Source organism: Archocentrus centrarchus, chromosome 12, assembly GCF_007364275.1.
Source record: "Archocentrus centrarchus isolate MPI-CPG fArcCen1 chromosome 12, fArcCen1, whole genome shotgun sequence".
NCBI lineage: Eukaryota > Metazoa > Chordata > Actinopteri > Cichliformes > Cichlidae > Archocentrus > Archocentrus centrarchus.
In genome coordinates, this window is record NC_044357.1 from 2,806,017 (window position 1) to 2,860,971 (window position 54,955).

Here is a 54,955-nt window from a genome sequence, read left to right on the forward strand (position 1 = left end):
CAATAGGGAAAACGGGTTAGCGCACAGTTGTTGGCCTGCCTGCAGCTGCTGCAGTGCGTGGAATTTGTAGTATAAGTGGTGGGAGCACATTTAACCGCGGGTTATTAATAATAGCTGTATGAAATCATCTTGCTGGCCGTATAAAATTAGATCGTGGGCCGGAAGTGGCCCTTAGACCTTGAGTCTGACACATGTGACATAGAGAAAAACTGCAGTACGTTAAAATGGGCAGATGAATTGTTAGTACGAAAAATTATTTCTTATCCAATTACTTGAATAATTGATGGAATAATCGATACAATACTTGATTCTGAAAATAATCGATAGCTGTATTCAGAAAGCCATATGTTACAGGCAGAGCCTTCCCCTTTAGGATTGCAGCCTTGTGGGGGATGTATTCCAAGTGGGAGGTGCCATGTTGTAGGCTTGGAGGGACCGCCCATGTGTTAGTTGTCCTCTGCGCCGCCCTGTGTTGTATGTTGCAGGCTAGCGCAGGAGAGGGAAAGGAAAAGTGTGTTCGGGACAGATGAAAAGAAATAAAGTTTTGTTGCTGAAATCGTGGCAGTTGCTGTCTTTCTACGCCTGGCGGAAGCTGACCCGCTGTGAAGAAGCAGGCTTGTTACCCACTACGAGCCGAGTGAAGAATACGCCAGGGGTCTCCTTACCACGGTTGGGAGCCGCGATCTGGTCGGGTAACACTGGGGGCTCTTGTCCGGGATTAAGCTCCGCAAAGGACGGCGAGAGAGAGAGTTCTCCGAACGAGAGAGAAAATGGCAGCACGCGAGGATGCCGAGCGCAACACCAAGGTAATGCACCTTAGCAGGAGCGCTAACCCATTTTTGCCGGAGCACACAGAGACTGCTAAAGTTAATATGGACTCGCCCGATAAAGTATATGCTAAACGATATAGTAGCAACCCTTTCATCACAGGCATGGAGCTAACATTAGCCGCTAATGAAGAAGCCGCTGATATGTTACAGAGTGAGGCTGCATGGCATCTCACCCCGCCACCCTCCACACACACCAACCCCTTCTTAACACCAGAGGCGTCACAGAAGGCAGTTTGTGGCGATTTGAATTACCGTCACTATCCAAACTGTGACAGCTCTATAAACATGGCATCCACACCAGTTAAAGCTGCACCCTGTGGCACAGATCAGCATCCTACTGAGTTCGTTACACCCACTGTATGTGACCAGCCAGCCATTTCGCTCACGGCTATGAACCGTAACCGTTGCGCTCCTGTAAAAGCCCAGTTTACTGAGCCTGCTGATCCATGTATCGTGCCATGCACACCCCAGCCTGTACAACTCAGCCCTAAAATGCTGGCTCAGGATTGCTGCTCCTCCACGCCTCACGTAGCAGCAGCGCCAGCTGGGGAGCTTGGACTTTATGAACATGGTCAACACAGCCCAAAGCAAGTCAGGCCAGTGCCACGTTACTGTCACTCTAGTGCGGGCATGATCGTGACTCTGTAGACAGTAGTGACGATGAACATTACAGAGGCAAAGAAAAAATTCCTGTACTGCAGCCAGGTCACTTTGATGGATCAGGTTCATGGAAGGATTTTCTTTATCAGTTTGAGAATTGTGCAAAGGCTAACCGCTGGACAGAGAGGACTATGGCTGTCCAACTCAGATTCAGCTTGAGGGGCGCGGCTGGCGCCATAATCCACAAAAACCCCAAATCTGCTCGTTGGAGCTATAGGAGGATTGTGGAGGAGGTAGAGGTTGCCTATGGGCCATGTTCAGAACATGCAGCAGCCATCGGCATTGAGTTAAGACAGAGACTCAGGAAACCCGGTGAAGCCTTGCACACCCTCAGAGATGACATTTACGAAAAAGTTTCTATTGTGTATGCCGATCGATCCGAGAGGGAGCAAGATCGCATTGGTGTAGAAATTTTTATCAATGCTGTGGCAGAAGCTGAAACGATCCAGAAATTACTGGAGGAACAGCCACGCACCCTGGCAAAAGCATATGGAATTGCCCACCAATTCGAGACAACCAGGAGGGCTGCCAGGGCAGTCACGCAGCTGATGCGGTCAGGCACTAGGGGCTCAGCAGCACAAGGGGTTCGGGCGGCTATGGTACGGGAGAATGTGCACATGCTAAAATATAAACCATCAGAGAGAGCACACAGACCTCAGCAGCATGGGCAGCAGAATCCAAGCATGCATGACAAATTGAACAGGAGAGAAGCTGTCTGTCACAACTGCTCGGGCATAGGACACCTATGGAGGAACTGTCCCTCCCCTCGTCCTCGTGCACAAAAGCCACTAAGGGCCAGCAGGGACCAGACCTCTGACCCAGGTGCTGTGGTCATTTGCAACAAAAATCGCAGAGATGTGATGTGTGTTGAGATACTGGTGCATGGGCTGGAACTATGTGGTTTGCTGGACTCTGGTGCACGGAGGAATGTGTTGCCCCTCCACCATTTTGACACCATTCCCATAGACTCCAGGCCCCAGACACAGCCATCCATTGCTCAGGTCCTACAGGGCATCAACCCAGAGGGTTTGGCTGTCCTTGGAGAGGTTGTCCTGCCGGTGCATGTCGGTAGCAGGGTCACGGACGTGAACTTCATCCTGGCTGACATGGCTGAGAGCACCGAAGTTATTCTGGGGCACCCTTTCCTGCAAGAAGCAGGCGCTTGTCTAGACTATGGCCGCAGTGAGGTAACCCTTTTCGACGAAAAGGTACCCCTCTTTAAATCATACTACCGACCCCAAGTACATGTTGTTAGAGTGGCACGCACCACAGTGTTGGCGCCTGGCTGCGAATACGTAGTCCCAGGGTTCTCCCGTGGCATCACTCATGGGGACCTGATGTTGAGCCCCACTAAAGGCTTCGTGGAGAAGCACCAGGTACTCGTGGCCCACGCAGTTGTGCAGCCTCGGAAACCCTCCAGCATCCCTATCCAAGTCTTCAACCCTGGGGCTGCGCCTGTTACCTTAAGAAGGGGTGCAGTGGCTGGGGTCCTCCAGCCGGCACGGGTCTTGGAAGGGATGGAGCCTCATCTGCTCAGTCCCCCAGCAGCCTCTAAGTGCAGCAGCCCTAACCCTGCTTCCGTGCCGGGCCATCTGCAGGCCCTGTATGCCGAGAGCTGCTCCAGCTTGACGTGGGATGCCTGCCACAAGTTGGCTGGCCTTCTGCAGTCCTACGGGGACGTCTTCTCAACCGGCCCAAATGACCTTGGCCGCACCAACGTTGTTCAGCACGACATCCTGATCACACCGGGGCCACCGGTGAAACATCCACCACGCAGGATGGCAGGGGACAAGCAGACAGCAGCTGACCAGCAGGTACAGCAGAGTCTGGATACTGGGTTAGCTCAGCCTAGCAACAGCAGTTGGGCTGCACCAATTGTGATGGTGAAAAAGAAGGACCAGAGTCCACGGCTGTGTGTGGATTATCGGCCCCTAAATGAGCGCCACGCATCCAGGACACCCTGGATACGCTGTCCACAGCCAAGTACTTCAGTACACTGGACCTGACATCCGGGTACTGGCAAGTAGAACTGACCCCTAGAGCCCGCAAAGCAGCTGCCTTTTGTACTCGAAAGGGGCTATTCGAGTGGAACGTGATGCCCTTTGGGCTATGCAATGCGCCGGCCACGTTCCAGAGGTTAATGGATCGAGTCCTGGTTGGGCTGCAGTGGGAAACGTGCTTGGTATACCTCGATGGCATTATTGTCTTGGGGCAGGATAGCAACCAGATGTTGGAGCGGCTTGAACAGGTCTTTGCTAGGCTACGCAAAGCCAACCTAAAGCTGAAACCTTCAAAGTGCTGCCTTTTCCGAGAGCAAGTCGCCTACTTGGGGCACATCATCTCGGCCGGGGGCATTGCTACTGACCCCCAGAAGGTTCAGCAAGTGATCGAATGGCCTGCACCTCGGAATGTCACAGAGGTGCCACAGTTTGTTGGATTGGCTTCCTACTACCGCCGCTTTGTGGAGGACTTCGCCAGAATAGCCAAGCCACTCCATGAACTCACTAAGAAGTATGCACGCTTCAAATGGACTGCTGAGTGCCAGGAAGCGTTTGAGGAATTAAAAAGGCGTCTTACAGTAGCACCCATTTTGGGCTACCCCCTGGACCAGGGCGAGTTTCTCCTCGATACGGATGCCAGCGACTGTGGGATCGGCGCAGTCCTCTCCCAAGTACAGGGAGGCGAGGAGAGGGTCCTGGCTTATGGGAGCAGGCGGCTGTCAGCCACCGAACAAAACTACTGCACGACCAGACGAGAGCTCCTGGCGGTTGTAGAGTTCACGTCCCATTTCAGACAGTATTTGTTGGGCAGGCCCTTCACGGTTCGCACTGATCATAGCAGCCTCCGCTGGTTAACTAGGCTGAGGGAGCCAGAGGGCCAGCTCGCCCGCTGGTTAGAGAAGCTGGCAGAGTACGACTTCAAAGTGTTGCATCGGCCTGGAAAAAGCCACCAAAATGCCGATGCACTTTCCAGGAGGCCATGCCGTACGTCGTGCCCCTGCATGGCTCCAGATCCCAAATTCAACAGTAGCCAGTTCCAGCATAAAGGTGTGCAGTGCAACCTAATGGACCCCCCTACCGTCATTAACCCCCCAGGGCACCCTCGAGTGGGGGTAGTGGAGCCTCAGGTCGGCAGTAGCGATGGTTCTGTAGGTCACCCAAGCATCCACCGGTTGAGTGAGTTGCCCCACTCAAAACCATTCAGTGGGTGGACCCCAGAGCAGCTTGCGGCTGCCCAAAGGGCTGACGCAGACATAGCCCCTGTGGTGGAATGGATGGAAAAAGGGGGGGGTCGGCCACCCTGGGCTGACGTAGCCGCTTGTGGACCCGCCACTAAAGCCTACTGGGCACAGTGGAAAAGACTGTATCTAAAAGATGGTGTGCTGGCGAGGAAGTTCCATTGCACTGAAGGCAAAGTGTTCTACCCCCAGATCTTACTGCCTCACCCTTTTCGCCGCTCAGTGATGCAGCAGATGCACGATGGCCCAGTGGGTGGTCATTTTGGGGCAGAGAGGACTCTGGCGCGTCTGAAAAACAGATACTACTGGTATAACATGAGGGATGATGTGACACTATGGTGCCGCATTTGTACAAACTGTGCCGCAAAGGCACGGCCACTGAAAACCCCACATGCAGCGATGGGCACAGTGCACGTTGGCGCCCCCATGGAGAGAATTGCAGTTGACCTAATGGGGCCACTAAATGAGACAGAGAGGCATAACCGTTTCATACTAGTGGTGCAGGACTATTTCAGCAAGTGGGTGGAGGCCTATGCAGTCCCTAACGAACAAGCATCCACGGTGGCAGAAAAGATTGTTTCAGAGTGGGTGTGTAGGTATGGGGCCCCCCAGTCATTGCACAGCGACCAGGGCACCAACTTTGAGTCGGCTGTTTTCCAGGGGATGTGTGCACTGCTGGGGATCGAAAAGACACACACTACCCCGTTCCATCCACAGTCTGACGGCCAGGTGGAACGTTTCAATGCTACCCTCCAGAAAGCATTAGCCGCCACTGCAGAGCGCTGCCACTGGGACTGGGATATAATGATCCCGTATGCTGTCATGGCTTATCGGGCAACCAAACACAGTTCCACAGGGCTGACCCCTAACATGATGCTATTCGGACGAGAGGTAACTGAGCCCCTTGACTTGGTTGCTGGTCTGCCACCCGACGATATGCACAACAACACTCTCCCACATTATGTGGTGCAGCTCAGGGAAAGGTTGGAACTTTCTCATCAGCTGGCACGGGAGGCCCTTGGGAAATCTAGTGAGCGTGCTAAGAGACAGTATGACAAGAACATCTGCCAGGTGCAGTACCCAGTTGGTGCTGCAGTGTGGTATCTGGTTAAAGGGACCAAGAGAGTGAGACACAAAGTCCGCAAGTTCCTACCTTCCTACGAGGGACCTTACTTTGTAATAGGCCGGTTGGATGATCTGGTCTACCGCATTAAAAAGGGACCAAGAACAAAGGCTAAAGTGGTTCATCATGATAGGCTTAAGCCTTATCACTCCAGGACTCTGCTGGACAATGGCTGGGTCTTCCAAGAACCCGATCTGACAGCAGCGGCTGAGGTACCTCCTCCAACGCCCGACGAGGATGACCCCGACACCGACCTCGGCCCCCTCAACCTGTGGGACACTCAGCCAACAGCCGATGGTCCTGATGCAGGAGTTTCCTCGGGAGCTGTTTCCCCACTACCTGCCCTGCAGTCTCCGCATGGATCCCTCCAGCCCGAAGTGGATGTGGCTGGTGGGCTGTGCCCAACTGCGAGACCAGACCGTCACCCCCCTCCAAGCACCACACCCCGTTGCAGGCCGCAGCGGAGACGGAGGGCACCTGACCGGTTTGGTGACTGGTTAATGGACCAAGGCTAATGTAGCCTAAAACTGAGTCAGGGTGTAGGCGGATCGCTGCCCTGCTCAGTCAAAAAAAAAAAAAAAAAAAAAAAAAAAATTTGTAAACAGGTAAGCTTGACTGTTTTGTAAGGACTGTAAGGGTACAATTTCATGATTGCATTGTCCTGCTTAATTTGTTGTTTTGGTCGTGATTCACAGATACTGTATAATGCCTTAGCGGACCAAGGAAAAAAAAAGGAGAGAATAATAACAGTAATATTGGTTTAACAATATGTTCATACCCTCAAGGGAGGGACAAGAGTTCAGGTTATGCAGCCCTAGGGCGGTTCCATGCCCAGTGTGAGTCCCATTGTCGTTAGGCTGCCCGGTTGGGTGAATGGGATTGTCTATGTTTAGTTTGTTTTGTGTGTAAAACATGATATGTTATGGACATTTAATTGCATCCCTTTCCAGAGTGGAGGATGTTTACACTCGTGTGGGAAGTTCAGTGCCTTCATCTTCAACCTGGACTATCCTCCACCAAAGAATTACTTGTTTATGGACTGTGGGGAGGAGAGTGTTTTTCTTTTCAGGATCTCTTTTGTTTTACTTATTAATGTTATAACATGCTGGAGTGATGTTAAGGGTTTAATCATCATCCAGAGTGGGGGTAGTGTTACAGGCAGAGCCTTCCCCTTTAGGATTGCAGCCTTGTGGGGGATGTATTCCAAGTGGGAGGTGCCATGTTGTAGGCTTGGAGGGACCGCCCATGTGTTAGTTGTCCTCTGCGCCGCCCTGTGTTGTATGTTGCAGGCTAGCGCAGGAGAGGGAAAGAAAAAGTGTGTTCGGGACAGATGAAAAGAAATAGTTTTGTTGCTGAAATCGTGGCAGTTGCTGTCTTTCTACGCCTGGCGGAAGCTGACCCGCTGTGAAGAAGCAGGCTTGTTACCCACTACGAGCCGAGTGAAGAATACGCCAGGGGTCTCCTTACCACGGTTGGGAGCCGCGATCTGGTCAGGTAACACATAGTCAAACATTAGTTTTCGGCACCAGTGGAGCTGTGAAAGGCCTTTAAGGAAAATGACATGCACCTCGAGAAATGTAACTACAGGCCTAAAAATGTGTCCGCATACACCTCAGAAAGTATATAGCTGCGCCCCTGACCACAGCGAGTATAATGTGTTTTTTTTCTGCTCAAAATTCCTGCTGGTCACATCCAGATGTGAACCCCCCGCCCACCAATCAGAGCAGTCTGCTCTCAGAGACACATTCCTGTGGTCTGGTGTGTGGTGGTATGTCAGACTGCAAATTTTGGTATCTATCTGATGGCAAGTGAATACAGGGGCAGTATTGCCAATACCGATACACATACCTTTTACTTATCAAGGTAGCTCACATAGAGGAGAGCTGTGTGTCCTGTTTTATGAGGTGAATGATCAATTTGCCAAATCTGAACACATTTTATTGAACATTAAATCACTTTTCTGATGTTGGGATGTAAACATCCAGCTTCCTGTGTTTGTGGCAGTGAGAAAATGGAAAGGTCTTCAGGATCATTGGTTTTGGAACAGATTCCATTTTCAGATAAAAGCCAGACTGTTTTTGAACCTTTGGGATGAGATCAGATATTATTTCTTGTTTCAGACATATTCAAAAAGTTGCAGGTAAAATAATGAAAGTGTCCTCATGTTCTCAGCTTCTGACAGAAGCTGACTTTATTTTTTTGTCTCCATGTGTTTAAAGTGTTTGTTTAATTGCTTGTGTGAGCTCGTTGTTTAGATTGTAATCATCTGCCTATCCAGGAGATCACATGACCCTGACATTTCCCACTGCTTCTGCTGACAATGATGATAATACAAGTTAAAGTCGTGGGAGATTAATATCCATGTATGTGCTTCTGTATTAGTAAGGTGCTGGAATGAGGACAGAGGACGGCACTTCAAAACAGCAAAGTGAAAGGCAGGTTTGTCCTGTATGAGGAAGGAAGATTTTAGTATGCAGAGAGAAGTAGCTGTATTAATATAACTGAAGTAAAAACAATAATGCTTTCTCTCCAAACTATCCCCACAGGGTCAAACAAAGCATGCTTTTCATTATCTGAAACTAATTTATTCCAAAAGTGATAATCTTGTAGACTTTAAGTCATCATCCAATTATCTGAGTGCCCAAAACAGAGGAAGCATTTATGCAGCTCCAGGGATGAGTTCCTGCACATCGTCACTCCTACACCCTCTGCAATTTGCTGCTGGATGTTTTACAGTTCTTTTCCTCAAACAGTTAATGCCATCCTCACATCAGGAACATTTTAACCACTCTTAATGCAGACCTCAGAACAGTTTCTCATGGCACAGACTCACCTGTGCAAATGACACCAAAACAAACGAAATGTTTTTGTGTCAAAACATGCAAACAAGTAGATTTCAAGTCTGTGACCAGTGAATTAAAAACGTTCACTACTGTTTTTGGAATTTGACACCTGTGTGTGTGTGTGTGTGTGTGTGTGTGTGTGTGTGTGTGTGTGTGTGTGTGTGTGTGTGTGTGTGTGTGTGTGTGTGTGTGTGTGAGCCACCACTTCTAGAACAGTTTAAGCATCAGTCACACAGACCTAGAGACCAATCGGTGACCCCCTGGAAGCGTCTGGTTGCTAGGGAAAAATGTGTATTAGCTGACTGGTTGGCAAGTAGTTACTGGAGGCAGCTGGTTGTCACTGGGTGAAATTGCCATAAAGAGGGTGTTGCACCAAAAGTGTTCTGTAATTGCTTTGGTTGGATGCAGATTTCCTTGGTCACCTGTAGTTTGCATGGCAGGTGCTGACTGTCTGAAAACATTCATCAACTATTCATCAACAAGCAGTAGTAAAACCTGAAAAAGAATGGAAACCAGAAACAGAGAGCGTTCAAAGTAAAAGTCACTCCTTACCACTGAAACCAACACGTGTCAAGAGGCTCAACTTTTACTGTGAAACCAAATGGTCCACATTTCTGGTTTGCATTGCTCTTTTTACACTTTCACTACTGCTTAGCAAATAAAGCGAGTGAGTCAGTGGCAAAGTTGACTCCAGCAGCCTGCTAGCAACCTGAGCAATCGCAGGGAGATTTTTCTTCCCTCTTGCGCCCAATTTCACATGGTGACAGCAAAGAACCACTTGAGTTCATGAGTCATTCACATGGGTCGAGAATTAGTAACAAAGGCCATCAAACGATTTAGTGACTCCGGTGTGTCCTCCTGAAACAGACAACTCACATCAGGATAGAAATGTTTCCTTACAGGAATACTGCATGCTCACTGAGAAGAACTGTTTGCACTGACTTGTCCTTCTAATTGAATAAGTGGACATGAACTGTGCTATGCTGGCAAATGTACAGTATACAGTATAACAGGGCCACCCTCAGTATAGTAGTAAAACATTTAAATTTCCTTTCATTTTTCACCCATCTGTACCACATCCACAGTCCACAGCTACCACCCAGATAGCATACGGAAGTGGCCCACTTCAGGCAATAATCTGGCACTGTAGGCATTCTTCCGGCCCGCACAAAATAGATGTGAGCCTGAAGTGGCCCACATATGAAAAAACGCACATGGCCCACCTTTGCCAAACACATTTGGGCCACTTTTGGCCCAAATGTGTTTACAACAGCCAAAGGTCAACTTGATACAATGGATATGAAATTAGTTGGGAAATTGAAACTTTTTTGGGGGCGATTTACAAAGTCCCAAACGCACTTTTTGGTGACATTGACCCAAGTAACGTGTTGCAGGTAATTTCAAATATCAGCAAACACAAAAACTGTTTGTGTGCAGTTTGTCACACAGTGTGTCTGCTAGCTTAAAGAACAGCTGCTGTGTTTCCAGGGAGAGAAAAGAGAGAGAGAAGTTCACTCAGAGATGGAGAAAGATGGAAGAAGGAGGAGGAGAGAGGCAGAAGAGAGGGTAAAGGTTAAAACATTTGTTAACTGTACTCTCATTCCCTGAAAGGGGTCATTTTAGACTTAATAAAACTGATTGATTGATTGATCTGGATGGCATTACTTTGGCCTCCAGGGACACTGTGAGAAATCTTGGAGTCATTTTTGTCCTTCAATGCACATATTAAACAAATATGTAGGACCGCTTTTTTTGCATTTGTGCAATATTTTCAAAATTAGAAACATCCAAACAGAAGCTTACTCGGTGAGTCAAACACAGTTCTCAGTGGTTCCCGCACATTTGCACTCTTTTTGTGTTTGGAGTTATGAGGATGTTTCATAACTCCAAACTTGAATTTAAGACAGTCTGACTGGTTTCCTTAGTTTGGTTCATGTAAATAATGAGTTTGAGCTTAATTGCCTAAAACTGATGTCTGAATGTCTTCAACAAAATGACAATCAGGCAGAACAGCATGTCAAAATAACAGTTTTCAACCATTTTAATCATTACTGAGACAGAAAAAAGAAATACAAGTGTAAATAAGCATAAAAACACAAGAGCAAGCTTCAGTTTCCTTTTATCTGTATTGTGTTTACTAGTTGGGAAAGTTGCAGACAAATAAAATAGATTTGGCCCTGCACAGGCTAAATGCCAAATATATAACCTGCATAGTTTATTGTTTATATTTATGTAGATATGGATTTAATATATCAACATGTCCAAAAAAAAAAAAAAACAGTCTTAATTAAGCATAACAGCTGTTATTATTCTGACTCATCTTCCTGTGGATCTGGCCCTTGCTGTGATGAGAAGGGTGAAAATGAGCCCATAAGAATGTGCCTCCAAGTGCAAACTGCTCTTGAATGATGTGGGGGTAGGGGGTGGGGTCTTTGACAGGCTGGGAGGAAACAAAAATGCATGATTACATGCGCTGCTGGCTGGACAGTGAGCAGCAGCGGAAACAGGCACTTACTGTAACAGTAGGAATATGCATGGAGATTAACAGCATTTAACACCAGCTTTCTTTTGACCATATTTTTTCTGAGAGCTTGTCTGTGTGCTCTGTTATGTGCGTTTCCTTCTTTGGCATCAGTAATGGTAAGAAAACATGACTAAGTTGCTTTTGAAACTGTATCATGCACAGTGAAGCATTAAAACCCTAAAGCAGCTTTTTGGTTTTTTTTTTTAGACAGAGATGAAAACAGGACGTTTGTTTATTTTATTATTTCTGTGATTTCTATGAAAATTGTTCAGTTCTTGAAGCAAATTCATTCCAGACCATTTTTACATGAGAAATAATGAAACTTTCTCTTTTATGCTGAAAGAGGAGAAATAATAATAAGTGTGGGTTTTGTTTTGTTTTCTTCTTCACAAGCAGCAGTAAGCATGTTGTGTTTGGGCCACTCAGTATACGTTAAGCAGGGTGTTCAGGTAAATTAGGGTTCAGTTTTAGGTTCCCTGGGGAGCTGCTTACAGTACTTCATGCATTTGCTCCCCATGTGAAATCTTTAAATGGAGTCACCATGATTTAATGCAGTGATCTTAAACAGATTGCACCTTGATGCTTAGTGTGTGTATTTTTAAATCTTGTTAAATGTATACCTTGTCACTCATTGGCATGATGAGTATCATGTTTAGGGGTTTGTGAGAGCACAGTGTAATAAAGTGATGTTTTGGTGGGGCAGGGTTACGTGAGTATTATCCTTTGTTGTCTTGGTGCTCACCTTGACCATAATCACCTGCAATGATGTCCAGTCCTCAGAAAAGATCATCTTTCTAAAGAGCTACTTCCTCACCTTCTACTGTGTCCTCTTCCAACACGGTTCTGGAAGCTCACACAAAAGGACAAAACCAACAGTGATGGTTTTTGACAGTGCCGGTGATAACTGTGCTGTGTTTCATGCCCGCTACCCTGCAATTTAGGAACTCAAAGAGGACCAGGAAGCACCGGATCTGGTGTTACTGTATTTGGAAAGTCTGAGCTGCCTCCTGGATCCTCCTCTCCTCTAGTAATCCTGATCCTCCCAATGCCAGAGACAGCTATACTACTACATGCTAAGGATGTAGTAGATAAGATGACAAAGAGCACTCTTCATCTGATTGACAGCGATCCCGCACCAGACCAGTGCTGAAATCCAGCCACTCAGAAATGTTGGAAATAAACAATTCACTTACCAAAGAGGACTCTGCACAGTGTCTATGCAACTTTCTTTCCAGCAGGTAGCGCTACAGTACTATTAGTAATTGGAGTGTACAATGTGTGACCCAAACCACCTCCATTATCAAGATGCAAGTGTTGATGGCTTTGACTGTGCTGGTGATATTTGTGCTGTCTTTCATGCCCACAAACTGTCTACTGTTTGCACACTACCTGCAATTAAATGACAGGGATGCATCCGGTAGCTCCTACACGCTCTATTTGGTGTTCCTGTGTTTGGGAAGTCTGAACTGCCTCCTGGATCCCCTGCTCTACTACTTTGGATCATCTCAATGCCAGAGACGACCGTCCAATATGCTGAAGTGTCATAAGGCTAAAAAGAGCAATAAATTCAATAATTTACTATCTGATTCATGGAAATGCAGCAAAAAATCAATGTTGAAATCCAGCCGTACACAAACTTCTAGAGTGGATTTCCAAGCAAAGCGCAACAGCCAAAGGAAGTAACTATTGTTTTTACTGAGTGTCACACTGAGCATATTAACATTTTAACTGATTCTTAGCTGTTATTTTAAAGTTCTCCCTGAGCCTGGTTCTGCTGAAGGTTTCTTCCTGTTAAAAGGGAGTTTTTCCTTGCCACAAAGTATTTGCTCACAGGGGGTTGTTTGATTGTTATTTTTTTTCTTTTCCTGTTTTTGGCCACAGCGGCTTTTTCTATCAAGTGGAGATAGACAGGAAATGGGGTAAGGATACGGGGAAGACAGGCGAGCAAATCGGTGACAGGCCGGGACTCGAGCCTGCTCTGCTGTGCTCTGAACATAAAGGATAATTCTGGATTAGATAATTGCATCATATATATCTTTATTAACAAATCAACAACAATGTAATAATTTGGAAAAATTGAATATGGAAACCTGTGTTTCTGCCAGTCGTCTTCAATTCTCCATCTGCATCTGCATTTTCACACAATGAGCACAAAGGTAAGGTGTCTCCTTTGAGAAAAACAAGCGCTCCTTCTGCAAGGAGGAGCCATAGCGTTACTGCGTGGGAATTTCCCCCCATGTTTTAACACAAACTAAACACTTCTAAAGCACGACATTAATGACAGAATGGCAGAACTATCGTGAACTACAATAAACATAGTTCCAAAAATATTCATAAGTGAAAAATATAAAGATAATTTACAAGTACGATAATCATATTTCTTATCAGACATAGACAGATATGTTACCTCATCAGTGATCCTCGCGGCTCTGATGATTACCCAAAATAGCTTGCTCCTAAGGGTGAATGCAGTATAACTTTTGACCAGCAGATGGTGCATTTTAGCAGGATTTAAAAGAAACCATTTAACTGTTAAATATACATATACACACATATACACATACATGTATATATATACACACTCATATATATACATACATAATAGTCATACATGCATAGATACATGCATTAATATATACAGGTGCAGGTCATATTAGAATGTCATGAAAGGTTGATTTATTCAATACTTCCATTCAAAAAAGTCACCAGCTTCGAATGTTATCAGAAACCTTCTACCTGTGAGGTGAGAGTGGTAACCACTGTAACACTGCAGATTTTGTTGTCTCTAGTTTAATTATATTAATTTATATATTTTTATATATGAAATAAAATTCCATCCAGTTCTCATCATAGGACCAACTACACTATACAGCATACGTGCATTTCCGAGCCTCCTTCTCCTGCTGCTCATTTACCACAGCCAGTGGCGCAAAAAGGGGGTATGCACTATATGCAATGCATAGGGGTGCCGCACAAGAGGGGGGCGCCAAAACGATGTGGGAAAATATTTCTCTAGTTGCATTTTCTGTATTTAACAGCTGTGCATATGACATGATCAATAACAGAGGCGCTGCGCTGATTAGGCGCCCTGCGCTCCTTCACCTCCCCTCCTCCTGTCCCATTTAAAGACAGTCGGTAAATTATGTCATAGAAGTCTTGTATTTTATAAGTCCATGAATAAGTGATCTGCACACATGAACACAGTAAACGTTGAGAGGATGCGGATGGTGCGTTTTGTGTGTGTGTGTGTGTGTGTGTGTGTGTGTGTGTGTGTGTGTGTGTGTGTGTGTGTGTGTGTGTGTGTGTGTGTGTGTGTGTGTGTGGTGTTCTAGCTAGCGGTTGATCGCAAGGCGCCGCGCCAGGCTGAGACGCTTCACTTTCGGATCTCTGCTGTCACCTGCATTTAGCAAACAGGATTTATTTAAATCAGTAAAATAAATTTCAATGGCCAGAATACAGCAGCTTTTTTCCTCAACACATTAAATAAAATATAAAATTATATTATCCTTCAAAAATCACATTAGGAAAAATGAATATATTTCAAACTGATGAAAAGTTGCAAATTTTTCAGGTAAAAACTGTAATGTGAATTTTCTGCGCTTCACAGTCGGAAAAACGCTGCATAAACTGCGCAGTGTGTCCACTTTATCAGCAAATAGCGCAGGCTGCAAACACAGCGGTGGAGACAAGTTATCACGCGGTCCAGTCCCCAAAGCTGCAGGGACACATTATGATGCTTCATGAGAAAAGTCGACTCTCAGCCACCTTTCATCCCGGAGCCCTGCTGAGGCTTTTCCTTCACTTTCTATGAACTGACAGATTTCCTCAGGCAGCTCATCGCACCTGTGTAATAAGGCGCGTCACCAAATTCAGAAACTATTTACTCCAGAAAAGACTGAAACTGCCTCTTACAAAGTTCCCTGTCTGTGTTTTCGGTGTTTATGACGCGTTCTGTCTTCAGGACTTTGCAGGCAGCGTTTCCTGCTGTGTGACGCAGTCCTGCACTGTCAGCTCACCTGTGCAGGTCTCCCTCTTCATCTTTTCCGTATCTGTCCCACCAATCCGCTCTTTCCCCGCAGCGCAAGTGAGGCAAAGAGACAGATGGTTTACCTCCGATGTCAGCGTTCAGGTCTTTTGCCTCCCACCTGTTTGTAAAATCCCTGTTTCCACTTTTCGTTTGGTCATTTTTGGGGAGTCAGGCAGCTTAAATGTCACTGTAAAAAGTGCTGACCGATGTTTTATCCGCTGATCACTGATCAATCGGCAATAGGGAAAACGGGTTAGCGCACAGTTGTTGGCCTGCCTGCAGCTGCTGCAGTGCGTGGAATTTGTAGTATAAGTGGTGGGAGCACATTTAAACCGCGGGTTATTAATAATAGCTGTATGAAATCATCTTGCTGGCCGTATAAAATTAGATCGTGGGCCGGAAGTGGCCCTTAGACCTTGAGTCTGACACATGTGACATAGAGAAAAACTGCAGTACGTTAAAATGGGCAGATGAATTGTTAGTACGAAAAATTATTTCTTATCCAATTACTTGAATAATTGATGGAATAATCGATACAATACTTGATTCTGAAAATAATCGATAGCTGTATTCAGAAAGCCATATGTTACAGGCAGAGCCTTCCCCTTTAGGATTGCAGCCTTGTGGGGGATGTATTCCAAGTGGGAGGTGCCATGTTGTAGGCTTGGAGGGACCGCCCATGTGTTAGTTGTCCTCTGCGCCGCCCTGTGTTGTATGTTGCAGGCTAGCGCAGGAGAGGGAAAGGAAAAGTGTGTTCGGGACAGATGAAAAGAAATAAAGTTTTGTTGCTGAAATCGTGGCAGTTGCTGTCTTTCTACGCCTGGCGGAAGCTGACCCGCTGTGAAGAAGCAGGCTTGTTACCCACTACGAGCCGAGTGAAGAATACGCCAGGGGTCTCCTTACCACGGTTGGGAGCCGCGATCTGGTCGGGTAACACTGGGGGCTCTTGTCCGGGATTAAGCTCCGCAAAGGACGGCGAGAGAGAGAGTTCTCCGACGAGAGAGAAAATGGCAGCACGCGAGGATGCCGAGCGCAACACCAAGGTAATGCACCTTAGCAGGAGCGCTAACCCATTTTTGCCGGAGCACACAGAGACTGCTAAAGTTAATATGGACTCGCCCGATAAAGTATATGCTAAACGATATAGTAGCAACCCTTTCATCACAGGCATGGAGCTAACATTAGCCGCTAATGAAGAAGCCGCTGATATGTTACAGAGTGAGGCTGCATGGCATCTCACCCCGCCACCCTCCACACACACCAACCCCTTCTTAACACCAGAGGCGTCACAGAAGGCAGTTTGTGGCGATTTGAATTACCGTCACTATCCAAACTGTGACAGCTCTATAAACATGGCATCCACACCAGTTAAAGCTGCACCCTGTGGCACAGATCAGCATCCTACTGAGTTCGTTACACCCACTGTATGTGACCAGCCAGCCATTTCGCTCACGGCTATGAACCGTAACCGTTGCGCTCCTGTAAAAGCCCAGTTTACTGAGCCTGCTGATCCATGTATCGTGCCATGCACACCCCAGCCTGTACAACTCAGCCCTAAAATGCTGGCTCAGGATTGCTGCTCCTCCACGCCTCACGTAGCAGCAGCGCCAGCTGGGGAGCTTGGACTTTATGAACATGGTCAACACAGCCCAAAGCAAGTCAGGCCAGTGCCACGTTACTGTCACTCTAGTGCGGGGCATGATCGTGACTCTGTAGACAGTAGTGACGATGAACATTACAGAGGCAAAGAAAAAATTCCTGTACTGCAGCCAGGTCACTTTGATGGATCAGGTTCATGGAAGGATTTTCTTTATCAGTTTGAGAATTGTGCAAAGGCTAACCGCTGGACAGAGAGGACTATGGCTGTCCAACTCAGATTCAGCTTGAGGGGCGCGGCTGGCGCCATAATCCACAAAAACCCCAAATCTGCTCGTTGGAGCTATAGGAGGATTGTGGAGGAGGTAGAGGTTGCCTATGGGCCATGTTCAGAACATGCAGCAGCCATCGGCATTGAGTTAAGACAGAGACTCAGGAAACCCGGTGAAGCCTTGCACACCCTCAGAGATGACATTTACGAAAAAGTTTCTATTGTGTATGCCGATCGATCCGAGAGGGAGCAAGATCGCATTGGTGTAGAAATTTTTATCAATGCTGTGGCAGAAGCTGAAACGATCCAGAAATTACTGGAGGAACAGCCACGCACCCTGGCAAAAGCATATGGAATTGCCCACCAATTCGAGACAACCAGGAGGGCTGCCAGGGCAGTCACGCAGCTGATGCGGTCAGGCACTAGGGGCTCAGCAGCACAAGGGGTTCGGGCGGCTATGGTACGGGAGAATGTGCACATGCTAAAATATAAACCATCAGAGAGAGCACACAGACCTCAGCAGCATGGGCAGCAGAATCCAAGCATGCATGACAATTGAACAGGAGAGAAGCTGTCTGTCACAACTGCTCGGGCATAGGACACCTATGGAGGAACTGTCCCTCCCCTCGTCCTCGTGCACAAAAGCCACTAAGGGCCAGCAGGGACCAGACCTCTGACCCAGGTGCTGTGGTCATTTGCAACAAAAATCGCAGAGATGTGATGTGTGTTGAGATACTGGTGCATGGGCTGGAACTATGTGGTTTGCTGGACTCTGGTGCACGGAGGAATGTGTTGCCCCTCCACCATTTTGACACCATTCCCATAGACTCCAGGCCCCAGACACAGCCATCCATTGCTCAGGTCCTACAGGGCATCAACCCAGAGGGTTTGGCTGTCCTTGGAGAGGTTGTCCTGCCGGTGCATGTCGGTAGCAGGGTCACGGACGTGAACTTCATCCTGGCTGACATGGCTGAGAGCACCGAAGTTATTCTGGGGCACCCTTTCCTGCAAGAAGCAGGCGCTTGTCTAGACTATGGCCGCAGTGAGGTAACCCTTTTCGACGAAAAGGTACCCCTCTTTAAATCATACTACCGACCCCAAGTACATGTTGTTAGAGTGGCACGCACCACAGTGTTGGCGCCTGGCTGCGAATACGTAGTCCCAGGGTTCTCCCGTGGCATCACTCATGGGGACCTGATGTTGAGCCCCACTAAGGCTTCGTGGAGAAGCACCAGGTACTCGTGGCCCACGCAGTTGTGCAGCCTCGGAAACCCTCCAGCATCCCTATCCAAGTCTTCAACCCTGGGGCTGCGCCTGTTACCTTAAGAAGGGGTGCAGTGGCTGGGGTCCTCCAGCCGGCACGGGTCTTGGAAGGGATGGAGCCTCATCTGCTCAGTCCCCCAGCAGCCTCTAAGTGCAGCAGCCCTAACCCTGCTTCCGTGCCGGGCCATCTGCAGGCCCTGTATGCCGAGAGCTGCTCCAGCTTGACGTGGGATGCCTGCCACAAGTTGGCTGGCCTTCTGCAGTCCTACGGGGACGTCTTCTCAACCGGCCCAAATGACCTTGGCCGCACCAACGTTGTTCAGCACGACATCCTGATCACACCGGGGCCACCGGTGAAACATCCACCACGCAGGATGGCAGGGGACAAGCAGACAGCAGCTGACCAGCAGGTACAGCAGAGTCTGGATACTGGGTTAGCTCAGCCTAGCAACAGCAGTTGGGCTGCACCAATTGTGATGGTGAAAAAGAAGGACCAGAGTCCACGGCTGTGTGTGATTATCGGCCCCTAAATGAGCGCCACGCATCCAGGACACCCTGGATACGCTGTCCACAGCCAAGTACTTCAGTACACTGGACCTGACATCCGGGTACTGGCAAGTAGAACTGACCCCTAGAGCCCGCAAAGCAGCTGCCTTTTGTACTCGAAAGGGGCTATTCGAGTGGAACGTGATGCCCTTTGGGCTATGCAATGCGCCGGCCACGTTCCAGAGGTTAATGGATCGAGTCCTGGTTGGGCTGCAGTGGGAAACGTGCTTGGTATACCTCGATGGCATTATTGTCTTGGGGCAGGATAGCAACCAGATGTTGGAGCGGCTTGAACAGGTCTTTGCTAGGCTACGCAAAGCCAACCTAAAGCTGAAACCTTCAAAGTGCTGCCTTTTCCGAGAGCAAGTCGCCTACTTGGGGCACATCATCTCGGCCGGGGGCATTGCTACTGACCCCCAGAAGGTTCAGCAAGTGATCGAATGGCCTGCACCTCGGAATGTCACAGAGGTGCCACAGTTTGTTGGATTGGCTTCCTACTACCCGCCGCTTTGTGGAGGACTTCGCCAGAATAGCCAAGCCACTCCATGAACTCACTAAGAAGTATGCACGCTTCAAATGGACTGCTGAGTGCCAGGAAGCGTTTGAGGAATTAAAAAGGCGTCTTACAGTAGCACCCATTTTGGGCTACCCCCTGGACCAGGGCGAGTTTCTCCTCGATACGGATGCCAGCGACTGTGGGATCGGCGCAGTCCTCTCCCAAGTACAGGGAGGCGAGGAGAGGGTCCTGGCTTATGGGAGCAGGCGGCTGTCAGCCACCGAACAAAACTACTGCACGACCAGACGAGAGCTCCTGGCGGTTGTAGAGTTCACGTCCCATTTCAGACAGTATTTGTTGGGCAGGCCCTTCACGGTTCGCACTGATCATAGCAGCCTCCGCTGGTTAACTAGGCTGAGGGAGCCAGAGGGCCAGCTCGCCCGCTGGTTAGAGAAGCTGGCAGAGTACGACTTCAAAGTGTTGCATCGGCCTGGAAAAAGCCACCAAAATGCCGATGCACTTTCCAGGAGGCCATGCCGTACGTCGTGCCCCTGCATGGCTCCAGATCCCAAATTCAACAGTAGCCAGTTCCAGCATAAAGGTGTGCAGTGCAACCTAATGGACCCCCCTACCGTCATTAACCCCCCAGGGCACCCTCGAGTGGGGGTAGTGGAGCCTCAGGTCGGCAGTAGCGATGGTTCTGTAGGTCACCCAAGCATCCACCGGTTGAGTGAGTTGCCCCACTCAAAACCATTCAGTGGGTGGACCCCAGAGCAGCTTGCGGCTGCCCAAAGGGCTGACGCAGACATAGCCCCTGTGGTGGAATGGATGGAAAAAGGGGGGGGTCGGCCACCCTGGGCTGACGTAGCCGCTTGTGGACCCGCCACTAAGCCTACTGGGCACAGTGGAAAAGACTGTATCTAAAGATGGTGTGCTGGCGAGGAAGTTCCATTGCACTGAAGGCAAAGTGTTCTACCCCCAGATCTTACTGCCTCACCCTTTTCGCCGCTCAGTGATGCAGCAGATGCACGATGGCCCAGTGGGTGGTCATTTTGGGGCAGAGAGGACTCTGGCGCGTCTGAAAAACAGATACTACTGGTATAACATGAGGGATGATGTGACACTATGGTGCCGCATTTGTACAAACTGTGCCGCAAAGGCACGGCCACTGAAAACCCCACATGCAGCGATGGGCACAGTGCACGTTGGCGCCCCCATGGAGAGAATTGCAGTTGACCTAATGGGGCCACTAAATGAGACAGAGAGGCATAACCGTTTCATACTAGTGGTGCAGGACTATTTCAGCAAGTGGGTGGAGGCCTATGCAGTCCCTAACGAACAAGCATCCACGGTGGCAGAAAGATTGTTTCAGAGTGGGTGTGTAGGTATGGGGCCCCCCAGTCATTGCACAGCGACCAGGGCACCAACTTTGAGTCGGCTGTTTTCCAGGGGATGTGTGCACTGCTGGGGATCGAAAAGACACACACTACCCCGTTCCATCCACAGTCTGACGGCCAGGTGGAACGTTTCAATGCTACCCTCCAGAAAGCATTAGCCGCCACTGCAGAGCGCTGCCACTGGGACTGGGATATAATGATCCCGTATGCTGTCATGGCTTATCGGGCAACCAAACACAGTTCCACAGGGCTGACCCCTAACATGATGCTATTCGGACGAGAGGTAACTGAGCCCCTTGACTTGGTTGCTGGTCTGCCACCCGACGATATGCACAACAACACTCTCCCACATTATGTGGTGCAGCTCAGGGAAAGGTTGGAACTTTCTCATCAGCTGGCACGGGAGGCCCTTGGGAAATCTAGTGAGCGTGCTAAGAGACAGTATGACAAGAACATCTGCCAGGTGCAGTACCCAGTTGGTGCTGCAGTGTGGTATCTGGTTAAAGGGACCAAGAGAGTGAGACACAAAGTCCGCAAGTTCCTACCTTCCTACGAGGGACCTTACTTTGTAATAGGCCGGTTGGATGATCTGGTCTACCGCATTAAAAAGGGACCAAGAACAAAGGCTAAAGTGGTTCATCATGATAGGCTTAAGCCTTATCACTCCAGGACTCTGCTGGACAATGGCTGGGTCTTCCAAGAACCCGATCTGACAGCAGCGGCTGAGGTACCTCCTCCAACGCCCGACGAGGATGACCCCGACACCGACCTCGGCCCCCTCAACCTGTGGGACACTCAGCCAACAGCCGATGGTCCTGATGCAGGAGTTTCCTCGGGAGCTGTTTCCCCACTACCTGCCCTGCAGTCTCCGCATGGATCCCTCCAGCCCGAAGTGGATGTGGCTGGTGGGCTGTGCCCAACTGCGAGACCAGACCGTCACCCCCCTCCAAGCACCACACCCCGTTGCAGGCCGCAGCGGAGACGGAGGGCACCTGACCGGTTTGGTGACTGGTTAATGGACCAAGGCTAATGTAGCCTAAAACTGAGTCAGGGTGTAGGCGGATCGCTGCCCTGCTCAGTCAAAAAAAAAAAAAAAAAAAAAAAAAAAATTTGTAAACTGGTAAGCTTGACTGTTTTGTAAGGACTGTAAGGGTACAATTTCATGATTGCATTGTCCTGCTTAATTTGTTGTTTTGGTCGTGATTCACAGATACTGTATAATGCCTTAGCGGACCAAGGAAAAAAAAAGGAGAGAATAATAACAGTAATATTGGTTTAACAATATGTTCATACCCTCAAGGGAGGGACAAGAGTTCAGGTTATGCAGCCCTAGGGCGGTTCCATGCCCAGTGTGAGTCCCATTGTCGTTAGGCTGCCCGGTTGGGTGAATGGGATTGTCTATGTTTAGTTTGTTTTGTGTGTAAAACATGATATGTTATGGACATTTAATTGCATCCCTTTCCAGAGTGGAGGATGTTTACACTCGTGTGGGAAGTTCAGTGCCTTCATCTTCAACCTGGACTATCCTCCACCAAAGAATTACTTGTTTATGGACTGTGGGGAGGAGAGTGTTTTTCTTTTCAGGATCTCTTTGTTTTACTTATTAATGTTATAACATGCTGGAGTGATGTTAAGGGTTTAATCATCATCCAGAGTGGGGGGTAGTGTTACAGGCAGAGCCTTCCCCTTTAGGATTGCAGCCTTGTGGGGGATGTATTCCAAGTGGGAGGTGCCATGTTGTAGGCTTGGAGGGACCGCCCATGTGTTAGTTGTCCTCTGCGCCGCCCTGTGTTGTATGTTGCAGGCTAGCGCAGGAGAGGGAAAGAAAAAGTGTGTTCGGGACAGATGAAAAGAAATAGTTTTGTTGCTGAAATCGTGGCAGTTGCTGTCTTTCTACGCCTGGCGGAAGCTGACCCGCTGTGAAGAAGCAGGCTTGTTACCCACTACGAGCCGAGTGAAGAATACGCCAGGGGTCTCCTTACCACGGTTGGGAGCCGCGATCTGGTCAGGTAACACATAGTCAAACATTAGTTTTCGGCACCAGTGGAGCTGTGAAAGGCCTTTAAGGAAAATGACATGCACCTCGAGAAATGTAACTACAGGCCTAAAAATGTGTCCGCATACACCTCAGAAAGTATATAGCTGCGCCCCTGACCACAGCGAGTATAATGTGTTTTTTTTCTGCTCAAAATTCCTGCTGGTCACATCCAGATGTGAACCCCCCGCCCACCAATCAGAGCAGTCTGCTCTCAGAGACACATTCCTGTGGTCTGGTGTGTGGTGGTATGTCAGACTGCAAATTTTGGTATCTATCTGATGGCAAGTGAATACAGGGGCAGTATTGCCAATACCGATACACATACCTTTTACTTATCAAGGTAGCTCACATAGAGGAGAGCTGTGTGTCCTGTTTTATGAGGTGAATGATCAATTTGCCAAATCTGAACACATTTTATTGAACATTAAATCACTTTTCTGATGTTGGGATGTAAACATCCAGCTTCCTGTGTTTGTGGCAGTGAGAAAATGGAAAGGTCTTCAGGATCATTGGTTTTGGAACAGATTCCATTTTCAGATAAAAGCCAGACTGTTTTTGAACCTTTGGGATGAGATCAGATATTATTTCTTGTTTCAGACATATTCAAAAAGTTGCAGGTAAAATAATGAAAGTGTCCTCATGTTCTCAGCTTCTGACAGAAGCTGACTTTATTTTTTTGTCTCCATGTGTTTAAAGTGTTTGTTTAATTGCTTGTGTGAGCTCGTTGTTTAGATTGTAATCATCTGCCTATCCAGGAGATCACATGACCCTGACATTTCCCACTGCTTCTGCTGACAATGATGATAATACAAGTTAAAGTCGTGGGAGATTAATATCCATGTATGTGCTTCTGTATTAGTAAGGTGCTGGAATGAGGACAGAGGACGGCACTTCAAAACAGCAAAGTGAAAGGCAGGTTTGTCCTGTATGAGGAAGGAAGATTTTAGTATGCAGAGAGAAGTAGCTGTATTAATATAACTGAAGTAAAAACAATAATGCTTTCTCTCCAAACTATCCCCACAGGGTCAAACAAAGCATGCTTTTCATTATCTGAAACTAATTTATTCCAAAAGTGATAATCTTGTAGACTTTAAGTCATCATCCAATTATCTGAGTGCCCAAAACAGAGGAAGCATTTATGCAGCTCCAGGGATGAGTTCCTGCACATCGTCACTCCTACACCCTCTGCAATTTGCTGCTGGATGTTTTACAGTTCTTTTCCTCAAACAGTTAATGCCATCCTCACATCAGGAACATTTTAACCACTCTTAATGCAGACCTCAGAACAGTTTCTCATGGCACAGACTCACCTGTGCAAATGACACCAAAACAAACGAAATGTTTTTGTGTCAAAACATGCAAACAAGTAGATTTCAAGTCTGTGACCAGTGAATTAAAAACGTTCACTACTGTTTTTGGAATTTGACACCTGTGTGTGTGTGTGTGTGTGTGTGTGTGTGTGTGTGTGTGTGTGTGTGTGTGTGTGTGTGTGTGTGTGTGTGTGTGTGTGTGTGAGCCACCACTTCTAGAACAGTTTAAGCATCAGTCACACAGACCTAGAGACCAATCGGTGACCCCCTGGAAGCGTCTGGTTGCTAGGGAAAAATGTGTATTAGCTGACTGGTTGGCAAGTAGTTACTGGAGGCAGCTGGTTGTCACTGGGTGAAATTGCCATAAAGAGGGTGTTGCACCAAAAGTGTTCTGTAATTGCTTTGGTTGGATGCAGATTTCCTTGGTCACCTGTAGTTTGCATGGCAGGTGCTGACTGTCTGAAAACATTCATCAACTATTCATCAACAAGCAGTAGTAAAACCTGAAAAAGAATGGAAACCAGAAACAGAGAGCGTTCAAAGTAAAAGTCACTCCTTACCACTGAAACCAACACGTGTCAAGAGGCTCAACTTTTACTGTGAAACCAAATGGTCCACATTTCTGGTTTGCATTGCTCTTTTTACACTTTCACTACTGCTTAGCAAATAAAGCGAGTGAGTCAGTGGCAAAGTTGACTCCAGCAGCCTGCTAGCAACCTGAGCAATCGCAGGGAGATTTTTCTTCCCTCTTTGCGCCCAATTTCACATGGTGACAGCAAAGAACCACTTGAGTTCATGAGTCATTCACATGGGTCGAGAATTAGTAACAAAGGCCATCAAACGATTTAGTGACTCCGGTGTGTCCTCCTGAAACAGACAACTCACATCAGGATAGAAATGTTTCCTTACAGGAATACTGCATGCTCACTGAGAAGAACTGTTTGCACTGACTTGTCCTTCTAATTGAATAAGTGGACATGAACTGTGCTATGCTGGCAAATGTACAGTATACAGTATAACAGGGCCACCCTCAGTATAGTAGTAAAACATTTAAATTTCCTTTCATTTTTCACCCATCTGTACCACATCCACAGTCCACAGCTACCACCCAGATAGCATACGGAAGTGGCCCACTTCAGGCAATAATCTGGCACTGTAGGCATTCTTCCGGCCCGCACAAAATAGATGTGAGCCTGAAGTGGCCCACATATGAAAAAACGCACATGGCCCACCTTTGCCAAACACATTTGGGCCACTTTTGGCCCAAATGTGTTTACAACAGCCAAAGGTCAACTTGATACAATGGATATGAAATTAGTTGGGAAATTGAAACTTTTTGGGGGCGATTTACAAAGTCCCAAACGCACTTTTTGGTGACATTGACCCAAGTAACGTGTTGCAGGTAATTTCAAATATCAGCAAACACAAAAACTGTTTGTGTGCAGTTTGTCACACAGTGTGTCTGCTAGCTTAAAGAACAGCTGCTGTGTTTCCAGGGAGAGAAAAGAGAGAGAGAAGTTCACTCAGAGATGGAGAAAGATGGAAGAAGGAGGAGGAGAGAGGCAGAAGAGAGGTTAAAGGTTAAAACATTTGTTAACTGTACTCTCATTCCCTGAAAGGGGTCATTTTAGACTTAATAAAACTGATTGATTGATTGATCTGGATGGCATTACTTTGGCCTCCAGGGACACTGTGAGAAATCTTGGAGTCATTTTTGTCCTTCAATGCACATATTAAACAAATATGTAGGACCGCTTTTTTTGCATTTGTGCAATATTTTCAAAATTAGAAACATCCAAACAGAAGCTTACTCGGTGAGTCAAACACAGTTCTCAGTGGTTCCCGCACATTTGCACTCTTTTTGTGTTTGGAGTTATGAGGATGTTTCATAACTCCAAACTTGAATTTAAGACAGTCTGACTGGTTTCCTTAGTTTGGTTCATGTAAATAATGAGTTTGAGCTTAATTGCCTAAAACTGATGTCTGAATGTCTTCAACTGTTGCTGAAGTTCAAATGCTTAAGGTGAAGCTTTTGCCACAGTTTATGACCATTTCCTTTATGAAGTCATTGTTCAGTGAACATCACACTGATGGGCTGCAACAAGCTCCTTTAAATGTTGTGTGTAGTCAGTGCTGCTGTCAGTAACTCAGCTGTCAGTGAGCCGGTGAGAAGCTTCCAGATGTTACTCTGGAGGAGGCTGGAAAACTTTGGAAAAGGAGTTCAATACAAGTGAGTGAAGCTCTGCTGAGCAGTGCCAGTGATACTGAGGTGAGCTGCTGAGGACATCCTGACCTCTCTGTCAGTGAGCCCTGGTGTTTCTGCTGCTGTTAGCGGTGAAGAAGATCCATCATCACTGACCTGCGACACTTGGAGAATAAACTCATACGAACGTGGCAGTTGGTACTGAAGGAAAAAGGGGGGGTTGTGCCTTTAATTAGTGCTTCCAGGGGTAAATATACAATCAACTGCACGTAGAAACAGTTTTACGAGTGGGATCAGGCCAGTGGCGTGAGGCGGGTGCACACCTCACTCCATGTGAGCGGCATAATCCTGGGCATGAATATTTGAAGGTTTCAAGTTTTATGTCTTACAGATGTTTTTGTGAAATTGTGTATTTATAGATGACCTAATTTCAGATCTGTGTAGAGGCAGTAGTAGAGGAAGCTGGTAGTCAATAGAGGGGCAGATCGAGGTACCAGGTATTTTAGTGTGTATCAGTAAAACTGTTTACAATTGTTTTTAAATGTCTCTTTAATAAAACCTTTAATATTGTAAATTTGTCTCCCTGCAGCACACCTGTGAGCCTCTAGCTGCTCTTGCCGTGGAGAATTGTTTTTGGAGATTTAGTGTGATGCTAATTAGAGTTAAAGATCATTGAAGGGGTTTATTCACCTCGTATGCTTTGATTGGCTGCAGTGAAATTGTCCCCAGACCTACTCTGTGGAGTGGGGAGTTTTATTCTTACTCCTGAATGAAATGATGTGAAATAAAGATTTCTTTATAAAACAAAAACTTTGAGTGAACACAAATCTGTTGTTTTCCCAACTGACCTGTCGTGTAACACAAAGTGATGATTTAATCAAACTGTATCGGAGACAAAGCGGGTTTTTAGGACACTCGAGCCTAACGTTAGCTGCCATAACGTTAGCTTATAACCAGCTGTGCAGCAAACTACAAGGAGCGATCCTGATCCATAAATCTGGTCCATTCTGGATTCATCCCGCTGTGCGAATGGACTCCCATCCGGACCCAGTTTGCAGATCCATTACAGAGTCTGTGATACATCAGGATGGATCCGGTCCCGAGTCTCTTTACTATCTGAGGTGGTTTATGATGAATGTGTTTGAAAATGAAGCAGAAGAATTAAATGATGTTTGTGTGAAAAAATGCAATTTCAAAAGTTTTTGTGGGGCACTCTACATGTAACTTCTGTGATACACAACTGTGAATAAAATGAGTTGTACACCATTAATGAAGCCATGAGGACATACACACAAAAACATGAGTTAGTGCTTCCTCTCGTCCTGTTGTACATACTGACAGAAACCTCTTTTGTTTACTTTGTATTCATTTATTATATGAAGACATCAAAACACAACACAGTTCAATCACACTTAACAACTAAGAAAGGAAACTTAACCACTAAAAAAGGAAACTTAATAACTAAAAAGGAAACTTAACAACTAAAAAAGGAAACTTAACCACTAAAAAAGGAAACTTAACAACTAAAAAAGGAAACTTAACAACTAAAGTTTAGAAAACTCAATCACTAAAAAAGGAAACTAAACAATTAAAATTTAGGAAACTCAATCACTAAAAAAGGAAACTTAATAACTAAAATATGGGAGGAAATATAACTTGAAACAAGTCAAAAAGGAGATGGGAAAGATAGAGGGAATGGGAGGGAGGAAAAATGGAAGGTTAGGGGTGTTAAAGAGAAAGGTGTGGTGGGAGGAGAGGGGGGAGGATGAGGAGACAGAGGGAAGGATGAAGAGAGGGGGGAGGATGAGGAGGACAGAGGGAAGGATGAGGGGGGGGTGAGGAGACAGAGGGAAGGATGAGGAGAGGGGGGAGGATGAGGAGACAGAGGGAAGGATGAGGGGGGGTGAGGAGACAGAGGGAAGGATGAAGGGGGGTTGAGGAGACAGAGGAAAGGATGAGGAGAGGGGGGAGGATGAGGAGACAGAGGGAAGGATGGGGGGGTGAGGAGACAGAGGGAAGGATGAGGAGAGGGGGTGAGGATGAGGAGACAGAGGGAAGGATGAGGGGGGGTGAGGAGACAGAGGGAAGGATGAGGAGGGGGGGGATGAGGAGACAGAGGGAAGGATGAGGGGGGGAGGATGAGGAGACAGAGGGAAGGAGGGGGGGGGTGAGGATGAGGAGACAGAGGGAAGGATGAGGGGGGGAGGATGAGGAGACAGAGGGAAGGATGAGGAGAGGGGGGGGAGGATGAGGAGACAGAGGGAAGGATGAGGGGGGGAGGATGAGGAGACAGAGGGAAGGATGAGGAGAGGGGGGGAGGATGAGGAGACAGAGGGAAGGATGAGGGGGGGGGGGATGAGGAGACAGAGGGAAGGAGGAGAAGGAGGAAGTGGACTTCATGTCTTAGTGGATTTCTTCTGCTTCTTCAGCTCTTTCATTGTGTTCAGCAGCTGCTGCTCGGCCTCTTTCACTTTTCCTTTCAGTTTCTTTTTGGCCTCTTTTGCTTTCACTTTCACATTCTTCTTGGCTGCTTTGTGTTCTAGTTTGAGCTGTCTGAGAGCTGTTTTACAGTCTTTTGCTGTCATTTCAGTCTCGGGCATGTTTGTATTTATAGAAACTTCTATTTTTTCCTCCTCTAGTTTTTGTTTTGTGGCCAATAATTCCTTTTTTAGATCTTCTGAGTCTTTTTTGGCCATCAGCTTTTCTTTAATTTCTTCTTGGAGCACACGCTGCACTTCCCGCAGTTTCCGCTTCGCAGTTGTGGTTTCGTCCTCTGCCTGCTCCCTTTCCTCCTCTTCAAATGTTTTGAATAATTCGGACAAGTAATCCTTTATGTTCCCATTTTCATTTTCAGCCTCCAGTCTTCCTTTGACTTCCTCTTCTAGGGCTTTTTTGTGCTCTGCCCACTCTCTTTCTCTTCTCTCTTTTTCTAATGTGTTCTTCACCTTTAACTCTTCGTTCTTTGCATTTTCACAGTCATGTTTTGTTTTTTGCACCTCCCTTTCCTCCTCTTCAACTGCTTTGAATAATTCTAACAAGTCCTCCTTTATTTTCCCATTTTCATTTTCAGCCTCCAGTCTTCCTTTGACTTCCTCTTCTAGGGCTTCTTCCACTTCCTGTAGCTTCTTTTTGAGATCTTCTGCATCCTTCTCCACATGCTCTTTTCCTTTTCTTTCTTCTTCTAATTCTTTCTTTACTGCTCTCAGTTCCTTCTTTATGTTCTCTACTTCCATCTTTGCCTCCATTTTCCCTTTTTCTTCCTCTTTAAGTTGATGTTGAACTCGTTGCACATCTTCTTTGAGCTTGTAGTTTTCCACCTGCAGGGAATAAAAGGCTTCGCGCAGCACGATAAGCTCTGAGACGGTTGTGAAGGGCGAGGTGCTCACCAGTCCTGCTCTGGAGTTTGGCCTGTTCATTGCGTCTTTTCCACCAAGAAATAAAGCAACAGATCAGGACAGAATTATTAGCCTCCCATGAAAATCTCTTTTTTTTTTAAAGTGCTGTTACAGTTTCTTCTCAATCGATTTGGAGCAATTCTCACACTTTTGTCACTCACAACTCTAAAGCTCTCATTTTCCTAAATACTGTCCAGCATTGTGTTAGTGTTTCAATCAAATGACCTCAAACATTTTTTGAGGTCGAGCAACCAACAAGTGTACCTAATAAAGTGGCTGCTGAATGTATGTAGCATGTCTTTATGGACTATATAGTAGTTGACGCCATGTTGCCTTTTGCACAGGTGAGTATAAGTTATGAAAAATGCTTTAACTGTTTGGAGAACTGCATTAAGAGTGGTGAAAATCACTTTTGTGCTGTGAGAATTGGGCCAAATCAACTGAGAAAAGTTTTAATCAAAGGAAGAAATTTGTAAAAGAGGAAATGAAGCTACCTTTCAGGTGTTCACAGTCGAAGCTGTGTTCTTCCAGTATTTTGTTGTTGTGCTTTCACTGTGATAATTTCTGTTTTATTTGAGATGCTGAGATGTCTTTTCTGCTGTGTTGTCTGTTGTCTGCTGTGTTGTCTGTTGGCTGCTGTGTTGTCTTTTGTCTGCTGTGTTGTCTGTTGGCTGCTGGCTGCTGTGTTGTCTGTTGTCTGCTGTGTTGTCTGTTGTCTGCTGTATTGTCTGTTGGCTGCTGTGTTGTCTGCTGGCTGCTGTATTGTCTGTTGGCTGCTGTGTTGTCTGCTGGCTGCTGTATTGTCTGTTGTCTGCTATGTTGTCTGCTGGCTGCTGTGTTGTCTGTTGGCTGCTGTGTTGTCTGCTGTGTTGTCTGCTGGCTGCTGTGTTGTCTGCTGGCTGCTGTGTTGTCTGCTGTGTTGTCTGCTGGCTGCTGTGTTGTGTTGTCTGTCTTGTTTAAAAATGCTGAAACTAAGCGATGTGATGACATCAGAGTTCTACTGAACATTGTGTTTTGAAATTTGTAACAAGCCCCGCCTACATAGAACAGTATTGTCAGATGCTCATGTTGCCTAGCAACAACAGCTCTTACTGACCAATGGACACTGCCATGCAGGTACTGTTTCTGCAGGTACTGTTTGTGCAGGTACTGTTTGTGCAGGTACTGTTTGTGCAGGTACTGACAGGTAAACTCTTAATGGATGACCATCGACTTCAGTGACCGAGTCAGTCTGAAGGACTGAGTCAGTGAAACACAGCACGTGATGAAAACCAGCACCTGAATATGAAACAGGCCACCTCATTAAATAAATGTGTGTTATCACAGCACTAATGCCTGTTGTAAAGTTAGGAACCAGTGGTTTTTGCTCTTGGCTTATTTTGCTAATGAAACATGTGACTGTGATACATATGATTAAAAAAAAAGAAATCAGGAAGGGGGCAAATACTTTTTCACATCACTGTACATGTTGGATTTGTTGAGAACAATAAAACATGAACAGGCTGCCAAGCACTTCCTGCTTTTAGTGATTTAATGAGTTGCGGTCATACAATTCAATTCAATTCAATTTTATTTATATAGCGCCAAATCACAACAAACAGTTGCCTCAAGGTGCTTTGTATTGTGGGTAAAGACCCTACAATAATACAGAGAAAACCCAACAGTCAAAACGACCCCCTATGAGCAGCACTTGGCGACAGTGGAAAGGAAAAACTCCCTTTTAACAGGAAGAAACCTCCAGCAGAACCAGGCTCAGGGAGGGGGGGTCATCTGCCGCGACCGGTTGGGCTGAGGGGAGAGAAAAGACATGCTGTGGAAGAGAGCCAGAGATTAATATCAATTAATGATTAAATGCAGAGTGGAGTATAAACAAAGTAACTAAGGTGAATGAGAAGAAACAGTGCATTATGTGAACCCCCCAGCAGACTAGGCCTATAGCAGCATAACTAAGGGATGGTTCAGGGTCACCTGATCCAGCCCTAACCATAAGCTTGATCATAAAGGAAAGTTTTAAGCCTAATCTTAAAAATAGAGAGGGTGTCTGTCTCCCGAATCCAAGCTGGAAGCTGGTTCCACAGAAGAGGGGCCTGAAAGCTGAAGGCTCTGCCTCCCATTCTACTCTTAAGTATCCGAGGAACCACAAGTAAGCCAGCAGTCTGAGAGCGAAGTGCTCTGTTGGGGTGATATGGTACTATGAGGTCTTTCAGATAAGATGGGGCCTGATTATTCAGGACCTTGTATGTGAGGAGAAGGATTTTAAATTCTATTCTAGATTTAACAGGGAGCCAATGAAGAGAAGCCAGTATGGGAGAAATCTGCTCTCTCTTTCTAGTCCCTGTCAGTACTCTAGCTGCAGCATTTTGGATCAGCTGAAGGCTTTTCAGGGAGCTTTTAGGACAGCCTGATAATAACGAATTACAATAGTCCACCCTAGAAGTAATAAATGCATGAATTAGCTTTTCAGCATCACTCTGAGAAAGGATGTTTCTAATTTTAGAAATATTGCGCAAATGCAAAAAAGCGGTCCTACATATTTGTTTAATATGTGCATTGAAGGACATATCCTGGTCAAAAATGACTCCAAGATTTCTCACAGTGTTACTGCAGGCCAAAGTAATGCCATCCAGAGTAAGTATCTGGTTAGAAACCATGTTTCTAAGATTTGTGGGGCCGAGAACAAGAATTTCAGTTTTATCTGAATTTAGAAGCAGGAAGTTAGAGGTCATCCAGGCCTTAATGTCTTTAAGACATTCCTGCAGTTTAATTAATTGATGTGTGTCATCTGGCTTCACACACCTGTCAGGTCTGATGTGTTTGTGGGGGACCCCGGTAACTGAATCATATGCACATATTTAATGGCATTTATTGCATCTGTTCAGCCCGTGAACCTATGAAACACCATGTGTGACACGTGTCACTGAACATCAGCTCAGCCGTCTTCCTGCAGTCATTTCAGCTCTGGGTCACAGGTCAGTTTCCTCCTGCCAAACTAAACCTTTATTGTTCTCAGCCTGTGGCCTAAAGCTGAAATGATTGGTAAGAAGGGGACTGAGCTCGTGTTCAGGGACATGTTATATATGCTTTTTATATATAAATAAATGTAATTAAATTAAAGTGATATAATTTAGTTACCATGGATCCCACAAACACTATGACCTGATAGGTGTGTGACTGGGCCTCACTAAATCCCTAAAACCAGAATGTCCTTGGCAGCCTATTTATGACATCAGGGTTACACTTATCTAAACAATAACCAAATATTTGTTGTATCTGAGTCATTGTAACAATTACAACTGAGAACAAGTAAAGGTCCAATTTAGCAGGAGGGAATGGACTTGATTACAGCCATGCTACAGCAGACCTCACGTTTATCAGAGATGTTATGTTTAACATGGTAGCGTTGCGGTATAACGATTGTCATGCTTTCCATCTTAGGTTAGGGCAGTGTTTCTCAAACTGTGGGGCGCAGGGTCATGTTGAACATGGGATTAGCGAAACAAGGAAACATTAGCAGGCACATTAGCACAGCGACTACAGTAGCAAAACTCTCCACGGTCACCGTCTGCTGTGTACATAGAGCCGTCGTGCATCTACAAAGCCAGGACAGCTGGTGCAAAATATGTATGTGACTATAGAACTACAGAATAATGCTGCACAATTTCTTTTTACTTTGGGGGGCATTTTAGACATTTACAGCTGGGACACTATGTATAGACAGTGCAGTTCATGTTTGTCATTTAACCTTTGATAGACCCACTGAGGTAACCTCTAGGAAATGACACTAGTGTCATGCTGCTTGGTTCTTAAACTGTTGTTCGAACATCTGTGTGGTCTTTCCACCGGGGTTCTGCTTCTGACAGCAGCCTGTGTGGACTTACCGCAGTCCAGATGCAAAATCTCTTTCACTTACTAGAATCCAACCTACCACAGTCAGCTTCACTCTGCTGAATCTGTTGACCTCGACCTACCACACAGTCCGAGGACACGTCAGGCACATGCGCAAAAATTCAGTCATTCTGAGATCAATAGTTATGTTTCCGCCAAACAATCAGCCATCATACATTGACCATACTGCAGCAAACTGCTGATCCAATGGTAAATGTCTCTATTAAGACAGCTTATATCAGTGTTTGTCTGTTGCAATATGAGGGCTTTACCAAGAAGGATTCGATGCATTGCTGAATTATTATTTGCTTTTGATATGTGTGTGATTATTTGAGAGAAACAGTATGCTCTTTTTGTATCTAAAGTTTGCATAAAGCAAGTAATGTCTCTCATGCAGTATATGTTGGGATTTAAATATCTCCTATAGCGTGCATCTCTCATTTGGGAATACTTTCGCAGGCCCAGGATGTATGTTACGACAAATCTACATAAAGAAAAAGAACAAGGAAAAAAAAAAGTCCTGAGGCCTAAGTGGTCGAGTCAGGCTTCCAAGCATCATTACCTGCGTGATCAATGGTCTGGTCTCTTCTCCGGGTACTCTGTTCCTGAGAACTTGACGATGAACTGAAAATATACCTTAACAAGGAACTGACGATACCTTAACCCTGATGAGCACATATTTGTACCACTTCAGGTGCCTCTAAGAACTCTTGATTTAATTCAGATGTGGTGCAGAACCAGCAAAACAAGTAGTGACACTGTAGTTTTTTCTACTGAAGACTACATACTCAGACTGAGCTCTGAAGCTAGGTGGGTTTTATTGCCGATTTGAGGTCAATTCAGTTTCAAGTCAAAGTATTATAGCTAAAATAATAACAGCTAGTTTTTTTTCCCCAGTTATTTACCTTGCTTTGGGGAAACATTTTGATATTTAAAACTTTTTGTTTTTGTTTTTTCAGCGTGTGATTGGACTGAATTCACCTCAGTCTTGAATTGCAGGATCATCTAAAGGCATGGAAAAGAATGAAAAGCTAATAAAAGAGTCAGTGAGAAGTCATTTCCGATCTCTAGCCGCAAACAAAGAGTTTGCGGACTATGTAAATGCCATTGATATGTCAAGGATTTCATCATCTTTTTATCATGTAACATCATGTATAAAGACATCGTGTTGGGGGTGGGATGGGATGGGGGTGGGGTGGGGTGGGGGGCAAGGATGCGTAATGTCCAGTGACTTATGTTATGATAATAGTTCTGTTAACTCCTGAAATGCACATGTTGCCAAAATACCATCAACGATCATGTGTTACCATGAAAAAAAAATTAAAAAAGAGAAACAATCGGTTTTGGTTTGTATAACAAAAGAATGATATACTGATATTTGTCGAGTATTTCTGAAGAGATCTTTGTTTTATGTGTTAACTACAGACTCTTTCCTTTCTGTTATGCTTTACTTTCAATGTATTTCGTTATGATGTACGACGGTTGTTGTTTGGTCACATCAGGCTTAACATCTCAGACTCAGTTTCGTATCACTAATGGATGACTGCTTGTTGAAATTTCAACACCCAAATATGTACAAAAATCTGTCTCTAAGGTTGCTTGATCGTGGCCAAGCGGACAGACTGTGAAAGAGGCTTGTTGCTTTCTCGGATTATGATGACATGCTGATTTTGATTTTGAAAATTATAATGTTGAATGAATTCCTATTTGTGAATAGTATTCCAACTCACCATGATGACAATTTCTGTTATTGAAACACATTTTGAGAAGGTCAAATAAAAATATTTTACATTCAAAAAAATGCTGTCCTGACTGGATTGGTGGATTATTTTTAGCGTGCAGATGCAGATGCAAAGCAAAGCGGTAAACACTCTTCTTGTGCACACAGCTTCATGCACCTCCCAGACAGAGTCCTGAGGCCCAGATCCATCACTGTGCATAAAGTTGTGGCTGAAAAAGGACTATTTATGTAATTAACAGCCACACGCTAGTGCACCCAGTGCTGCTGTTGTGTTCAGGGTGAGTCACACAACCAATAATATCACAAAGAGCCACTGCGCACAGATGCACACTAAGAGGGTGGCATAGCCTGAGACGGCCTGTGACTGGAGAACCCGCAACCTGTCACAGTAAGTACCTGTAATTCATCAGTGGCTTCCTCCTCTGTGTGGTCTGCTGTTAGCAGCTACCACACTGGTCACCCACAGTGTTATGTATTGAATCCTGTGTTGTATGTGTATATACACTTGGATACCACATGGCTGCTTCCAGTATAATACAGAGTTATACTTTTAGAAACCTTAAATGTTTCACTGGCATTTAGGATTGCTTGGCTGATTTTTTTTTTCAGCAAGCTGATTCGTGTGTGTGTGTGTGTGTGTGTGTGTGTGTGTGTGTGTGTGTGTGTGTGTGTGTGTGTGTGTGTGTGTGTGTGTGTGTGTGTGTATCAATTTTTTTTGTTTTCTGAAAACATATTTGCTTTCAGTTGAAAAGCAATCCTACACCACTGCAGTGACTGGCCTTGGTCTTCCATACATTTTTAAAATAAGTTCAAAGGGATTTGACTGAAAACAATCATGCAACATAAGACATTCTAGTTCTGACAAAGGTAAAAATGTCAGAGTTGTTAGAGTCAGATGAGTGGGACGTGCATCAGATAATGAATGGCTTGAATAAGTGGAAGAAATAGATGCATGGATAATGGTTCAGTGCTGTAACAACAAAGTGCTGTTTCTAAAAGAAAGACCACACTGCTGCAGCGCGGGCCGCCTTTCCTGGACTGACAGGAGAAGTTAGACTCTTTTGAATAACGCTGCAAGTGCTTTAATCTTTAGTTACTTTCCACTTGTAAGGACAATAGAGCAGGTACAGTAGAGCAGGAGCATAAATTGCATTAATGACTACTTAAAAATTTTAAAAGGTTAAGTTACATTTCGTGACACAAACATTCGCACTCACACAAACAAACACAAACAGGATTGGCTCCAGCCCCCCGTGACCCTCAACAGGATAAGAATGGATGGATGGGTGGCTGGATGGGATGGATGGATGGATGGATGATTTCATTTTTTGTATTTATAGCTTTGTATATTTGAAATGATGACACATTTTCCTTAACTAGTGCTTTGTGGATCTGGGAGCAGCCAATTAAGGTCCTTTGTGACTGAGACTGGCTTTAGGGACATGGTGGGGAAAGTGGCAGCAAAGTGCATATAAGTTAGGGTTTTCCCCAGTGGACGAGAGGGATGCATCTCTGTGATTGTGACAGGGAACATACCCTGACTGTAGTTAGGGAGTAGTGGTCCCGCTCTTTTAAAGAAGATGCACCATAGTGTGTTAAAACTTGAGGTGGATCACACTCCTCAGCCTACCTGGGAAGGTCTTTCTGGAGAGTCTGTCTGTTAATTGAAGGTTGGATTCAGGAGGAACAGTGTGGTTTTCCTTCCTGGTCACGGCACACTGGACCAGCTCTTGATCCTCTCAGGGATATTTGCGGGCACCTAGGAGTTTTTTCACCAGCCTACATGTGTTTTGTGGACTTAGAGAAGACATCCAGCAGTTCCTTAGGCTGTCTGATGAGGGTGCTTTGGGAGTAAAGTATTTCAGCCTTGTCTATATTAGTGCAGATGCTGTTCCAGTCTGCTGTGGTAAAGACCGAGCTGAGCGCCTCGTGGATAAGATTTTACAGATTTTTCTAAAATATGATGGAAACCATGAAGGAAAAAAATACTGCGAAATCCCTTCAAGTTTTTGAAATCATTTTTATGATTTCCTGCTTATTGTTCAATTTCACACAAAAGGAAAACATAGTGTTCAGTGATTCTCCAAACGGGCTCAAAATTGTTCATATTTTCAGATGTGGTTGAAAAGAGATAAGATAAGATAGTGTTTATTTGTCAGATGTACCAGTTCATGGTTGCATGCAGCTGAAAAATGACAATCAGGCAGAACAGCATGTCAAAATAACAGTTTTCAACCATTTTAATCATTACTGAGACAGAAAAAAGAAATACAAGTGTAAATAAGCATAAAAACACAAGAGCAGCTTCAGTTTCCTTTTATCTGTATTGTGTTTACTAGTTGGGAAAGTTGCAGACAAATAAAATAGATTTGCCCTGCACAGGCTAAATGCCAAATATACAACCTGCATAGTTTATTGTTTATATTTATGTAGATATGGATTTAATATATCAACATCCATCCATCCATCCATCCATTCGCTTCCGCACATCCTGTTAAGGGTCGCGGGGGGGCTGGAGCCTATCCCAGCTGTCATAGGGCGAGAGGCAGGGTACACCCTGAACAGGTCGCCAGCCTGTTGCAGGGCCAACACAGAGGGACAGACGACCTTTCACACTCACATTCATGCTCTCATTCACACCTATGGGCAATTTAGATTAGCCAATTAACCTAACCCCAGTAAGTGCATGTCTTTGGAATGTGGGAGGAAACCGGAGTACCCGGAGGAAACCCACGCAAGCACGGGGAGAACATGCAAACTCCACACAGAGAGAGGGAGAGGCCTGGGCCAAGGTGGAATCGAACCCAGGCCTTCCAGATGGTATTCTAACTGTGAGGCAGCAGCGCTAACCACTACGCCACCGTGCTGCCCCAATATATCAACATGTCCAAAAAAAAAAAAAACAGTCTTAATTAAGCATAACAGCTGTTATTATTCTGACTCATCTTCCTGTGGATCTGGCCCTTGCTGTGATGAGAAGGGTGAAATGAGCCCATAAGAATGTGCCTCCAAGTGCAAACTGCTCTTGAATGATGTGGGGGTAGGGGGTGGGGTCTTTGACAGGCTGGGAGGAAACAAAAATGCATGATTACATGCGCTGCTGGCTGGACAGTGAGCAGCAGCGGAAACAGGCACTTACTGTAACAGTAGGAATATGCATGGAGATTAACAGCATTTAACACCAGCTTTCTTTTGACCATATTTTTCTGAGAGCTTGTCTGTGTGCTCTGTTATGTGCGTTTCCTTCTTTGGCATCAGTAATGGTAAGAAAACATGACTAAGTTGCTTTTGAAACTGTATCATGCACAGTGAAGCATTAAAAACCCTAAAGCAGCTTTTTGGTTTGTTTTTTTTAGACAGAGATGAAAACAGGACGTTTGTTTATTTTATTATTTCTGTGATTTCTATGAAAATTGTTCAGTTCTTGAAGCAAATTCATTCCAGACCATTTTTACATGAGAAATAATGAAACTTTCTCTTTTATGCTGAAAGAGGAGAAATAATAATAAGTGTGGGTTTTGTTTTGTTTTCTTCTTCACAAGCAGCAGTAAGCATGTTGTGTTTGGGCCACTCAGTATACGTTAAGCAGGGTGTTCAGGTAAATTAGGTTCAGTTTTAGGTTCCCTGGGGAGCTGCTTACAGTACTTCATGCATTTGCTCCCCATGTGAAATCTTTAAATGGAGTCACCATGATTTAATGCAGTGATCTTAAACAGATTGCACCTTGATGCTTAGTGTGTGTATTTTTTAAATCTTGTTAAATGTATACCTTGTCACTCATTGGCATGATGAGTATCATGTTTAGGGGTTTGTGAGAGCACAGTGTAATAAAGTGATGTTTTGGTGGGGCAGGGTTACGTGAGTATTATCCTTTGTTGTCTTGGGGCTCACCTTGTTGAAATGACCATAATCACCTGCAATGATGTCCAGTCCTCAGAAAAGATCATCTTTCTAAAGAGCTACTTCCTCACCTTCTACTGTGTCCTCTTCCAACACGGTTCAGGAAGCTCACACAAAAGGACAAAACCAACGGTGATGGTTTTGACAGTGCCGGTGATAACTGTGCTGTGTTTCATGCCCGCTACCTGCAATTTAGGAACTCAAAGAGGACCAGGAAGCACCGGATCTGGTGTTACTGTATTTGGAAAGTCTGAGCTGCCTCCTGGATCCTCCTCTCCTCTAGTAATCCTGATCCTCCCAATGCCAGAGACAGCTATACTACTACATGCTAAGGATGTAGTAGATAAGATGACAAAGAGCACTCTTCATCTGATTGACAGCGATCCCGCACCAGACCAGTGCTGAAATCCAGCCACTCAGAAATGTTGGAAATAAACAATTCACTTACCAAAGAGGACTCTGCACCAGTGTCTATGCAACTTTCTTTCCAGCAGGTAGCGCTACAGTACTATTAATAATTGGAGTGTACAATGTGTGACCCAAACCACCTCCATTATCAAGATGCAAGTGTTGATGGCTTTGACTGTGCTGGTGATATTTGTGCTGTCTTTCATGCCCACAAACTGTCTACTGTTTGCACGCTACCTGCAATTAAATGACAGGGATGCATCCGATAGCTCCTACACGCTCTATTTGGTGTTCCTGTGTTTGGGAAGTCTGAACTGCCTCCTGGATCCCCTGCTCTACTACTTTGGATCATCTCAATGCCAGAGACGACCGTCCAATATGCTGAAGTGTCATAAGGCTAAAAAGAGCAATAAATTCAATAATTTACTATCTGATTCATGGAAATCCAGCAAAAAATCAATGTTGAAATCCAGCCGTACACAAACTTCTAGAGTGGATTTCCAAGCAAAGCGCAACAGCCAAAGGAAGTAACTATTGTTTTTACTGAGTGTCACACTGAGCATATTAACATTTTAACTGATTCTTAGCTGTTATTTTAAAGTTCTCCCTGAGCCTGGTTCTGCTGAAGGTTTCTTCCTGTTAAAAGGGAGTTTTTCCTTGCCACAAAGTATTTGCTCACAGGGGGTTGTTTGATTGTTATTTTTTTTCTTTTCCTGTTTTTGGCCACAGCGGCTTTTTCTATCAAGTGGAGATAGACAGGAAATGGGGTAAGGATACGGGGAAGACAGGCGAGCAAATCGGTGACAGGCCGGGACTCGAGCCTGCTCTGCTGTGCTCTGAACATAAAGGATAATTCTGGATTAGATAATTGCATCATATATATCTTTATTAACAAATCAACAACAATGTAATAATTTGGAAAAATTGAATATGGAAACCTGTGTTTCTGCCAGTCGTCTTCAATTCTCCATCTGCATCTGCATTTTCACACAATGAGCACAAAGGTAAGGTGTCTCCTTTGAGAAAAACAAGCGCTCCTTCTGCAAGGAGGAGCCATAGCGTTACTGCGTGGGAATTTCCCACCATGTTTTAACACAAACTAAACACTTCTAAAGCACGACATTAATGACAGAATGGCAGAACTATCGTGAACTACAATAAACATAGTTCCAAAAATATTCATAAGTGAAAAATATAAAGATAATTTACAAGTACGATAATCATATTTCTTTATCAGACATAGACAGATATGTTACCTCATCAGTGATCCTCGCGGCTCTGATGATTACCCAAAATAGCTTGCTCCTAAGGGTGAATGCAGTATAACTTTTGACCAGCAGATGGTGCATTTTAGCAGGATTTAAAAGAAACCATTTTAACTGTTAAATATACATATACACACATATACACATACATGTATATATATACACACTCATATATATACATACATAATAGTCATACATGCATAGATACATGCATTAATATATACAGGTGCAGGTCATATTAGAATGTCATGAAAAGGTTGATTTATTTCAATACTTCCATTCAAAAAAGTCACCAGCTTCGAATGTTATCAGAAACCTTCTACCTGTGAGGTGAGAGTGGTAACCACTGTAACACTGCAGATTTTGTTGTCTCTAGTTTTAATTAATATTAATTTATATATTTTTATATATGAAAATAAAATTCCATCCAGTTCTCATCATAGGACCAACTACACTATACAGCATACGTGCATTTCCGAGCCTCCTTCTCCTGCTGCTCATTTACCACAGCCAGTGGCGCAAAAAGGGGGTATGCACTATATGCAATGCATAGGGGTGCCGCACAAGAGGGGGGCGCCAAAACGATGTGGGAAAATATTTCTCTAGTTGCATTTTCTGTATTTAACAGCTGTGCATATGACATGATCAATAACAGAGGCGCTGCGCTGATTAGGCGCCCCTGCGCTCCTTCACCTCCCCTCCTCCTGTCCCATTTAAAGACAGTCGGTAAATTATGTCATAGAAGTCTTGTATTTTATAAGTCCATGAATAAGTGATCTGCACACATGAACACAGTAAACGTTGAGAGGATGCGGATGGTGCGTTTTGTGTGTGTGTGTGTGTGTGTGTGTGTGTGTGTGTGTGTGTGTGTGTGTGTGTGTGTGTGTGTGTGTGTGTGTGTGTGTGTGTGTGTGGTGTTCTAGCTAGCGGTTGATCGCAAGGCGCCGCGCCAGGCTGAGACGCTTCACTTTCGGATCTCTGCTGTCACTGCATTTAGCAAACAGGATTTATTTAAATCAGTAAAATAAATTTCAATGGCCAGAATACAGCAGCTTTTTTCCTCAACACATTAAATAAAATATAAAATTATATTATCCTTCAAAAATCACATTAGGAAAAATGAATATATTTCAAACTGATGAAAAGTTGCAAATTTTTCAGGTAAAAACTGTAATGTGAATTCACAGTCGGAAAAACGCTGCATAAACTGCGCAGTGTGTCCAGTTTATCAGCAAATAGCGCAGCTGCAAACACAGCGGTGGAGACAAGTTATCACGCGGTCCAGTCCCCAAAGCTGCAGGGACACATTATGATGCTTCATGAGAAAAGTCGACTCTCAGCCACCTTTCATCCCGGAGCCCTGCTGAGGCTTTTCCTTCACTTTCTATGAACTGACAGATTTCCTCAGGCAGCTCATCGCACCTGTGTAATAAGGCGCGTCACCAAATTCAGAAACTATTTACTCCAGAAAAGACTGAAACTGCCTCTTACAAAGTTCCCTGTCTGTGTTTCGGTGTTTATGACGCGTTCTGTCTTCAGGACTTTGCAGCAGCGTTTCCTGCTGTGTGACGCAGTCCTGCACTGTCAGCTCACCTGTGCAGGTCTCCCTCTTCATCTTTTCCGTATCTGTCCCACCAATCCGCTCTTTCCCCGCAGCGCAAGTGAGGAAAAGAGACAGATGGTTTACCTCCGATGTCAGCGTTCAGGTCTTTTGCCTCCCACCTGTTTGTAAAATCCCTGTTTCCACTTTTCGTTTGGTCATTTTTGGGGAGTCAGGCAGCTTAAATGTCACTGTAAAAAGTGCTGACCGATGTTTTATCCGCTGATCACTGATCAATCGGCAATAGGGAAAACGGGTTAGCGCACAGTTGTTGGCCTGCCTGCAGCTGCTGCAGTGCGTGGAATTTGTAGTATAAGTGGTGGGAGCACATTTAACCGCGGGTTATTAATAATAGCTGTATGAAATCATCTTGCTGGCCGTATAAAATTAGATCGTGGGCCGGAAGTGGCCCTTAGACCTTGAGTCTGACACGTGACATAGAGAAAAACTGCAGTACGTTAAAATGGGCAGATGAATTGTTAGTACGAAAAATTATTTCTTATCCAATTACTTGAATAATTGATGGAATAATCGATACAATACTTGATTCTGAAAATAATCGATAGCTGTATTCAGAAAGCCATATGTTACAGGCAGAGCCTTCCCCTTTAGGATTGCAGCCTTGTGGGGGATGTATTCCAAGTGGGAGGTGCCATGTTGTAGGCTTGGAGGGACCGCCCATGTGTTAGTTGTCCTCTGCGCCGCCCTGTGTTGTATGTTGCAGGCTAGCGCAGGAGAGGGAAAGGAAAAGTGTGTTCGGGACAGATGAAAAGAAATAAAGTTTTGTTGCTGAAATCGTGGCAGTTGCTGTCTTTCTACGCCTGGCGGAAGCTGACCCGCTGTGAAGAAGCAGGCTTGTTACCCACTACGAGCCGAGTGAAGAATACGCCAGGGGTCTCCTTACCACGGTTGGGAGCCGCGATCTGGTCGGGTAACACTGGGGGCTCTTGTCCGGGATTAAGCTCCGCAAAGGACGGCGAGAGAGAGAGTTCTCCGAACGAGAGAGAAAATGGCAGCACGCGAGGATGCCGAGCGCAACACCAAGGTAATGCACCGTAGCAGGAGCGCTAACCCATTTTTGCCGGAGCACACAGAGACTGCTAAAGTTAATATGGACTCGCCCGATAAAGTATATGCTAAACGATATAGTAGCAACCCTTTCATCACAGGCATGGAGCTAACATTAGCCGCTAATGAAGAAGCCGCTGATATGTTACAGAGTGAGGCTGCATGGCATCTCACCCCGCCACCCTCCACACACACCAACCCCTTCTTAACACCAGAGGCGTCACAGAAGGCAGTTTGTGGCGATTTCAATTACCGTCACTATCCAAACTGTGACAGCTCTATAAACATGGCATCCACACCAGTTAAAGCTGCACCCTGTGGCACAGATCAGCATCCTACTGAGTTCGTTACACCCACTGTATGTGACCAGCCAGCCATTTCGCTCACGGCTATGAACCGTAACCGTTGCGCTCCTGTAAAAGCCCAGTTTACTGAGCCTGCTGATCCATGTATCGTGCCATGCACACCCCAGCCTGTACAACTCAGCCCTAAAATGCTGGCTCAGGATTGCTGCTCCTCCACGCCTCACGTAGCAGCAGCGCCAGCTGGGGAGCTTGGACTTTATGAACATGGTCAACACAGCCCAAAGCAAGTCAGGCCAGTGCCACGTTACTGTCACTCTAGTGCGGCGCATGATCGTGACTCTGTAGACAGTAGTGACGATGAACATTACAGAGGCAAATAAAAAATTCCTGTACTGCAGCCAGGTCACTTTGATGGATCAGGTTCATGGAAGGATTTTCTTTATCAGTTTGAGAATTGTGCAAAGGCTAACCGCTGGACAGAGAGGACTATGGCTGTCCAACTCAGATTCAGCTTGAGGGGCGCGGCTGGCGCCATAATCCACAAAAACCCCAAATCTGCTCGTTGGAGCTATAGGAGGATTGTGGAGGAGGTAGAGGTTGCCTATGGGCCATGTTCAGAACATGCAGCAGCCATCGGCATTGAGTTAAGACAGAGACTCAGGAAACCCGGTGAAGCCTTGCACACCCTCAGAGATGACATTTACGAAAAAGTTTCTATTGTGTATGCCGATCGATCCGAGAGGGAGCAAGATCGCATTGGTGTAGAAATTTTTATCAATGCTGTGGCAGAAGCTGAAACGATCCAGAAATTACTGGAGGAACAGCCACGCACCCTGGCAAAAGCATATGGAATTGCCCACCAATTCGAGACAACCAGGAGGGCTGCCAGGGCAGTCACGCAGCTGATGCGGTCAGGCACTAGGGGCTCAACAGCACAAGGGGTTCGGGCGGCTATGGTACGGGAGAATGTGCACATGCTAAAATATAAACCATCAGAGAGAGCACACAGACCTCAGCAGCATGGGCAGCAGAATCCAAGCATGCATGACAAATTGAACAGGAGAGAAGCTGTCTGTCACAACTGCTCGGGCATAGGACACCTATGGAGGAACTGTCCCTCCCCTCGTCCTCGTGCACAAAAGCCACTAAGGGCCAGCAGGGACCAGACCTCTGACCCAGGTGCTGTGGTCATTTGCAACAAAAATCGCAGAGATGTGATGTGTGTTGAGATACTGGTGCATGGGCTGGAACTATGTGGTTTGCTGGACTCTGGTGCACGGAGGAATGTGTTGCCCCTCCACCATTTTGACACCATTCCCATAGACTCCAGGCCCCAGACACAGCCATCCATTGCTCAGGTCCTACAGGGCATCAACCCAGAGGGTTTGGCTGTCCTTGGAGAGGTTGTCCTGCCGGTGCATGTCGGTAGCAGGGTCACGGACGTGAACTTCATCCTGGCTGACATGGCTGAGAGCACCAAAGTTATTCTGGGGCACCCTTTCCTGCAAGAAGCAGGTGCTTGTCTAGACTATGGCCGCAGTGAGGTAACCCTTTTCGACGAAAAGGTACCCCTCTTTAAATCATACTACCGACCCCAAGTACATGTTGTTAGAGTGGCACGCACCACAGTGTTGGCGCCTGGCTGCGAATACGTAGTCCCAGGGTTCTCCCGTGGCATCACTCATGGGGACCTGATGTTGAGCCCCACTAAAGGCTTCGTGGAGAAGCACCAGGTACTCGTGGCCCACGCAGTTGTGCAGCCTCGGAAACCCTCCAGCATCCCTATCCAAGTCTTCAACCCTGGGGCTGCGCCTGTTACCTTAAGAAGGGGTGCAGTGGCTGGGGTCCTCCAGCCGGCACGGGTCTTGGAAGGGATGGAGCCTCATCTGCTCAGTCCCCCAGCAGCCTCTAAGTGCAGCAGCCCTAACCCTGCTTCCGTGCCGGGCCATCTGCAGGCCCTGTATGCCGAGAGCTGCTCCAGCTTGACGTGGGATGCCTGCCACAAGTTGGCTGGCCTTCTGCAGTCCTACGGGGACGTCTTCTCAACCGGCCCAAATGACCTTGGCCGCACCAACGTTGTTCAGCACGACATCCTGATCACACCGGGGCCACCGGTGAAACATCCACCACGCAGGATGGCAGGGGACAAGCAGACAGCAGCTGACCAGCAGGTACAACAGAGTCTGGATACTGGGTTAGCTCAGCCTAGCAACAGCAGTTGGGCTGCACCAATTGTGATGGTGAAAAAGAAGGACCAGAGTCCACGGCTGTGTGTGGATTATCGGCCCCTAAATGAGCGCACCATCAAAGACGCTTACCCCCTGCCACGCATCCAGGACACCCTGGATACGCTGTCCACAGCCAAGTACTTCAGTACACTGGACCTGACATCCGGGTACTGGCAAGTAGAACTGACCCCTAGAGCCCGCAAAGCAGCTGCCTTTTGTACTCGAAAGGGGCTATTCGAGTGGAACGTGATGCCCTTTGGGCTATGCAATGCGCCGGCCACGTTCCAGAGGTTAATGGATCGAGTCCTGGTTGGGCTGCAGTGGGAAACGTGCTTGGTATACCTCGATGACATTATTGTCTTGGGGCAGGATAGCAACCAGATGTTGGAGCGGCTTGAACAGGTCTTTGCTAGGCTACGCAAAGCCAACCTAAAGCTGAAACCTTCAAAGTGCTGCCTTTTCCGAGAGCAAGTCGCCTACTTGGGGCACATCATCTCGGCCGGGGGCATTGCTACTGACCCCCAGGAGGTTCAGCAAGTGATCGAATGGCCTGCACCTCGGAATGTCACAGAGGTGCGACAGTTTGTTGGATTGGCTTCCTACTACCGCCGCTTTGTGGAGGACTTCGCCACAATAGCCAAGCCACTCCATGAACTCACTAAGAAGTATGCACGCTTCAAATGGACTGCTGAGTGCCAGGAAGCGTTTGAGGAATTAAAAAGGCGTCTTACAGTAGCACCCATTTTGGGCTACCCCCTGGACCAGGGCGAGTTTCTCCTCGATACGGATGCCAGCGACTGTGGGATCGGCGCAGTCCTCTCCCAAGTACAGGGAGGCGAGGAGAGGGTCCTGGCTTATGGGAGCAGGCGGCTGTCAGCCCCCGAACAAAACTACTGCACGACCAGACGAGAGCTCCTGGCGGTTGTAGAGTTCACGTCCCATTTCAGACAGTATTTGTTGGGCAGGCCCTTCACGGTTCGCACTGATCATAGCAGCCTCCGCTGGTTAACTAGGCTGAGGGAGCCAGAGGGCCAGCTCGCCCGCTGGTTAGAGAAGCTGGCAGAGTACGACTTCAAAGTGTTGCATCGGCCTGGAAAAAGCCACCAAAATGCCGATGCACTTTCCAGGAGGCCATGCCGTACGGCGTGCCCCTGCATGGCTCCAGATCCCAAATTCAACAGTAGCCAGTTCCAGCATAAAGGTGTGCAGTGCAACCTAATGGACCCCCCTACCGTCATTAACCCCCCAGGGCACCCTCGAGTGGGGGTAGTGGAGCCTCAGGTCGGCAGTAGCGATGGTTCTGTAGGTCACCCAAGCATCCACCGGTTGAGTGAGTTGCCCCACTCAAAACCATTCAGTGGGTGGACCCCAGAGCAGCTTGCGGCTGCCCAAAGGGCTGACGCAGACATAGCCCCTGTGGTGGAATGGATGGAAAAAGGGGGGGGTCGGCCACCCTGGGCTGACGTAGCCGCTTGTGGACCCGCCACTAAAGCCTACTGGGCACAGTGGAAAAGACTGTATCTAAAAGATGGTGTGCTGGCGAGGAAGTTCCATTGCACTGAAGGCAAAGTGTTCTACCCCCAGATCTTACTGCCTCACCCTTTTCGCCGCTCAGTGATGCAGCAGATGCACGATGGCCCAGTGGGGGGTCATTTTGGGGCAGAGAGGACTCTGGCGCGTCTGAAAAACAGATACTACTGGTATAACATGAGGGATGATGTGACACTATGGTGCCGCATTTGTACAAACTGTGCCGCAAAGGCACGGCCACTGAAAACCCCACATGCAGCGATGGGCACAGTGCACGTTGGCGCCCCCATGGAGAGAATTGCAGTTGACCTAATGGGGCCACTAAATGAGACAGAGAGGCATAACCGTTTCATACTAGTGGTGCAGGACTATTTCAGCAAGTGGGTGGAGGCCTATGCAGTCCCTAACGAACAAGCATCCACGGTGGCAGAAAAGATTGTTTCAGAGTGGGTGTGTAGGTATGGGGCCCCCCAGTCATTGCACAGCGACCAGGGCACCAACTTTGAGTCGGCTGTTTTCCAGGGGATGTGTGCACTGCTGGGGATCGAAAAGACACACACTACCCCGTTCCATCCACAGTCTGACGGCCAGGTGGAACGTTTCAATGCTACCCTCCAGAAAGCATTAGCCGCCACTGCAGAGCGCTGCCACTGGGACTGGGATATAATGATCCCGTATGCTGTCATGGCTTATCGGGCAACCAAACACAGTTCCACAGGGCTGACCCCTAACATGATGCTATTCGGACGAGAGGTAACTGAGCCCCTTGACTTGGTTGCTGGTCTGCCACCCGACGATATGCACAACAACACTCTCCCACATTATGTGGTGCAGCTCAGGGAAAGGTTGGAACTTTCTCATCAGCTGGCACGGGAGGCCCTTGGGAAATCTAGTGAGCGTGCTAAGAGACAGTATGACAAGAACATCTGCCAGGTGCAGTACCCAGTTGGTGCTGCAGTGTGGTATCTGGTTAAAGGGACCAAGAGAGTGAGACACAAAGTCCGCAAGTTCCTACCTTCCTACGAGGGACCTTACTTTGTAATAGGCCGGTTGGATGATCTGGTCTACCGCATTAAAAAGGGACCAAGAACAAAGGCTAAAGTGGTTCATCATGATAGGCTTAAGCCTTATCACTCCAGGACTCTGCTGGACAATGGCTGGGTCTTCCAAGAACCCGATCTGACAGCAGCGGCTGAGGTACCTCCTCCAACGCCCGACGAGGATGACCCCGACACCGACCTCGGCCCCCTCAACCTGTGGGACACTCAGCCAACAGCCGATGGTCCTGATGCAGGAGTTTCCTCGGGAGCTGTTTCCCCACTACCTGCCCTGCAGTCTCCGCATGGATCCCTCCAGCCCGAAGTGGATGTGGCTGGTGGGCTGTGCCCAACTGCGAGACCAGACCGTCACCCCCCTCCAAGCACCACACCCCGTTGCAGGCCGCAGCGGAGACGGAGGGCACCAGACCGGTTTGGTGACTGGTTAATGGACCAAGGCTAATGTAGCCTAAAACTGAGTCAGGGTGTAGGCGGATCGCTGCCCTGCTCAGTCAAAAAAAAAAAAAAAAAAAAAAAAAAAAAAAATTTGTAAACTGGTAAGCTTGACTGTTTTGTAAGGACTGTAAGGGTACAATTTCATGATTGCATTGTCCTGCTTAATTTGTTGTTTTGGTCGTGATTCACAGATACTGTATAATGCCTTAGCGGACCAAGGAAAAAAAAAGGAGAGAATAATAACAGTAATATTGGTTTAACAATATGTTCATACCCTCAAGGGAGGGACAAGAGTTCAGGTTATGCAGCCCTAGGGCGGTTCCATGCCCAGTGTGAGTCCCATTGTCGTTAGGCTGCCCGGTTGGGTGAATGGGATTGTCTATGTTTAGTTTGTTTTGTGTGTAAAACATGATATGTTATGGACATTTAATTGCATCCCTTTCCAGAGTGGAGGATGTTTACACTCGTGTGGGAAGTTCAGTGCCTTCATCTTCAACCTGGACTATCCTCCACCAAAGAATTACTTGTTTATGGACTGTGGGGAGGAGAGTGTTTTTCTTTTCAGGATCTCTTTTGTTTTACTTATTAATGTTATAACATGCTGGAGTGATGTTAAGGGTTTAATCATCATCCAGAGTGGGGGTAGTGTTACAGGCAGAGCCTTCCCCTTTAGGATTGCAGCCCTTGTGGGGGATGTATTCCAAGTGGGAGGTGCCATGTTGTAGGCTTGGAGGGACCGCCCATGTGTTAGTTGTCCTCTGCGCCGCCCTGTGTTGTATGTTGCAGGCTAGCGCAGGAGAGGGAAAGAAAAAGTGTGTTCGGGACAGATGAAAAGAATAAAGTTTTGTTGCTGAAATCGTGGCAGTTGCTGTCTTTCTACGCCTGGCGGAAGCTGACCCGCTGTGAAGAAGCAGGCTTGTTACACACTACGAGCCGAGTGAAGAATACGCCAGGGGTCTCCTTACCACGGTTGGGAGCCGCGATCTGGTCAGGTAACACATAGTCAAACATTAGTTTTCGGCACCAGTGGAGCTGTGAAAGGCCTTTAACACTAGAAGTCCCAGAGAAGGGTCATTTAACATTTCTACCTTTGGAGCCCAGAGACGGGTCGACTGACCTGAAGGATTTTAGCTAACATCCTATAATCAGGTGTGAACAGGCGCTTTTGTTCTGTAAATAAGGCCATTACTGGTGCACCACAGGAGGGGGGAAAGCTTAACTCCCAACTAACTGTCTAGTTAGTTCTATTCAGTATATTGTTATTTTATAATATAAAGATTATATATATTATATTTAGCTTAGTTTTATTTTAGCAAAAAAGCACAATGAATTATTTTTAATATTTTAAATGGAGAATTAGAAATTTTACAGCCAGGTACAGCTGTGAGCAATGACCAGAAGTATTTGTGTCTAAGTCAAGAGGACTGAAATTCCAGCATGAGAAATATACAAAAGAACAACTGTTATTTGTTTAAATGCTTTTTATTTTGTCATTAAAAACGATACAAAAAATACAAGAAATAAAACAATTCCATACATATTTACACTAGGCACAGTGGGGGGCTGCGTGTGTGTGTGTGAGTGGCATGTCCTTGTGTGACTGGCATTTCAGCACTCACTCAGCAGTCTGTCTGCACTGTCGGAACATACCTGGCACTGCCAGGGTATGTCCCTGGTACATTTGCCACATGTGTATTTGTAGCAGTCAACGCATCTCACAGTTGCACAATTGTTCGTGCATCGATGGTTGACCTGACACTTCGCCCTTTTGCCTGGGCTGGGTGTGGAAGGTTGTTGCCGAAGCAGTTTCTCCTTGTGTGCCTTCTTCTCACTCACATGAGAGTTACCCAACTCTTTTGCAAGCTCAACCAGGAAGTCCACCCGTCTCTCCTGCACCCCAATGCATGCCTGATAAAGCACATGTGCATTCAGTGCTGCCATGTCAATCATGTTGTAGAACACGGCAACTGGCCATCTCCGTGTTCCTGCACGCACGCTAGACTCCCGCACCATTTGGTCCATCACATCCACATCGCACTTTGTTTTGTTGTATTGTGTGACCGTGTTTGGCTTCCTTTTGGTGGTATCCTCAGTCTCAACCACGCTGTGCATGCTGCTGAGAACGTAAACGGCCTTCTTCCGTTTGGGTGCATACACTGTCAGCGTGGCACCAGTGGTTGAAAACACCTGAGTGGTGAATTCAGTGCAATCCATCTGTCTAGCGGATTGAGGAATTTCCCGGCGACTCTTGTTGACTGTGCTGAGAATAGTGGTTTTCCGGCTACGCAGTCGTTGTGCAAGTGACAGTGATGTAAAGAAATTGTCCGTGTTTACAGTTCTGCTGTTGTCCATGAACGGTTCCATCAGCCTCATCACTACTGTCTCGGACAGTCTCTCCCCGCTGGGACGACTGGGGTCCTTGCCAAGATATGGGAAGACATTACAGATGTACTTTGATTTCAAGTCGCAAGCCACCCAAAACTTGATGCCAAACTTGTCCGGTTTTGTTGCAATGTATTGCAGGAAACAACAGCGAGTCTTTGATGGGAAAAGCTGTTCATCAATAGTGATGTGTCGACCAGGGTTGTAGGATGCGATGCAGTTAGTGACAAACGATCCCCAAACATCGGAGATTGCAGCAAACTTATCGGTCTCCGCTCGCTCACTGCGTGTAAACATGTCATCAAAGCGTAGGTGTCGCATGATGTCTTGGAAGCGGTATCGGGCCATAGTTGCAATGATCCTTGGGTTTGCCAGGTTTGCTGACCAGCTGTCAAGTAGTGATGGAACCTTGGTCACCCCCCACAAGATAATGACTGAAATAAATGCCATTAATTCCGGGAGATCCATGAACCAATCCAGCTGCTCCGTGTGACATGCATGTTGAGTAGTCCATTCTTGAATGCTACGAAGCATGTCAAGAGTGATAAAACAGAGGAAGCTCTGAAGGCGACTCCGGATACTTCGTCTGGCCTTAGCGCTTGGCTCTCCATCTGTGGTGTACGGTTCTATTGGAGTGAAATGGAGATGTGTCCCCACTTGTTCTTCACGCCACACTGTGCCATCTTTCGCGGTCTCAGTCGGCTTACTCCCCAAACGAGCTCTCTTTTTTGGTAGAGGGAGAGTCTCCTCATCTGCAAGATAAACAATTTCAAATTAACTTTTTGTTTGGTTCTAAGTAAAAAATAGTCAGGAAAATAAAATAGGTAGGTTGAGAAATCTAACCTGAAGATAGCTCAGAGTCCGAATCCGGTTGAAGGTCTATGTCTTCTCCATCTGAATCACAAGGGCTGGCATTGCTCAGAATCAGTTCCAATGCCTTCTGAGTGGTGAACCTCTTCTGCATTTTGTCTCTTGTGAACTACATAGGTGAAGCAGTCACCTATTTATCCTCCACAGCACAAAAGGCTGCATGCAAATTTGCATGTGCAAAGTCTCCCAGATCTGCCCCAGCCCCCCCACACTCAGGAGCAGCTTACACTCTTTTGCTTACACTTTTTGCATGACTTTTTTTGAGGTGGATCAACACAATTAATTTGGTTAGTTTATTTCTAAACTGTCATTTTGAAACCACTTAGCTTTATTTAAAAGAAAAACCTTTGCATATTTCTTGAAACAGATTGTATGTTTTGCAAACTATATGTACATTTGGCACAATGACCTGGATAATGCAGCACAACATCATGGATCAGCTGCAAAAGGTCACATCTCTCCAAAAACCCTTCATGTAGTATGTTTCAAAACTACCCAACCCTCTCTGCAGAGCATTACCTACAGGAGAATCTACTGTAGAGCTGCCTCCATCAAAGATCCCACCCACCCCCAACATGGACTATTCACACTCCTACCTTCTGGCCTGACGGTACAGAAGTGCTTTTGTGAGTTCGGCTCTCCTCCCCCCCTGCTGATTCCTCAGGCAATGGCCACATTTACAATTGAAGGGATGCTAATTGGAGCCATCAGAGTCGTCAGTTTGGACTAAGGGTCTTTTGACCCTCTTTCAGGACTTCAGGGGGGAGGTCGAAATCCTGGGGACTTGTAGTGTTAAGGAAAATGACATGCACCTCGAGAAATGTAACTACAGGCCTAAAAATGTGTCCGCATACACCTCAGAAAGTATATAGCTGCGCCCCTGACCACAGCGAGTATAATGTGTTTTTTTTCTGCTCAAAATTCCTGCTGGTCACATCCAGATGTGAACCCCCCGCCCACCAATCAGAGCAGTCTGCTCTCAGAGACACATTCCTGTGGTCTGGTGTGTGGTGGTATGTCAGACTGCAAATTTTGGTATCTATCTGATGGCAAGTGAATACAGGGGCAGTATTGCCAATACCGATACACATACCTTTTACTTATCAGGTAGCTCACATAGAGGAGAGCTGTGTGTCCTGTTTTATGAGGTGAATGATCAATTTGCCAAATCTGAACACATTTTATTGAACATTAAATCACTTTTCTGATGTTGGGATGTAAACATCCAGCTTCCTGTGTTTGTGGCAGTGAGAAAATGGAAAGGTCTTCAGGATCATTGGTTTTGGAACAGATTCCATTTTCAGATAAAAGCCAGACTGTTTTTGAACCTTTGGGATGAGATCAGATATTATTTCTTGTTTCAGACATATTCAAAAGGTTGCAGGTAAAATAATGAAAGTGTCCTCATGTTCTCAGCTTCTGACAGAAGCTGACTTTATTTTTTTGTCTCCATGTGTTTAAAGTGTTTGTTTAATTGCTTGTGTGAGCTCGTTGTTTAGATTGTAATCATCTGCCTATCCAGGAGATCACATGACCCTGACATTTCCCACTGCTTCTGCTGACAATGATGATAATACAAGTTAAAGTCGTGGGAGTTTAATATCCATGTATGTGCTTCTGTATTAGTAAGGTGCTGGAATGAGGACAGAGGACGGCACTTCAAAACAGCAAAGTGAAAGGCAGGTTTGTCCTGTATGAGGAAGGAAGATTTTAGTATGCAGAGAGAAGTAGCTGTATTAATATAACTGAAGTAAAAACAATAATGCTTTCTCTCCAAACTATCCCCACAGGGTCAAACAAGCATGCTTTTCATTATCTGAAACTAATTTATTCCAAAAGTGATAATCTTGTAGACTTTAAGTCATCATCCAATTATCTGAGTGCCCAAAAAGAGGAGCATTTATGCAGCTCCAGGGATGAGTTCCTGCACATCGTCACTCCTACACCCTCTGCAATTGCTGCTGGATGTTTTACAGTTCTTTTCCTCAAACAGTTAATGCCATCCTCACATCAGGAACATTTTAACCACTCTAATGCAGACCTCAGAACAGTTTCTCATGGCACAGACTCACCTGTGCAAATGACACCAAAACAAACGAAATGTTTTTGTGTCAAAACATGCAAACAAGTAGATTTCAGTCCTGTGACCAGTGAATTAAAACGTTCACTACGTTTTTGGAATTTGACACCCGTGTGTGTGTGTGGTGTGTGTGTGGTGTGGTGTGTGTGTGTGTGTGGGTGTGTGTGTGTGTGAGCCACCACTTCTAGAACAGTTTAAGCATCAGTCACACAGACCTAGAGACCAATCGGTGACCCCCTGGAAGCGTCTGGTTGCTAGGGAAAAATGTGTATTAGCTGACTGGTTGGCAAGTAGTTACTGGAGGCAGCTGGTTGTCACTGGGTGAAATTGCCATAAAGAGTGTTGCACCAAAAGTGTTCTGTAATTGCTTTGGTTGGATGCAGATTTCCTTGGTCACCTGTAGTTTGCATGGCAGGTGCTGACTGTCTGAAAAACATTCA

General features: G+C 46.2%; 1 protein-coding gene and 1 pseudogene across 1 annotated transcript; one reads left to right on the forward strand and one right to left on the reverse strand.

Moving 5' to 3' along the window:
• Positions 1–1,497: 1,497 nt before the first annotated feature.
• On the forward strand, positions 1,498–6,366 carry LOC115789701 (uncharacterized; annotated as a pseudogene).
• A 22,359-nt stretch (positions 6,367–28,725) lies between these two features.
• Positions 28,726–30,401, reverse strand: LOC115789010 (trichohyalin-like). The gene is made up of 2 exons (XM_030742157.1): positions 30,255–30,401; positions 28,726–29,786 (listed from the first exon to the last, which is right to left on the reverse strand). Exon 2 carries the CDS (start codon positions 29,779–29,781, stop codon positions 28,762–28,764), a length of 1,020 nt encoding a protein of 339 aa, XP_030598017.1. The 5' UTR covers positions 29,782–29,786; positions 30,255–30,401; the 3' UTR covers positions 28,726–28,761.
• Between the last annotated feature and the right edge of the window lie 24,554 nt (positions 30,402–54,955).

Coding starts and splice junctions, on each gene's coding strand:
- LOC115789010 (XM_030742157.1), bottom strand. CDS start 29,781: ATGAACAGGCCAAACTCCAGAGCAGGACTGGTGAGCACCTCGCCCTTC.